The sequence below is a fragment of the Miscanthus floridulus genome, chromosome 19 (genome assembly GCF_019320115.1).
Source record: "Miscanthus floridulus cultivar M001 chromosome 19, ASM1932011v1, whole genome shotgun sequence".
NCBI lineage: Eukaryota > Viridiplantae > Streptophyta > Magnoliopsida > Poales > Poaceae > Miscanthus > Miscanthus floridulus.
This window is the reverse complement of record NC_089598.1, coordinates 32,310,932-32,382,785: the sequence shown is the minus strand read 5'-3', so window position 1 is coordinate 32,382,785 and position 71,854 is coordinate 32,310,932. Positions and strand designations below refer to the sequence as shown.

The following is a 71,854-nucleotide window of genomic DNA, read 5'->3' as shown; positions in this document are numbered from 1 at the left end:
GCTGCTGTTAAGCTAAATCCTCGATCCCTCACCTTTTCTAGATGGTTAGTTGATGTGTGGAAATCACAATGGGATGAGATTATGGCTGACACAGCAAACACTTCTTTAAAATCTAATACTGATGTGGTGTCTTAGAAATTTGGTGCCAAAAGGCGTTTTATAGTTAAATCTGTGTATAATGCTCTCACAGCTAATGACAATGGTTTTTATCAAAAGAAAATTTGGAAAGGAAAGATTCGAGAAAAAATCAAAATTTTGCTTTGGATGCTGCTGAACAATGCAATCCTTACTAAGGATAATATGATCAAAAGGAAGTGGTCCGGAGACCCAGCCTGTTATTTCTGTTCCATAGATGAAACTGCTTCACATCTCTTTTTTTAGTGTAGTGTGGCGAAATCAGTTTGGGCGACTATTGCCACTTGCTTTGGTGCCAATACCATACCCCCGTCTCTGAGTCAGAGCTGGACTTGGTGTGAGAAATGGCTCCCGGGGGGAGGGGGGGATTTCACACTCTTGGCATTGCAGCCATCTGTCGGGCTATCTGGAAAACAAGGAACAAGTGCTGCTTTGAGGGCAAATTTAAAAAAAAAAAAAAAAAAAAAAAAAAAAAAAAAAAAAAAAAAAAACCAATTTCTATTGTATGCTATGCTTGTGCGCTCATTAGCTTTTGGGCAGGTCTGTACACTGTACTCAGTGGAAGACAAGGAAATGTTGCTTGCTGGTGTCAACACAATGATGAAGATCGCAAGGAAACTTCTGAACAAGAGATCGGAGCAAGGTATGGTGCAGCTACTGTAGGAAGGAAATGATGACCATCAGGAGAACTAAAGCGGCACTTGTGCGTTGATCGCTGCTATGGAGTCTGACATCTTTTGAGTTGGCTGTTCGAAGCCCTTTTGTTTTCTGGTGACTTGATACTTCTGTAATCATCTCTCTTGCTTTGCTGAGAAAACTGTAATGGTTGGTAGCCTGATCAGGTTGTTTTGGTTGACAAACGGGTAATGGTTAGTTGCTCCTAGTCGTAGTCTTTCTTTCTGTTTTCTAGCTTGCTTCTCCTGAAACGTTATCTGGATGATGTGTTTCCGTTACTTCTTTAATGGAAATAAGGGGATCTCCCTCGGTTCGAAAAAAGAATGCCTGATCCTGCCCATCGCTTGCTTCATGTGACTTGTGGCGTGCAGCCTACCTAGCTTAGGAGTTGAGGAGGCAGCCGAAAGGATCAGGCCACAAGGTCATCTCTCGCCTATGGTGTGGTGAGTGGTGACCAAGCGCTTCATATGGTCATGCACGCGCGTGCCTTACCATGGCCTCACAGCCTCCCTACATTATCCATACCTCTGATATTTATTTCCTACACCTCAATCATATGTCTAGTTCAGGCCTTCGGGGTCCTAGACTTTGGCTAGCAATTTCTTACTACTCACTGCTACAGAACAGCCAATCTCTGCCAACCCATCACTGTCGGCGTATGTTGAAACTGATAGTGATTCTAGTTTATAGCGGTTGATAATTAGGCAAAGATTGAATCACGTGGCGTGTACCTTTCGTTTGCAAGGAAAGATGGTGTTGCTGGTGATGGAGATGCAGAGGGAGATGCCGTGGTGTGAAGTCGTTGATGAGCGGTGGAGGAAGATCTCAGAGCAGCTGACGACGAATGCGTCGGAACGTAGTGCCATCTTTCTTGGATGTAAGATGACCCGTTGTGGAAGTTGGGAGCAGTCGCGCGAAGAGCGCTTCCCAAAAATCTTATTCGTCCTCTTCAGGTGTAGGATCACAAGGACGAGGGTTCGAGACACTTGCTCTCCCAAACGCTGGTGTACGCAGATGCCGAGATAGAGAGGCTACGGCGGCAGCGCAGCAGCGAGAAGAGAAAAATACTAATTGACTATACCTTAGCATTTTTTTCAAACTAGAAACTTTCAATAGTAGTTTTTTGTGTGTGTTTTTCCAAGAGGATTGGTACATATGTATTGGGAAGAGAACCTTCTATCTCTACATTAACTAGCAATATGGTACTAATTGATGTTGTACCTTCCACATCTACTCATGGGTTCAAACATAAAGCCCAATAGGTAACGCAGGAATTGGGCCTTTGAGATTTATTACAATTTCTACATATGGGCTTAGGGAAACTAGACCATGTAAATTCTAACGATAGTTAGGTCAAAACCTAATATCCGAACAATACTTGGAATCCCCATTGACCCAGCAATGAAGCCCCCCATATCTCCCCTAGGTAGAGCAATAACTAGCAGTAATATGGGGATCATTGCTGACTCAAACCATAAACCGGCAGTGACATGTCACTGTCACCGGGTTGTGGTTTGACCTGGCAGAGGCAGTACTATATCACTATCGGTTCTTGATCAACCTGGCAATGTCCTAGCTACAATATAAAATCATAGCGCTCTCCTTCTTTCTCCCTCCCATCCTAATGGACCATCAGTTGCTAAAGAATTTGTAAAGTCCAACTGTGAGTCGTCAAAGATTGTTATAGATTGTCAATCGGCAAAGATTGTTACGTTTGATGATCAGTCAGTAAAAGTGTTGTTCGTTGCTAAAGACTATTAGCGACAGTACTTACACCAACTGCATAGGTCAAGTGTTTCATATTGATAAAGACTTTTAGCGACAACACTTACACCGATTGCATAAGTCTGTCGCTATAACTTTTTAACGACTAATTATTTATCGTTATATCTGCTTTTAGCAACAGATCATCCAATGCCAATCTAGGTGTAGTGATAACTCATTCATAAGTACTTGGTCCCCTTATTTGTATTTTCTGATTCCATCCCTAACAAAGAGCATTGTTTAGTTTTCCAAAGGTCTACTCAAACAGACATAATGATCTTCTTATCCCTAAGGCTTTGAAGCAACTGCTATCCAGCAGCTAACCTTGGCCCCAAAGTATGAATCATCGCCACACTTGGGAGCAATCATAGGCCACATAAATTCTTATTTAACTCCTAGAGTAGTTCTTTTTACCAAACAGATAGAATTTCAGCAGACCCTCACGCAGAGCTTCTAAAAAGGTGCTCTCATAGGAGGTGTGCCGCGCGTGAAGCTTAAAAAACAAGTTTCTACCAGCTCCATGGACATATTTGTTCTCTCTCAACCATTTATAACAATACTGGAGAAGTTGTTCATCGGTCAGGGCCAATTTAGTATAGCTCCTTTTTCTGATTCTTGAGCTTCACCTTTTGATTCTCCGATAGAGTGATTTTGATAGGGCAGCGGGGTGGGAAGCAGGTGAGAATAAATTCTGAAGTGATTCTAGTAGCAATTGAATGGGGGCAGCAGTGGGAAAGCAGTGAGAGAAGATATTTCATATTTGTATATTCATAGACATCACTTGCTAAGTTTATCTCATCGCTTTATTCTCTTCTAGGTGATTAATGATGAATGTTGTCATGAAGGGGATGGGCTGGGATTAGCAGTTCTATCACCACATAATAATTGTAGAACCATATAGTAATAAAGATAATAGATGTGTCGGGTGTCGATATTAGGGATACCCAAAGCAAGGAGGTTAGCGCCAACGCTAACTTCCCCGGATGAAGCAAGACGTATTAAAAGGTCTCATCTGACCCCAATGCTGCAGGGGTCTCACCCAAGGCCGCGGACTCTGCCTCGTCCGACCCCTTGGGTGCGGGCTCCGTCTCGCCCGACCCCAAGGACGTGGTTTCCGCCTCACCCGACCCCTTGGGTGCGGTCTCCGTCTCACACGACCCCAAGGCCATAGGGGTCTCACCCAAGGTCATGGGCTCCATCTCGCCCGACCCCTTGGATGCGGGCTCCGCCTCGCCTAACCCCAAGGACACGCTTTCCGCCTCGCCTGACCCTTGGGTACGGGCCCCGTCTCACCCGACCCTAAGGCCACGGGCTCTGCCTCGCCTGACCCCTTAGGCGCGGGCTTCGTCTCGCCCGACCCCAAGGGTGCGGTTTCTGTCTCGTTCGACGGGGACCCATACCGTCGCCAACCACTCTAGGTCCAAGCATATGGGCCTGGGTCAAAACTCTAACACACCAGGGAAGAGACTAGCACACCTCGATGTAACTCATGGCCATGATGGGCCATACCTGAGGATTCACATCAAGAACAGCGTCGGGCATGCTAGTACTGTTCTACCTAACCCTCGTACGAACGCTGACAGATGTGTCGGTTCACCACGACGTCCATCAGGATGAAATGGAATGACATGACCTACAGATGATGCCTACGCATGGCGCCACTAACGAATAGGGCCACGATGTGGAGCCATCCATGTTGACATCTACAGGATTGATAGGACCCGGCAATCCTAGAAGCCTTCTTCTCTCTCGTTCTTCTCCTTTTCCTCCGTTGTAACCCGTGCTTTCCATTCGCCTATAAAAGGGGAAGTAGGGCACCCCATGAAGGGGGATCCATATCGGCACGAGACCAAACCATGAGATAAAAGCACAAGAGCAGCAATCGAGCTCTCCGCACCCATTCACTCCTTTCATCAGAGACTTTGGATCATTTCCCTCTCTCGCCTGTCTGTAACCCCTACTGCAAATCAAGTGCCGGTAACATGAGCAGCAGAAAACTGGACGTAGGGACGTTCCGCATGAACTAGTATAAACCCTTGTGTTCTCCGAGCACACCATCCCCATCCGAGCCAGACGCGAATTTACTCGTCGGTGGTCCGAAAACACCGACAAGATGTCACATTTTATTTCTATTAACATAAGAATCCTACATACAACTTTTCGCATATAATTTACCAGTATAGTATCACGTTTTTACATGTTTGTATGATATTTGTTTCCTCTTGCACTCATCTTTTGTGTAGGAGTTGTTGATATGTACTAGTTTGGCAGCAACTTTTTAGTGTTATGTAGTAGCATCCTAGGGTAGCATCCTAGGGTTTACATTCTTAGCAAAATAAGTTTAAAATAGTGATGGCTGGTGCGCGTCAAATCTTTAGTACACACCGTGTTCTCTTCTCACCTTCAATTTGTCAATTTCACATGTCGTCGTCCATGCTGCACGACGCGCCAATGCCTTGACATGCATGTGTAGGGGCCTGGCGGCTGGCGGGGCATGGTGGTCGCCAGTCAAGGCTGTCCCGTGCAGCACTCAGCCGGCGGGTCCAGCTGGCCGCCGATTCCATGTGCTCGTGCGCGCGTGCGTGCCTTGAGAAATTTTGACTGGCAAAGCCAGCCGCGACGTGGAGAAGGCAGATCGATGCCGCCGCGCGCTGTGCTGGCCGCGCGCGGTTTGGGCGCCGGCGGCGCCGTGGCAGCGCGGACCAGCAGCTGTTTCCACATGGGGCGCACGCATCATGCCTGCATGGCCGCCTCTCTGTTTGTTCTACATGCGGCGCGGGCCCGGGATTCTCACGTGCGATCGTGCATGCCCAGCTAGCTAGCAGCGGCCGGCTAACGGGCGACCGATGCGAGCTCCACGACCTATGTATGGCTCCGTTTGCGTGCCCTTAAACTCGACTTGATCCGTTTTTTTTCATCCGGAACCGTGTTTTTCTCTCACAAATTCCTCCGAATTCATCCAGATTTCTCCAAAATTCCTCCAAACGAACAGAGCCATGTGATATGTCAGTAGTATAACGTAGGGGAGTAAAGTATCCACGGTTATACAGTGTGGACCTGATCCTGAATGTCGCCAGATCCAACTGCCCCAGTAGTTGTATACTACATTAGTAGAGAACAGACCTTTGATCCTCGGCCAAAATGGGCTCTAGTCCCAGAATTTTTTGCGCCGGGACTAGAGGTACCTTTAGTCCCGGTTGGTGGCTTCAACCGGGACTAAAGGTCCCTGCCCAATGGCTACTGCGCCAGATAGAGGTGGCAGGGACCATTAGTCCCGGTTGGAGCCACCAACCGGGACTAAAGGTATAATTTTACTCCCGGTTGGTGGATCCAACCGGGAGTAAAGGTCTACTCCCAGGCCGTGGCTACGCCCGGGGTTGGAAAGTTACCTTTAGTTCCGGTTAGAGCCACCAACCGGGACTAAAGGTCCCTCCTTTATATATCCCGGTCGTCTCCTTCCTTCCTGAGCCCGAGCTCAGCACATTTTGAAGCTCACTGCAGTAGTGTTCTTGCTTCCTCCCTCCCTCCATTGTTCCTCCATCCATTCTTCGATTCCTCCGTCGATTTCTTTGATTTCTCCGTCGATTCTTCAGTTATAAAGGTTACCAATCTCATACTCTCATTTTTCACCATTGTCTTATCTCATTTTGTTCACTATATATATATATGGTTCTTTATTGTGGTTTTTTTTTCATTTGTAAGCAATTTGAACTCAAAATCACTTCAAGCTTGCATATTTATATGAAAGAAGGTTAAAGTAGCTAGTTGAACTTGCGGACCGTGTTTATCTCGGTGACCGTACTTTTTATTTTAACTTTTTATGAAATGAAAAACTTAGAAAATAGTTAGAAAATTATAGAAAATCCGTACTAGTTGAACTTGCGAACCATGTTTAGCTCGGCGAGCATGTTCTCTGTCGAGTGGTAATGGACATCAAGGAGGAGCTTTGATTCTACGAGGGAGAGCAACAACAGTCGTGGAAGACCGTGTTCCCTTCCTCGTAGAATCGGAGCTCTTCCTTGACCAAGTACGGTGCCGTCTGGTGGAGAAATGCTCGCCGAGATGATCACGTAAGCAAGTTCAACTAGTACGGATGGTTATTTATTCACATGTCCCGATATCGTTACAGTAGTCTGTCAATCACCGTACTTTTTATTTTAACTTTTTATGAAATGAAAAACTTAGAAAATAGTTAGAAAATCATAGAAAATCCGTACTAGTTGAACTAGCGGACCATGTTCATTTCGGCGAGCATGTTCTCTGCCGAGCGGTAACGGACGTCAAGGAGGAGCTTTGATTCTACGAGGGAGAGCGGCAACGGTCGTGGAAGACCGTGTTCCCTTCCTCATAGAATTGGAGCTCTTCTATGGCCAAGTACGGTGCCGTCCGGTGGAGAAATGCTCGCCGAGATGATCACGTAAGCAAGGTCAACTAGTACGGATGGTTATTTATTCACACGTCCCGATATCGTCGCAGTAGTATATATATATATATATATATATATATATATATATAAACGATAATCGATTGTTATGTGTGTACACTCCCATTCTTCTATTAATTTGCGGAAATATCATGTGAATTACTTACCTGCCGCAGTAAAAGACGAGAATACAATGACCATTAAAAATATCATTGTTTAGAGATATAGATAATTTTATAGTTTGTTAATTTTATTTGTTTATAAAATGAGAAATTTATAGTGTATTAAAAAATGAGTTTAGAGAGTAGATGGCAACTGCTTCCGGGTCCTCGGCCTCTCATGGGTTTCTAAAGCGACTTAGGCCGGGCCTCCCTCTCATTCCATGCGGCAAGTGTCGTGATGAGACGAAGATTGTGATGGAGTACCGAGTGAAGAAGGAGAGTCCCAACAAGGATCGTATCTTCTATAAGTGTCCGGATCGCAATGTGAGTTATTTTATCGTATTTAATGATTATGGTTAGTTTATACCTATTTTTATAATGGTTGTGATTAAAGTTCTAATTTTCTTTTTTAATTTTAGTGGGATGGCAGTGGACGATGTTTAGGCTTCTACTGGGAGGAAGAGTATGTTGAACTCGTGCAAAAATATCTTGCACAACAGGCAGATATGGCGGCTAACGAGGCAGTGATCCAGCCGAAGAAGCCCAAAGATGTTGCACAATCGGGGGATCTGTCTGTTTTAGTTGAGATTGGTCGCGAAATCCTTGTGCTCCTGAAATGTATTTTAGCTTTAGTTCTTTTAGTGGTAGTTGGGATTGTCTACATTGTAGCGATGCTTTCATAAATTTGTACCTTTTGTGGTGGCACGCATGTTGTATAAATAATTAATTATGATCTAGGTTTTAATATGATATTTATGTCATGTAATGCAGATGAGCCGGCATTGGATGTACAATGCCGATCGCCGCTCCCAAGAGTTCATTGATGGCGTGCATTCTTTGTTACGTGCGGCCGAGGCAAACAAACGTGACGGTTTTATGTGCTGCCCATGTGCCATATGTAAGAATACGGTGGAATATCCTTGCTCAAAGACTCTTCATTCACACTTATTCAAGTCGGGTTTCATGTCAAACTATATTTGTTGGACGAAGCACGGAGAAACTGGTGTTGTAATGGAAGAAGGTGAAGAAGAACAATGGGACGATAATGATATTATTCCTGATGGTGCGTGCTTCAATGATACTACAATGGGAGAAGCTGAAGAAGAGGTAGCCGCAGAAGATAATCCGGCTGATGATCTTTGTCAGGTCATTCGTGACGCACAAAGGGAATGTGAAAGTGAAAAGGAGAAGATCAAGTTCGAGCGGATGCTAGAAGATCACAAGAAATTGTTGTACCCAACTTGTGATGCAGGGTAGAAAAAGTTGGGAACCACACTAGAATTGTTGTAATAGAAGGCAAAGAATGGTGTATCTGACAAGGGATTTGGAGAGTTACTAAAAATTCAAAAGAAGATGCTTTCGAAGGACAATGAATTGCCCGCCACTACCTACGAAGCAAAACAAGTTATCTGTCTTATGGGGCTAGAAATCGAGAAGATACATGCATGTCCTAATGACTACATCCTATACCGTGGCAAAGAGTACGAGAAATTGGATGCATGCCTGGTATGCCATGCATCATGGTATAAGATCAGGCGAGATGACCCTGGTGATGCTGAGGGCGAACGTCCGTGGAAGAAAATCCCTGCCAAGGTTATGTGGTATGCTCCTATAATACCACGCTTGAAACGTCTGTTCAGAAACAAAGAACATGCAAAATTGTTGCGATGGCACAAAGAAGACCATAAGGTAGACAATATGTTGAGACACCCTGCTGATGGGTTCCAGTGGAGAGCAATCGACAGAGAATTCCCGGAGTTTGCAAATGACGCAAGAAACTTAAGGTTTGCTTTAAGTACAGATGGTATCAATCCTTTTGGAGAGCAGAACAGTAGTCATAGCACTTGGCCTGTTACTCTAAGTATCTACAACATTCCTCCTTGGTTATGCATGAAGCAGAAGTTCATTATGATGCCTGTGCTCATCCAAGGCCCGAAGCAACCTGGCAATGACATCGATGTGTACCTAAGACCACTTATTGACGAACTTCTCATTTTGTGGAATAAAAAAGGTGTACATGTGTGGGATGAGTACAAACAGGAACACTTTAATCTGCGAGCATTGTTGTTCATAACAATCAATGATTGGCCTGCTCTAAGTAATCTTTCAGGACAGTCAAACAAGGGATATAATGCATGCACACACCACTTCGGTGATATTAGAGGTGTATTCTTGAAAAAATGTCGAAAGGTCGTGTACCTTGGTCATCGTCGATTTCTTCCTGCAAATCACCCCGTAAGAAAGAAAGGCAAGCATTTTAAAGGAAAGGCGGACCACCTAACCAAGCCTCACAACCAAACCGGTGAGGATGTACTCGATATGGTCAATGATGTGAAAGTCATCTTTGGAAAAGGACATGGCAGCCAACCTGTTCCGAACGACGCTAATGGTCATGCACCCATGTGGAAGAAGAAGTCCATATTTTGGGACCTACCCTATTGGCAAGTCCTAGAGGTCCGTAGCTCGATCGACGTGATGCACTTGACAAAGAATCTTTGTGTGAACCTGCTAGGCTTCATGGGTGTGTATAGAAAGCCTAAGGACACATTTGAAGCACGATAGGACCTGCGTTGTTTGAGAGAAAGAGACAACCTGCATCCAGAGAAGACAGATGATGGACGCCATTACTTACATCCTGCCAGCTACACTCTAAGCAAAGAGGAGAAGGAAATCATGTTTGAATGCTTAAACAACATCAAGGTACCATCTGGATTCTCCTCAAATATAAAGGGTATTATAAATATGCCAGAGAAGAAATTCTGTAACTTAAAGTCCCATGACTGTCACGTTCTCATGACGTAATTACTTCTAGTTGCATTAAGAGGAATTCTACCTCTAAATGTATGTCTAGCCACCGTGAAGCTATGTGCATTCCTTAATGCAATTTCTCGGAAGGCAATTGATCCAACTGATCTAGCTAAACTACAGAATGATGTGGTTCAATGTCTCGTCAGCTTTGAGTTGGTGTTCCCTCCTTCCTTCTTTGATATCATGACACACCTCCTAGTTCACCTAGTCAAGGAGATTTTCATTCTTGGTCCTGTGTTCCTACACAACATGTTCCCCTTAGAGAGATTCATGGGAGTCCTAAAGAAATATGTTCATAACCATGCTCGCCTAGAAGGAAGCATCGCCAAGGGCTATGGAACAGAAGAGGTCATTGAGTTCTGTGTTGACTTTATTCCTGACCTTGACTCGATTGGTATTCCTGAATTGAGACATGAGGGGAGACTAAGCGGAAAGGGGACACTAGGGAGGAAAACATATATTGGTACGGATGATGATTATTTCAATAAAGCGCACTACACAGTTCTACAGAACTCCTCTTTGGTAGATCCGTATATTGAGACACACAAGGATCTCTTATGACCTGAGTTTCCAGGGAAGATTGAAGCTTGGATTACGCGTAAGCACATGGAAACTTTTGGCGGTTGGTTGCGAAAAAAATGTCAAGGTGATGAGAGCATCCATGAGCAACTGTATTTATTGGCTATGCAACCATCATGGCATATCGTCACATACAAAGGGTACGAGATAAATGGGAACATATTCTATACAGTAGCCCAAGATAAAAGGAGTACCAACCAAAATAGTGGTGTCCGCATAGATGCCACAGACCCGAATGGGAATAAGCAGACATATTATGGACGCATAGATGAAATATGGGAACTAGAATATGCACCTACTTTGAAGATCCCATTGTTCAAGTGCCAATGGGTCAAGGTGACCAGAGGTGGGGTAACAGTAGATAACGAGTATGGAATGACAATAGTAGACCTTAGTAATATTGGGTACAAAGACGAACCATTCGTCTTTGCCAAGGATGTGAATCAGGTGTTCTATGTCAATGATATGTCTACCAAACCAAGAAGAGGGAAAAACGATAATGACTCAACCAAAGAGCCAAAGCGCCACATAGTTCTTTCAGGGAAAAGAGTCATCATGGGAATTGAGGACAAGTCGGACATGTCAGAAGATTATGAAAAGGATGACCGAATTCTGCCATTCAAAGTGAATAAAGACCCTAGCATCTTGGTAAATGATGAGGACACTCCATGGTTACGACGCGATCATAACCAAGGGACATACGTAAAGAAGAAGTTCACTGATGTGCCCACTTGATAATATAGTGATTTAATGTAGTGTGTGTTTGAGATATTATGTAATAATTGTGAATTCAGATGTTTATTATGTCATGTTTCAAATTAAATCAATGTTTGATTTGGTGGGATTTCTCTCTCAAAAAGGTAAATTAGGATATTGAGTGATGAAAAATTAAAATATTAACGTTAAAATGATGTGAAAACAACTTTTCTGTCCAAAACCAATAGTTTTAATAATTTTAATTAAACACTACATTTTTGCATTAACAAAATAATAAATATTAGTTACATTATGTTTTATAATTGTAACAAAAAAATAAAAAAAGTTAGGTTATAGATTTTTCCTATGTGCAATAAAGAAAAAGAAAATCCATATTTTTAACAAAATAATTTTATGCCTTTTATTTAATTTACTATGTATTTAACAAAAACTATTGCATTTCTATTGTATTTAACAAGACTATTGCTTAAAACACGCGGGAAACAAAACTGCAGCCCACCTTTACTCCTGGGTTGGAAGCCCACCCGAGAGTAAAGGTGGCCTGTAGTTTCGTGGCCCGCCAAAAAAACCTTTACTCCCGGTGCTTGTTACCAACCGGGAGTAAACCTTTACTCCCGGTGCGTGTTACCAACCAGGAGTAAAGGTATACCTTACCTTTACTCCCGGTTGGTAACACGCACCGGGAGTAAAGGACCTTTACTCCCGGTGGGGGGATGGCACCGGGAGTAAAGGGATATCGCATATATATACTAGTGCCATCTTCTTCCTTGCGTTCTTCATCGATTCCTCTCCCCCTGCGCCCACGCCACTCGGCCCGCCACACCAAGGATGTCGCGCCGCCACCCCACCCAATGTCGGTCGTCGCCACCGCCTCACGCACGTCTGTGGTCCCCACGCCACCCCACGCGCTGACGACCTTGTGGCGCCAGCTACTGCCCGGCCGCCCCGGCCAGACGCAAGGCGCGCGCCACACCGCCGGTACTCTCGGCTAGACGCGCGTGCGCGGCCACACTGCGCTGGTACCCTCGCCTCGGCCAGACGCGCTGCCACACCGCTGGCCGGTACCCTCGCCCCGGCCAGACGCGCGGCCACACTGCTGGCTGCCCGAGGTACGCTAGCTGTGCTTGCTCTGATCCTACCATCGATCTCCATGCATGAAACACTACGTACATATGTTTTAGGCAACGATCATGGTAACCGTACGTACATGTTGTTCACATTTTCTTTTATTCCTACGTGCATGCTTTGATACAGTAGCGAAACATTGTTGGTTGTCACTTGCATACGTACGTACGTCAACAAATGTGTGTATCGATCACAAACCCAAATGTATACTTAGCTAATTTTCATGGCACGTCGCACACGGCGTTCAGACGGGCATTATTCTCTGTCGCGCTAACTATTATAAGAAAGAAAGCGCCAAAGGAACATATCGAAAAAAATTCCAGTGTATACGCGCCATCTATAAGCGCCATGTGTTTCTATGTATAAGCGCCATACGTTTCTATGTATACGGCGGAGTGTCGCCGCCCTCATTCGCCCTAGGGTTTATACGGCGGAGCACCGCTGCCCTCGTTCGCCCTAGGGTTTATACGGCAGAGCACCGCCGCCCTCATTCGCCCTAGGGTTTAGGGTTTATACGGTGGAGCACCGCCGCCCTCGTTCGCCCTAGGGTTTAGGGTTACGCTGCCCTCGTTCGATCATTTTTGGTGGGTGAAGGTTGGTTTGCAGGTGGTTGTGGATGATATAGCTGAGTCTATGAAGGATATAGCTTAGTCTATGAAAAGTGTGCTTGAAGTGGTTTTGTTGTAAATTTGGCGTGTTGTTGTGAACCTCTTCGAGGGTTCCAATCATTGTAAACATTATTTGGAGCTGTTTACTCGACGAGTCAGGATGCACTGCGATTTTGTTGTCACTTTGGTTTGCAGCAACGCCCCCCTTTTCTTTTAGGCGATGCTCATCGTTTATTGTTCTCAGAAACTTGACGCACAACGATGCCCCCTTTCTTTCAGGCAAGGCTCGCTATTTTCCGTTTAATAAAACCTAATGTGTAGCGACGCCCCCCTTTTGTTTCAGGCGGGATCACCGCCAAAACCTACTCGCTTCCTGATTCTTCTTATCATACAAACCAACCTTCACCCGTCCAAACCTACTCGTTTAGGGTTTAGGGTTTATACGGCGGAAGATTTTATGCATGTAAGCAAAGATTTGACGTACTATATATTGGTTTTGTTTTTTGAAGCTAGATGGCCGACCCGAGAGACATGGATGAGGAGGAGTTGATGATGAATTTGATCAACACTAGCACTCAAGTTGCCGGCGATGATGGTGCTAAAAATAACGTGCAAGAGGATGCAGATGACGGGAGTCAGTACTTAGCTCTTGAACAAAATGAGCAACAACATATTGGCCAAGTATATATTTTTTATTATTAGCCATATATATTATCATATGTCTTATGTGTGCTCAAGACATTAAAAATAATGTTTATGTTTTGTAGCCCTCTAGATCGACATCAACAACTACAACGAAGAGTAAAAATGTTCGAGGTCCCAAAAAGCCATTGGAGGGCCGCTTCATCATCTCAGAATTCAATGTGGATACAGGAGAACCGAGGGGGCGAATAAAATGAAATTCGTGCACCACTGTGGTTACCTTGTATGGGACCAGCTCTCGATCAGTACCTGCAAATGGAAGAAGAAGACCAATGCTCCTCATATCAGTTTTGTCTCCGATCGTGACAAGACGTTAATTTGGAAAGATGTCTTGGTACATTTCACGCTCCAAACAGATGGTTATGATGATATAATAGATGGTGATGAATTGAAGGAGCGAGTTAGAGATTGGGCAATGAAGAAGATGGCCACCCAGTTTTAGACTTGGAAGAAACACCTATACACGACGTATGTCAAGAAGAACATAGCACCAGATTTTACTGTCCCAGGCCTGATCTCAAAGTAGAGGCCCTATTGGGATGAGTTTGTATAGTACAAGACTTCGGAAGAGGGTGTGAGTCAGGTGATAAAGAACCAACGTAATGCCCAACAGAAGACATACCACCATAACTTAGGATTAGGTGGCTACCCGACTGCCATTAAGAAGTGGAACAAAATGGAAGCAGACCTTCATTCCAAGGGTATCACACCAGAATCACTCGAGTGGGGAGAACATGCAAAGAATTGGTTTTTTGCTCATGGGAGAACACTGGACCAGGAGACAGGGAAGTGCGATTATGGCGCAAGACTGCAAGAAGCAGCAGAAAGATTGTTTTATGCTCAGAGAGCTACTGCTAGTGGTGCGTTCAGGCCCAATAGAGAGAAGGATGAGCTGACATATGCCATTGGGACTATTGAACATGGTGGCCAAACTAGAGGCAAAGGAAGTGTCTCGTGGGAGCATGGATTCCCTCAGGACAGACCTTCCTACAGAAGCCGCCAGAGAAAGAAGGAAGAAGAGGCACAGTGGCTCCAGATGTTGGAGGAAGCGGTGCGTGAAGCATAGGAGCGGGAAAAAAACCTTGAAGCGAGAATATAGGAGGAAATCAGAAGGCAAGTGCAAATAGCAGTGAGTGCAAGCAAGCAGGCATCAGAGCGAGGAATCAACATTAGCCAATCTATTTAGTTGAAAAGCAGTTGCGCTTCCATGGAGATACCAAATCAAGTGGACACAGGACTGCGCTTCCCTGTGGATGACGTCACTGAACCTTGTACAGCGTGTGAGCTACACATTCCGAAGGGGAATTCCACAATCAAGGTGGCTATCGGTCTTGTTAATCCTATCGACTGAACCAAGACACCAAGGATTCATGGGAATATAATCCAAGAAGGATATGCTACCATCTTGGTACATAAAGCTGAAAAAGGTTTTAGTGATTTGCCACTTGACATTCCTAGAGGTGATGGCGAGGAGACTCTAGGAGAAGCAGAGAAGACATTCATTCTATGGCGCAAGCGCTACATCATCATTCCCAGGATGTTGGCTCCACCTCCTCCTGAACTACCTCACCATAGGTACGTGCGGATGAAAACACTACATCATTAATTTGTATTGGCTTAAATAATTAACAATCTGCTCATAATAATATGTCATTCCTTTTTTTTGTAGCAGATCCTCCCCCAACCTAAATCCAATTGTTCAATCACCAGATCATCATAGTGCTCTGTACGATGACATTGTGTTGGAAGGCGAGGCTGCATCCACACCATCTCCAAGGAGGTCTCCAACGCCACAGCCGCCACCTCCAAGGAGGTCTCCAACGCCGCTGCCAACACCTCCAAGGAGGTCTCCAACACCTCCCCCACCCCCGCCTACCAAGAAGCCTAGCAAGAGGCCAGCCCCGCAAACGAAGAACCAGTCCCCACCGGCAAAGAAAGTCATCGTGAAACCAAGGGCTATTCCCAAAATAATATCTAAAGAGAAGGAAGAAGGAACTGATGCATATAAAAAAGATATGTCTAGATTCTATGACAAACTTAAAAAGAATCAAGAAGCAAGGAGAAACCCGGAGAAACCGTACTTCTTCGTAGCTCCAGATATTCTAAGAAAAAGGGTGGCTTCTTACCAGCAACAACAGCGGGAATCTCGTAAGCCGTCCAAATCAACGTTATCAGACTATGACCGCACTCTCACCAAGTCAATTGAGGCGGCACAGAAAAAGAAGCGGGCAGGGAAAGGAGTTGCCCAACTCGGACAACAAGCGCACCAATCAGTCCCCCCACTAGTTGTTGGTAATGAATATGGTTCGAATTTAGGATTAATGCATCAGGCAAACATACCTCCGGATATCGATTTGGGTCACCTTGGTGAATTTATTGATGAGACTGGTCTCGGCCTTTACCAGATGTTTGGTGATGGAAACATTGAGAGTGCAGCGGAGGTTGATATTTGGAAGAAAAAATTTGTACTAGGCTAGAGTCTATACAACCCTCAAGCCTTATCTGATCTGGGGGACGCAAATGTACCTGCTAAATAAGTGGTACATGCAGGCGTCTACCGGTGGAGACTTCTGCGTTGGTGTCAGAATTAGAGATGAACATTGGTTCCGTGGCGATGATGTTATGTATGTTGACTTTGCAGAATTTCATCAACTATGCCACCTGACCTCTCTGGACAAAGTTATCATTAGCTGCTATTGCCTATAAGTAATAATTCTTTCGATCTATTATTAAACTCATCATATATGTGTATATGCATATAAATTATCCTAACAAGTACTATATATGCAGATTTACAATGACAGAGTTCAGAAAGGAAGGCTGCAATGAAATTGGTTTTGTTGATCTCCATATAGTATTCAAAGACCCAGTTACTCCAAAGACTAATTGGAAGTCTGAGTCAGAGAGTAACCTCATGAACTTCTTAGTGAACCAACACCACAAGAAGGATATACTCTTTCCCTACAACTTCAAGTGAGTGTTAATAATGTCGATCATCCTTAATGGCTTATATGTTGATTCTAGTTAATTAATGAGTGTTATGCGTTATATCCTATAAACACATGCAACAATTACTGTATATTGATGGACATCGATCTGGTGAAAAGTCACTTGATAATCTATGACTCGATGAGAAAACCACAACAAGACTACCAAGATATGATAGATATTATCTAAATGTAATTTCGGTATCTTTAGCAACTATATATACACACAAACATGATGATTAACTATATCTGTTGACGTGGCAAATTTTTTATTGGGCAGTGTTTAGAAAACCTTTATTGAGAAGCAACATATGGGAAAATGCAAAGCGCCACTGAATGTAATCCCTTTGAAAGTAAGTCTCCTAAATCGCATCATCTTTATTAATTAAACATATAGCTTTCACCGGATCACCAGATTGGATGATAAATCTTTTTCTCGTAAAGTGGTGTCTGAGGCAGGAACAGGGGAACAACTACTATGGTTACTATGTTTGCAAGTTTATCAAGGTGGTCTCCTAAAGAACTCCTACAGAGAGACTAAAAGTACGTTAAAAATACACTATATATTCATTTAATTATTATTATTGATTGTGTTACTATGTCTTTATTTATATATATATATATGTACATATATTAATTTATTTTCCTTTAATTCAAACCTGTAGACTCGATGGTTGGAGGAAAAGGTCATACGGCAAGACCAAATCAAAGTAATTCAAGAGTTTATAGCCGGATTTTTTAATGAGCAGGTCATCGATTCCAAGGGCGAGTTCTACTTCGACCCAACACTGCCATGGAAGCCAAGCTAGAGGATGAGAGAAAACTTGTTATATCACAACAACTGTAATGCAATCTTTTTGTAATATATGCACATGAAATAATATAATGTAAAATACACATATGCATGCATGCATGTAAATATATATATGAAGCATGCATGCATGCATATATATATATATATATATATATACATATATATATATATATACATATATATATATATATATACACATATATATATATATATACACACATATATATATATATATACATATATATATATATATATTTCTATGCTTGAATTGTGTGATTTAATACGTTCATTGTGCTTGAACCGAAACATACTATACGCGCGTATAAATGTATAATTAGCATCGTACAATACGACTTCGAAAACCTATTTTGAAAAGAAAACAAAAAAATGAAAAGAAAAGAAAAAAGAAAAAAAACCTTTAGTTCCAGTTCGTATTACCAACCGGGACTAAAGGTGCCGGCCATCGTGGCATGTCAGGAGACACCTTAAGTCCCGGTTGATGTTACCCACCGGGACTAAAGGACCCTCTTTAGTCCCGGATGTTTGCTCCCGGGTAGGGAACTAAGACTAGAGGGGGTTCCCCACCGAGAGTAAAGCTCTGTTCTCTACCAGTGCTAGGCTATAGTTTAGTCCACGTGGTTGGCTAAAAGGCAAGGTTTGTCGCATGCACAGTTCACATCTGGAATCATCAACATTACAGTTATCGAAAAAAAAAATCTAAAATTCCAGCGACTTGATTTTTGGGGTCCATGCAATATAGGGTCTAAACAATCATGTTAGTCCTGTTAGGACCTTGAACCTTATACTTCTGATGAAATACGAGAAAATATAAGGCCAACTTTTCCAAATGCACGATTCCATGTAAGGGGCCGGGCGCCGAAGTACGACTGAAGAGAAAAACCGAATCTGATTGTTCTAAAACCACTTTTCATTGAAAGCTAGTACTAGGGAATAAACCCGAATTTTTTATTATTTGGCCTTTTTTTCGAAAGTTTCTCTCAAATGGACCCCTAGCGGAAACAATTCCAGAAATGAACCCTTGGCTCGGCGCCAGAGTGACTGGCGCCGAGCTCGGCGCCACGGTCACTGGCGCCGAGATCCTAGGCACGGGAAATTGGTCTGCCAGAGGCTCGGCGCCAGAGTGACTGGCGCCGAGCTCGGCGCCAGTCACTCTGGCGCCGAGCCCCTAAATATCTACCAGCCGACCCTTCTTCTTCCCCATCTCGCCCTAGCCATCTCTGCCCGCGCCGTCGCCGCTCCACCGCCGCGCCCGCGCCCACGCCCGCGCGCGCCACGCCGCGCCGCGCGCGCCCACCCACGCCACCGCTGCTCCGCCTGCCCACGCCGCTGCTGCTCCGGTGGCCGAGCCCGCGCCGCGCCGCTGCCTCCGCTCCCTCGCCCGAGCCCGCACCGCGCCGCCGTGCCCTCGCGCTGTTGCCCGTTGGTTGGCTGCAGTGCTGAGCCGCCACGCCCTCCACCGCCGTCCTCGCCTTTGTCTCCACCGGCGGCCTCGGCCTCGCCCCGTCTTGCCCCCTCCACCGCCGGCATCGCCCCGCCTTGCCAACGTCCACCACCGCCCTCGCCTCGCCCCGCCTCCCACGCCCGTCGAGCCGGTCTCGCCGCGCGGAGCGCCGGGCACCCTACGACCGCCGCGCGCCACCTCTATCGTTGGTCGCGCCACCGCAGGCCTGGATCTTTGCCTTGACCTACGCCCATCGTCCGTCGACCCAGAAAGGTAAAAAATATGAATATACAATGTACCTATTTAGTTGGTGTTTGTTATTTACTAGTTATACTATGATGACTTAGTTAGTTGATTTAGTGAGATATATATGTAGATAGATAGAAACATAGATACATTAGTAAATAGATATAGTTAGATAGCTACTTAGATATGTAGTTATATTTGTAGTTAACTACATATGATCTTGCTATTTAGTGAGTACACTATAAATATATACGTAGTTATTATCATGATTACTTAGTTTGTAGTTAGAAAGTACTTGTTAGGTACTATCTATCGTCTAATTTGGACTAAAGGACATGTGTTTCGTTACATTTTTGAAATAGATGAACAACCTAGTGACCATATATCATGGAGGCACGGTTGAAAGCGATCGTTATGGATATGTTGAGTTTCTTGACATGTAAAGCGTGCCTGTGCTATTCAATGATAGGCCTTCATTTAGTGATATGGTTGCAAGGGCTCGGGAGGAACTGCATTGCTTTGGAGATGATGATATTGCAGTTGATGGTGTACTGCACCTAGATTGTCCTCTGAGCATCTTCAGGCGAATGATCTCAATTGGTTGTGTGGATCAGTGGGACAACTATGTGAGATCGGCTATGAAGAGCTAGCTGCAATGTTTGGACGTGGTTGTTCGTCGGGTGTTAGTTGATCCAATCCCTCATGGGTTTACCCCAGCAATGGATCATCCGGCACACATCGACCCTCCCATTCCGGAACCTTACCTACATGTGCAGATTGCGCCTACAGTTCCTGATGCTCAATCTGCCCCCAATGCGTTATTTGGAGATGGTTGTCATACTCATGTTTTCGTGGCAGATCCTCCTTATGAGATCCCTTTAACACAGAATCATCCGAGTAAGTGTCTTAACCGTATGGTTTTTGGGAGCTTATCCCGTTCCTTACATCTATTTGTTTCATTCTTTCCTCATTTCTGTAATGACGTTGCAGGAGAAATTCCTGACAATATGGATGTGCCCCATGTTGCTGCGCAAGTGCACTTTTCAGATGGATTTTGTGGCTCCAATAATGTTAAATTATGAATGATTCGGAGCCATATGAGATGGCTAGGGCTCTTAATTCTGATGATGATCGTCCTGTTGGAGAGCTGACGGAGAGTGATATTGAGATGATGAGGCGTATCTTTCCCGACCGCCGTGATCCTAGAGTTCATGAGTTTAGTGATCTTGCTCATTCTGATCTGGCGTTTGCAGAAGGATGTGATGATGAGCTCCTAGAAGCTCCTGAGGCCGGTCCTAACATGGTAATTAAGGAGGGGAGGGTGTTCAGTGACCTCCCTGCTTTGAAGAGGTGGTTGCAGGCTTTTGCAGTGATACGAAAGAGACCTTATAAGGTATTGCATTCATATGTGGAGCACCGTTACACAGTTGTGTGTGACAAGGAACGCTGCCCATGGAGGGTTTGTGCAAGGAAGCAACAGGTGACCGGAAAATGGAAGATCACAAAAGTTGTTGGGCCACACAATTGTGTTGACCATGAGTTGACACTGAGGCATCGGCAGTTGACATCTACCCTCATTGCCAAGTGGTTGATGGGAATTTTATAGGGAGAACCCAACATGAAGGTGAGAACAATTATCAGGACCGTTGAGGCGTTGTATGGAGGATATGTGATAACTTATGGTAAAGCATGGAAGGCTAAGCAGCGAGCGTGGAAGATGATATATGGGGACTGGGAGGATGGGTATGAGCAGCTGCCAGTTCTTTTCAATGCAATCAAAGCGGTGAATCCAGGCATACATTATGAGTACATCCCAAAACCTAATGCATGGAAGGATGGGAGGCAGATATTTTTCCATGCCTTCTGGTGCTTTCCTCAGTGTGTCGAGGCCTTTAGGCACTGTCATCCCATCTTCTACATTGATGGTACGTTCTTGATTGGCAAATACCAGGGCACACTTCTTATAGCCATATCCTATGACGCGAACAACAAGTTGGTTCCTTTGGCATTTGCTTTGGTTGAGAAGGAGAACAATGATAGTTGGGGATGGTTCTTGAGGCTAGTCCAGATACACGTGGTTGGCCCTGGTAGGGAGGTTGGCGTCATATCTGATAGGCATCAGGGCATACTTAATGCCGTGCGAGAGTAGTTAGAGGGGTATGCACCTTTGCACCATCGTTGGTGTACTCAACACCTTGCCGAGAATCTACTACGGAAGGACGGTGTCAAGAAAAACTTTGATCTGTTCTAGGAGGCTGCTCGATAGCTTGAGGACAAGTACTTTAGGGAAAAGTTGGAGCAGGTTAGAACCACATCAAATGCAGAAGGTAGACAATGGCTCACAAGTTTGATGAGGGATTTGGAGAAATGGACAAGAGCTCATGACGACGGTGGCTAGAGGTACGAGTTTCAGTGCAGCAACATGGCAGAGTCATTCAATAAGTTGCTATTGGGGATACGTGGTATGCCCATGAATGCAATTGTTCAATTCACCTTCTATAAGCTTGTTGCCTGGTTCAACGATAGACACGCCCATATATTGCAGTTGAGGAGTGATGGAGAGATATGGGCTCCAAAACCAAAGGCACACCTAGAGAAGGCAAGAGAAAGGGCTGGCACACATAAGGTTGCATGCTTTGACCATGCCACAGGGACTTATCAGGTCAAGCATAGGGGCGGTACAACATCCGACGGCGAGGTCCGAGAGTCAAGGATACATGTGGTTGTCCTCCAAGATTTCAAGTGCACTTGTGGTAAACCAAGGCAATACCACTTTGTATGTTCGCATTTGGTGGCAGTAGCTAGGCATCACAACTATAATATCGAGAGGAGGATACCTCATGAATTCAGTGTCAACATGCTTGTGAACACATGGAGCCCTCGCTTCATGCCTTTCCGGGACCCTAGAGAGTGGCCTCCATATGATGGGCCGAAGTACATTGCGGATCCAGCTTACCGTTAGAACAAGCATGGATCAAGGCAGAGGACGAGACATAGGATGGTTATGGATCAGATACCTGGAAGAACTAGGCATGGGAGAGGAACTCCATTTGTTATTGATCCCAAGCAGCACGAGTGCGGCAAGTGCGGTAGACTTGGCCACAACTCACGAAGTTGCCATTAGCAGATTAGTGAGGTAGGACTATTGGTTTATAGCATTATTTTATATTTGTCGTATCATATATTTAATTATGCATGTCTCAATTTATGCTTGTATTTGTGTCAATTACCTATACATTTATAAGTTCATGTTTCATTGTACATTGCAATTCTAATTCATTCACTTTTTTTGTAGGATGGAGCAATTCCACCTGCTCGACCCGACGTACGAGGAGACCCACCGAGGACGTCTCGTTGCGCTGGGGCAGGTAATAATCTATAAGTTTTATTCGTACATGTGTTCGTGAAGTAACATGTGACTATGTTATATTTGATGCAGGACCTTCTGCACCTTTGTTCTAGGACCCACGGTGGGTTCTTGGACATTTGGTACGACGATAGGTACACTTCTTTCCTGCAAAGAGCTGGCCTAGATGTCATCTCCTTTTAGGTTCATCGTGGGTTGCCCAAGTTCAACTCAGCGGCGATAACTGCGTTGGTAGACATGTATTAAAGTGAATCATTGCCTACATTCATTGCCATTTGTTCATGCGATTGACTTTTTGACAAGTAATCTTGCTTGGTCTTAAATATAGGTGGCGGCCAGAGACTCACAGCTCCCACCTACCTTTTGGGGAGATGACAGTCTCACTTCAAGACTATTAGAAGATGCTAGGCCTAAGGATTCATGGGAACCCAGTCACCGGGCAGTGCAGGTCAGAAGGATGGAGAGCATGAGTGGAGGCCTTCCTTGGGCGTGAGCTTGGCGAGCAAGGGGCTCGCACTTCTGGAGTTCCCATCTCATGGCTACGTACAGAGTTCGCATAGTGCCCCCGAGGAGGCAGATGAGGAGACGGTTGGGTACTACTACCGGGCGTGGATCCTACACCTTTTTGCTTGCGTTCTCTTTCCCGACGTGACGGGTGACAATGCATCCTGGATGTGGATCCACTGCCTCAGTAACTAGGACCAGGCGGGTCAGTACAGCTGAGGCTCTGCAGTCTTGTGTTTTCTATACCGGCAGCTGTGCGAGGGGTGTCGTCGGTCTATGGCGAACCCGTCACTTGGTGGATGCGTGTACCTGTTACAACTGTGGATGTGGGCTCATTTTCCAGTTGGTCGTCCAGAGGTACTGGCTCATCGTGAGTGGTTCCAAGGTCAGCCTCTAAGTCACCAGCCGACGTGGGCGTACCTTTGGGACCAGGCCAGGGTTTCGCACATGAGGATAGACCGGGCGTACATTGAGTACACGAATGAGCTAGATTCGCTGATGGCGTCTAGTGTAAGTAAATTTTATTTTCCATGCTGCTTTTAAAAGGATTAGTATACCATCTAACATCTTATTTGGACATGATGCAGGTGGAGTGGGAGCCGTATGGTGGAGAGGATGCACTTCCTTTTTAGCTGAGCAACGTATGTGGGGCCGACGACTACTTCTATAGGATGAGGTGCCCTCTAATCTGCTTCTATGCTGTCGAGTACCACCTGCCAGATAGGGTTGCACGCCAATTTGGAGTGAGACAGCTTTGGCCTATGCCTCTATTCTCGACTGGCGTTGACTTACACAAGTAAGTGTTTTGATATTTCAAATGTCTCATGATGATGGTCCATTTCTTATAATATGGTGCCACGTACGTGGATTAATGTAACGATGACATACATGCAGGTTGGATCGTTAGAGGAACAAGAAGATTTTTGACTGGGAGAGGCACCACCAGTCCTACATTGAGGAATGGGAGAATATGCATGACAACCTGGATGACAACAACGAGCCACACATGAACCGTGAGTTCAGGCGGTACCAAGCTTGGTACCAGCGTTCGACAAGGTGCAGGCTCAGGCTACAGTGGACCAAAACTGACTACGCCGACATCGAGTCCACCGACGATGAGGACACGACATACGATCAGTCCACTCATGCAGGAAGGCAGGTGGAGGTAGGACCGATCTTGGACAGAGTGGTAAGCCAATCGACTTATTATGTTACGTTTAGTTACATAAGAAAACAAAACTAAATGATATCTGTTCAGAAGTCTTATTATTGAAAACTTTGTTGCAGGGCAATACACTGAGAAGCTCAGTTGAAGAGATCAAGCACGTTCGGCCTAGAGTCAATGATGACTACATACTTGGCTTCCTAGATGTAAGATTAAAAATATTCTTTCAAACAAATCATTAATATGTTATATTCTTTCAGTTAACATAGTTTTGTACAACAGAGGTTGTCACGTCATCTACGCCGTGCGGCTGGTTGTTGTGGTTGCAGGACAAACACGACGCATGACATGTACGATCCTTCCGCAGGAAGAGGAGCCTTGGGTTCCTCTAGTCAAGCAGCTACAGGGGACGAGGAGGCCGACGACGATGACATGGACAAGAGGCACGATGAGCTTAGGCCATCTCAGCTCCATGACGCTCCATCGACTCATCCTACACCGCCTCTAGGCACTAGGCGACGCCATCTGTGTGACCCTTACACTCTAGGCACCAGCGCTCTGGGTCACAAGGGTAGGGGCAAGAGTAGGAGACAATGAGGGGCGTGGTAGGTGTTACTATGAACTATTGTGAATTTTGTATTTACTTTTCTTTAACTATTCGGGACTGTATGGACATTGTGGACTATTTGGACTTTGCATGACATATTATGTTGGTTGTATTATGCTATCATTGTGGTTGCATTATGCTTGTTGGACAATTAAATGTTTAGAATATATATTGATGTCTCTGTTTGTAACTGTGGATGCTTCTAATACAAGACCGTATCTTGCGAATTTTTTGTGTGAACCTTTAATCATACTATACTTGTACAAAGGCACAAATGTAGTACACAGATTAACTATAAATTTATTATGTTTATAATCTAGGAATATTTGTACATATGCTGTGTACAAGAATCTAGGATTACCAAGCAACAGTGAACGAATCTATGCTTTTCAGACAATAAACATAGACTTTTCAGATACACGGACAGCATTGAATTATCACATCACTAATATAGACCTTTCAGATGCAAGGACAACATGCAAGGAAGCACAACTAAACTCTATCTCCACCATCCATCTTATGACTGTTTGATCCAAGGGCTGAGGTGAAGAGGCACACGGATCGCTGACATGGCATATTGATAGGCCTCCATTCCTCCTCTCAACCTATAAATAACCACTCACTCTCTCTCATTCACACAAACAATAAGGAAGAAGAACACTCCTCAGCATTTGCTTTTGTTGTAGTACCAATGTCTAGAGGGTCGTCCAAAGGGAGAGGAAAGGGGAAGAAAACTACCTAGGGGTGGGAGGGTCCTCTTGGTCCCGATTTCTTTGAGGAAGCTCTTTATGAGAGGTTCCCAGTTGAGAGCAAAAGTGATTTCACCAAAGAGGCACCACTGACAGGATACGATGAAAGGAAAGAAGAGTGGCCAAAATGCATGCATGGTGAGGACTGCCTAGTGCAGATGTTCACCGAGGGAATAGATGGAGGTCGTCGTTTCTTCAAATGCCCGTGAGCATGGGTAATTGCTATTACTATTTGTTTCTTTAATATGTTTGTCTTGTATATCACTTACACGACATACTTTTTGTAGTCTTTCTTGGCCAAAGAAAACTATGGGTTTAGTAGGTGGGTCGATCCTCGACCTATTTATCTGCATGCGGAGTACATCTACTACCTACAAGACCGTATCTTCGATCTAGAAAGGGAAGTTAGCAGCGGTTACAAGGACGACAAATAGGACGACAACAACAATGGTGCCGATTCACAGGAGACACTCTACAATGATCCATATTGCACCTGCCCTAACCACAAGAAAAAGGGGTCTCCCCCATCACCCCCGCCACCACCACCATCAACAACAGGAGGCTACTATGGAGAAGGTGCAACACAATTTGCTATGTGGCCACACTACTAGGATGACTTTATCTTTTTCTTGTGGAGAACCCCAGGTTGAATTACCTAAGGCATGTTAGGTTTAATTACCGAAGGCATGGTTTAATTACCTAAGGCATGTTAGGTTTAGTCAAAGAAAGCTATGTACCCAGGCTCGGTACATGTAGTCACATGCCATTTAATGTGTTTCGTGTGTTGATTTCTATAATATCGTATGTCGTTAACTATTTTTTGCAGCACGTGTTCAAATGGAAATAAGTCCGTATCATTAAGCGGAATATTATGACCATTGATAATGAAAACAACCACATAATGAAAAGTTCGATACTATGTCACATTACAAAACATATTAATAGTACAACTAAGTGCCGACAGTAGACAAAGGGGCAAATGCACTTCCAAATCCTCAATCTGAAATGTACTGAGTAAGCAACTCATCATCCGAGTACCAGTCCTCTACTACAACCCTGTTGCTGTGGCTAGGCTCAACTGCGTTACTCTGACCTGCCTATCGCTTGTAGTAAGCGGCCTCCGCTTCATCTGCGGCCGCTGCGGCCTGAGTGAAGAACGTGTCGTCATCCTCCTCTGCCTGTAAGCCCACCTCTACTAGAGCAATGAGCTCGCTCAGCCTACCAGTGTCGTCGTCAGCCTCCTACGCCTGAATGCCCGCCTCTGCTAGAGAGATGAGCTCGCTCAGTCTGCCAGTGTCGTCCTCAGCCTCCTGCGCCTATATGCCCACCTCTGCTAGAGCAATGAGCTCACTCAGTCTGCCAGTGTCATCCTCATCCTCGTCTCCATCATCACACAGCACAATCGGTGATTGAACGGTGCGACCAGCTTATGATCTATGGCCATCTAACTTCTTCTCCTCATACCTTGCACGAGCCACCTCTACAGCATGGTCCCCGCTACAACCAATCCCTTGATGTATAAAATGCAATCAGTTAGCAACTCGATAATATTACATTTAAAATCAGGCATCGAAAAAAAGGTTTTCAAGCACTCACTAGCACATAATGTAGCAACATGCTCGTTCAAGACCTACATATGTACTCTTGTCTCCTCCCTTGCCTCATTCCTTGCCCTCTCCTCCTCTAACATCGTCCGCCTCTCCAATCCCCATTTGTTAAGCCCAACATCGATCGGGTTACAAATACCGCGCTGTCTAGCAAACTCACGTATCTTTTCTTTGTGATGTTTAACGAATAGGTTGACGTAGTCAGGTCCATATCCCTTCTTCCATGCAATTACTTGCCTCTTCTTCAGTTCATCCAAGAACTTAGCTTGACCATCATAACATTCCCAACTGCATTTCCTAGTGCTCTGTTCAAAACAAATATTATATCATATATGTATTAGGAAAACAAACAAAATACGATTTCATGTTTACCAGAAAAATAATGAACCTCATCATACTCAATCATATGGCCGCAATAATGACCTATTCCAAGCTCCGAAGGGACTAGGCCATAGTTGGATTTTACACCACATTCGCACATGATAGGAGGTGCTTTGTAGATTACCCATTCTTTCTTCTTTTCCTTAACCCTCCGCGGTTCTTCCGGCCATTGGTTCTTAGGACCATACAACCACTCCTTTAAACGACACTTCACCATTGAATACACCTAAATAATGAGACATTAGTACATAAACACATATAGCTCAAGATTTTAACACATACACTTTGCACTTACCTCATGCTTGTTTGGACACACAAACTCCAATGTATTCTCAGGGTTTATCATAGCTCAATCTCCGCAATCGCACAGAGGAGGTTCCTCGAGTCGTCTAACTACGGCTAGGTGCTTCTCCTTAGCCGTCATTGCCGGAGGGTTAGGGGGGGTGGAACCCACCGCTTGAAGTGCTCACGTGGATGTCTTTCTCTAAACCAATCATCGAAAAAGAGGTACCTAGGATCAAACTTGTCTGTACCATCGATCCACTGAAAGAAAAAGCACCTCTCATGGTCCTACACAACGAGATTCCAATAAAATATTAGTACCATACTTAAACAAATAAAGAAAAAGCATAGTACAAACAATTTCTCACATTAAACCGACTACATGTGTAGAAGCAACGCGCGGCTGTGTCCAGATGTTTCGATTGAAAAACATGGGCCGGGAAACCACAGTCACAGTTAGGGACAGGAAGGTCAGGAGGAATGGGGGCATCTTTGCTAGACGCGTCGGGGTATAATTCTCGAGGACGACCCCGTTTTCGCCAAAACTCCTCCCGAAACATTTCTTGCATCTAACAAATAGGATGTAATTTAACAAACATAAATAAAAACATCACAACAAAATATCAATGAGAACCATAACTACAATACAATCAATTTCGTTCTAAGAACCAAAAGCTTTTAAAATTATACCCTAAACCTAGGGTTTCTCATTTCATCCACAACAATAAACCCATAACATAACTACATGCGGCTTGGTTTGCTAGCTTTTTCCACGCCTTGAAATGAACCTACGGTTGTATAATACATATATTGAGGAATACAATGAAACCCTAAGTGATGACGATTCTTAGGTTCAAAAATCCGACTAATATGTACCGAATCGATGCGAGAAAAACAAGGAGGTGAACGAGTATACCTTGCTCTTGAAGATCTACGGATCAAATCAAGGTTTTCAAGGTCCAATATGTCGATTCGTGAGGTAGGGTGAAGTGGCGAGAAAAAAACCCGATGAGAAATAAGAGGAAGAACGCTCAGGGAAGAAGTGCAGAATGGGTTAAATGCAGGTGGCTCGGCGCCATTCAGACTGGCGCCGAGCCCCTGGCAGGCCAATTTCCCGTGCCCAGGACCTCGGCGCCAGTGACCGTGGCGCCGAGCTCGGCGCCAGTCACTTTGGCGCTGAGCCAAGGGTCTATTTCTGGAATTGTTTCCGCCAGGGGTCTATTTGAGAGAAACTTTCGAAAAAATGGTCAAATAGTAAAAAATTCGGAGAATAAACTTGATAGAACATTGTTTGTTTTTTATTCGGTTTTTTTTCATATGTAATTTGGAGATGTCATGTGTACTGCACCAAGTTTTAATATAATCCATGTTTTATCCCAAGAAACAGCTCTAGTTATTGACACGGTGCCCATCAAAGCTTTTTATAAATTTCTCATGTGGGCTGGCTTTATTCAAGCAGGAGAGTTATGCTAAGGCGCGAAGCCAACGTGCATGCATAGCTCACAGAACTGAGCTATTCTTATACTATTATTAGTTTGTGGCCGGATTTCCCTCTGACTCTAACGTAATCTCACTCGTGTTTTTTCTTCTGAGTGTATATCGTCTTAATGGAACTTGGAAGTACTTTTCCGTTTAAAAAAATAGTATATGTTTTAACTAGGAATATCCTAGTAAAACTAAACCTTTTATTTTTTTTCAAAAACAAAAACACAGTACAGATGCTCACACGCGCATGCATACCCACCAGACTTTATGAATGCATGCACCTTGCCCATTTGAACTAATTGCTTTGTTATCTGAATGTGACAAGAAAAAGTAGAAGCGGGAGAAATGAAACAAGATTGGGCCTAGTTGGGTGAGGCCAGCCCATGCCGTGAAAAGAGCACACGTAGCAGACGACAGGCCCAAAACGCTGAGACCCGAGCCAAACGGACAGCGAGCGTGAGCTGGCAGCTGCGAAAACTCCAGCAAGCAACACTGCCGCAGGCCGAAGGCCGCAGCTGCCCTCTGTCACTGTTTCGCTTACGAGCGATCCAGCAAGGCAGGAAAAGACATCTTTACCTCCTGGATTTTATTTTATTTTTCGAATTACCTCCAGAATTTTTTAAACTATTTAAGTTACCTCTATATCCTAGTTTGAGCTTGTTTTGATGACTATTTTTCTCATTTTCAATTAAAAAAATAATAAATACTCCATCCGCTCCATTTTATTTGGCACGAGTTTGAATGACATGGTCTCCTCGATTACACTTTGACCATTCATTTTGTCGGTGTTTTGGGTCCGACGGATTCTCAACTGACTAGTAAAAGTATACTGCGTGCCCCTAATCCCGGATGGTGATGCAAAGAGACATAAGGTTTATACTGGTTCAGGCAATAGGTGCCCTACGTCCAGTCTGAGAGAGCGATCTTGTATTCCTTGCACCAAGGTGCTTGTAGTAGGGGCTTACAAGCTGAGCGAGAGAGGGAGCTAGTCCCAGGTCTCTGCGTAGAGTGGAGTGGATTGCTTGAGATGTTGATCTCTTGCAGTGAGGGAGCGTGTGTGTTACAAAGCGTTGTGCGTTGCTTGCACGTGTGTCTCTCCCCTTAGAAGTGGCCTCGGTCACTCCCTTTTATAGTCGAATGGAGGCATAGGGGCGGTACATGTATTTGCTACATGGCGTTTTGTGAGCAGAGGCGGTATGTCTGAGCCCTACAGCTCGTCACTGTGGCGGCATGGTCGGTGGAGCGGTCTTGTCCTCGGTTCACTGGAGCAACGCGCCGGTCACGCCTGATCCTGTGCGACGTGGGAGCTCCTGTGGTGGCATGTGCGCCTTCTTCTGTTGCATGCGTGCTGGTCACTGTATGTTTGACCGACGCAGAGAGCCGAGGCTGGGTAGATGCGACGGCGCGGGTGCGCTGATTCCGAGGCTATAGGAGCTTGGCCCTGTGCACGATGTGGGAGCTCCTGCAGCCTGACGCAGGGCATGGCGCGTACTGCGGACGACGTGCCGGTCCCAGAGTACTGACAACGTAGAGAGCCGAGGCCCAGTCAGTGCAGAGGTTGAACCATTGTGGGGGGCTCGACGGGCGCGAGTCCCGAGGCTACAGGAGCCCAGAAGCAGATACCCGAGGCTCGGAGGGTGCAGTTGGTCTTGTACGTCGATTCCGAGGCTACAGGGACCCGGACTTGACTTTCCACACCACGCTGTCCTTGGAGCAGGGGTTAGGCAGCACAGTGCAGCACGAGTATCAGCCGTGGGCACAGTACCGAGCACAGCGGCTGGTAACCCTTGCCCCGTCCTGTCCCGGACGGCATGGTGTCGATGTGACTCCCGTCTCGTCGGCCACTCCGCTATATCATGCCGTCGTTCGGCTGACGTCGCGGGAGTGGTTGGATGCATTAGTTGGATGTGACGTCCCGTCAGAGAAGTCGCTCAAGGCGGCGGTGACGGGGTTGATGCCAAGCCGGCCTCGAGCGAGTCGGTAACTGGGTGCTCATCCGAGGCCTCGTGGCGCGGGGCCTTGGGCGAGTCGGAGAATCGGTACCTCGTCCGAGGCCTTGCGGTTTCGTTCTAGGCTGAGCCCGCTTCGGGTGAGCCTGGATATTGTTCGAGGTGGGCCGGGTGGTCCAACCGGGCCTCGGATAAGGTGGGGATTTGCCGGTGGTTGTCTCTTGGCTTCGATATTTACAAGGTCTAAGCGATTTTTTCTGTTCTTGCTTAGGGGACCCCTTTTTATGGTACCTGACAGTAGCCCCCGAGCCTCGAGGAGAGTGCGAGCGCTCTCCCTGAGGTTTTGATGAGACTTGGCTCGCGGCAGCTCCTAGCGGGATGGTGTTTTGTACTTGAGGCTTTGGCGGGTGCGCGCGAGCGCACCCGCCGGGTGTAGCCCCTGAGGCCCTGGAGGAGTGGATTTATTCCTCCAGGGGCTTTTTTCATGTTGAGTGAGGGGTTTTATCGCGTTTGCCGAGCCCCCGAGTGCGAGTTCAGGTCGCTGGGCCTCGGCTTGGTTGCAGGAAGAGCCCCCGAGCCTCTGCTCGGAGCACGAGGGCGATTAGGAGTTTCCCTGTCTTTTTTGTGCGGCCCTCGCGCATCCTTTTCGTTTGGAAGGAGGGGTGGAGTATGCTAGGCTACCCTCGGTAGGCGAGCAGTGACACCTCCGGTGAGCTGTTACCGGGTAAGTCCGAGTGGAGGCCCGTGCCCCATTCGATAGGGGTCAGCTAGCGGTCCAGAGACGCACTCCAAAAGTACCAGAGGGCTTCTCTAGTGGGTCCTAGGGCCATTCGATTGGCCCTGGGGGCTCGATGTCTCCCTGCGGTGGGATTCCATTCAGAGACCTCCCTGCCGGTCTCGGACACAACTTAGGGCATCCCAAGCAATTGCTTGCTTGCGCCTTGGCCATGTACGAGCTCGCCCATAGTCATCCCTAACTCTGTTTGTCCTGGGGTGGCTGTCGAGACCCTCGGAGGCCCAGCCTTCAAACCCTTGGATCGTAACAGGCTCGGTGCCCAGTTCCTTACTCTGAAAGGAATCGGGTGGGGGATATTCCCTTCCCATCGGCTGATGACGACGGGTGCGCCTTTTGAGGCAGTTCCTTGGGGAGACGCAATGGTGCCTGCCATCGCTGCGGTCGAATGCGACGCGACGTATGTGGATGGGACGTTACTGTGTGCGCGTGGTTAATAAGGAAAAGGTGGACGCGTGGGCAGTTTGGTCGGATCCGGATTAACTACACTAGATCTGAGGGAAACTTTCCCGGTTTTGTCGCCTACCCATTTTGCCCTCTTTCCTCCCTCATAAATACGTGATGAGCCATGCCCTGCCCCTCCTTACCTTTTCTGCCTGCGTTCGCCCTTTCTGCCCTCGAGCGGTTGCTAAGAATAGAGGAAGAGAGCGTCGAGGAGAAGAAGGGAGAAGGGGGAGGAAAGGAGAGAGAGAGAGAGATAGCGAGAGCACGCCTTACCACCGTAGCCACATTCTCCATCGCACCCATGGCCGGTGGCGCTGTTGTCCTCCAGGCGGATCCTTGGGGTCCGTCTGATGTTTCCACGGCGACGCTGCAGTCGCTCGTTGATGACGGTCTCCTTCGCCTGGTCACCGACCCCAATAGACCAGAGTGGATTACTCTGGGGGGTGAGCCGAAGCCGAGGCCACGCGATGGCTACATCGTGAGCTTCGTGGCCTTCCACGAGCACGGCCTCGGCTTGCTGGTGGACCAGTTCATGCGGGCGCTCCCGCATTACTATGGCGTGGAGCTCCACAACTTCAACCCCAACTCCATCGTGCAGGCGGCCATCTTCATCACCGTCTGTGAGGGGTACCTGGGCATTGCCCCCCACTAGGAGCTATGGCTCCACTTCTTTTAGGCAGGGCTCACCACCAAGTCGGCGGGCACAACAGGCATGTGGAAGGCGTTGAGGGCCGGCGGCTGCACTCTCCAAGTGCGCCAAGACCGATAGCCCTTCTACATCCTAGCCCAGCTTGCGTCGTCCAACCACCGCTGGTACAACAACTGGTTCTACCTCCGCAATGATGACGGCGGGCTTCCCCCCTATACCGGGCGAGTTGTGGAGAGCCAGCCAGAGAGGTGGAGGTACAGCGTTCCGTTGGCTGATCAGTCCAAGCTGTAGCCACTCCTGAGGGCGCTGGAGAGGCTACGTAGTCATGGCCTTACGGTGGTCATGGTCGTGGCGGCCTTCCACCACCGGAGGGTGCTGCCGCTGATGGCTCGGTGGCAACGCCTATTTGAGATGACACCGAGTGAGCCGATCGATGGCATTCGGTTGTCCGCTGTCGCCCTTTCTGACGAGGAGCTTCTGTGTCGAGTGAGAGAGATGATGGAGGAGCGGCAGAGGAGCAGTGATCTGACCCCGTTCCTGATGTGCCCATTGCAGGGGTACATCTCTCTAGTGAGTCACGCGTCGCTGCAGCCCCAAGCCCTCCTTGCTCCTTACATTTTCAATCTGTTCCCTTATTTGTGTTTACCGTTCCTGTAGGGGATGAGGGATGTGCGAGCCTCCCCGCTGCCCGTTCCCGAGGACGCAGAGCGGCGGGCAGAGAATAGGGCGCACGCCGAGGCGTACAAGGAGCGGAAGGACGCCGAGGAGGCAAGGTGCAAGAGGAAGAGCCTCGAGCGCGATGAGCTAGAGAAACGTCGCTGGCAATAGGGGCGCGACGGTCTCCCAGAGGAGCCGTCTCCATCATCGTCGTCGATGGATTTTTCGAGCGATGACAACGAGAGCGAGGTGGGGCGGGGTCCCCTGGACCACCTCCCTAACATCAGGGAGACGATGTCTGGGGCGTCAGCGAGCAGCTTGGCGTCTCCAAGAGGAGGAGCAGAGGGCGCCTTGGGGCTAGCGATCGCCCGCCCCGGGGCCAAGGCCGACACACCTGAGACACGGGCGTCGGGGAAGCATGTCGTTAGCCCGATGGGCTCGACGGCGGAGGTGGAGCGGGCGACGGTGGGGGTGACCCAACCGCCTCCGTAGAGGGCCGAGGGGGCGTTGGAGGCCGGCGAGGGCCGGCCGGTATCGGTGGACACGGGGGCCGTGCCACTGCCGCCGCCACCGCCATTGCCGAGGACGAGGGATGTGGTGCGGAAGCTATTGCTTCCCTATTCGAGGTAAGTGTTTTGTCAGTGGAGTTTGTAGCATCTCCCACTCGTTCTTTAGTCGTATGCTGACCTCGTGAGTGTTTTGTCTTCAGCTGGAAGTGTCAGGTGGAAGCACCTACCCTGGCGCCACTTAAGGCGCTCAAGGTGAGCACCAGTCCACCGCCCGATGGGTGGTGGATGCGCAGGCCGCCATGCAGCGTGGCGCGGCGTCGGCCAGGGCCAACCGGAAGGAGCAGGTCACCCAGGGAGAGGCTACTGAGGCGGCCACGAAGCAGGCGGGGGAGGAGGCGCCTACGCCCCGTGAGGCTAGGGCCCTCAAGTTAGGTGAAGCTGAGGCACCATCAATCACTGAGGCCACCGAGGGCGAGGCCGAGGCCCCTAGGACCTCCGAGGTCGAGGTGGTGGAGGTCAAGGCTTCTAGGGCTTCCGAAGCCGAGGTGGCGGATGCCGAGGCTCCTAGGACTACCGAGGCCGAGGTGGTGGAGGCTGGAGCTCCTGGGACCACCGAGGCCGAGGTGGCGAAGGCTGGCTTGGGCGCGGCGAAGCCGGCGGCCTAGGATGCGGAGACGGAGGAGGGGCAAGCTTCGGTACCACCCCCGATCCAAGACCCGCCGCCGTCGCAGGAGAGCGCTCGGGAGGTGGAGGTTCATTCAATTTCCTCTGACGATACTTCCCGGGGGAAGGAGGTGGCGGATGCCGAGGCGGCCAACACCGCTGAGCGGCCTTTTCCTCGGTTCACTAAAGCGACGCGCCGGTCACGCCTGATCCTGTGCGACGTGGGAGCTCCTGTGGTGGCACGCGCACCTTCTTCTTTTGTAGGCGTGCTGGTCACTGTATGTTTGACCAGCGCGGAGAGCCGAGGCTAGGTAGATGCGACGGCGCGGGTGCGCTGATTCCGAGGCTACAGGAGCTTGGCCCTATGCATGACGTGGGAGCTCCTACAGCCTGACGTAGGGCATGGCGCATACTGTGGACGACGTGCCGGTCCTAGAGTGCTGACAACATAGAGAGCCGAGGCCCAGTCGGTGCAGAGGCTGAACCATTGTGGGGGGCTCGACGAGCACGAGTCCTGAGGCTACAGGAGCTCAGAAGCTGATAGCCGAGGCTCGGAGGGTGCAGTTGGTCTTGTACGTTGATTCCGAAGCTATAGGGACCTGGACTTGACTTTCCACACCGCGCTGTCCTTGGAGCAGGGGTTAGGCAGCACAGTGCAGCACGGGTGTCAGCCGTGGGCACAGTGCCGAGCACAGCGGCCGATAACCCCTGCCCCGTCCTGTCCCGGACGGCATGGTGTTGATGTGACTCCCGTCTCGTCGACCACTCCGTTGTATCGTGCCGTCGTTCGGCTAACGTCGCGGGAGTGGTTGGACGCATTAGTTGGATGTGACGTCCCGTCAGAGAAGTCGGTCAAGGCGGCGGTGACAGGGTTGATGCCGAGCCGGCCTCGAGCGAGTCGGTAACTAGGTGCTCGTCCGAGGCCTCGTGGCGCGGGGCCTCGGGCAAGTCGGAGAACCGATACCTCGTCCAAGGCCTTGTGGCGTGGGGCCTCGGGCGAGTCGGAGAATCGGTACCTCGTCCCAGGCCTTGTGGCGTAGGGCCTCGGGCAAGTCAGAGAATCGGTACCTCGTCCGAAGCCTTGCGGTTTCGTTCTAGGCCGAGCCCGCTTTGGGTGAGCCCGGATATTGTTCGAGGTGGGTTGGGTGGTCCAGCCGGGCCTCGGATAAGGTGGGGGTTTGTCGGTGGTTATCTCTTGGCTTCGATATTTAAAAGGTCTAAGCGATTTTTTCGGTTCTTGCTTAGGGGGCCTCTTTTTATGGTACCCGACACATTTGCTTTACAAATTATATTATTTATGATTATAAACTTATAATCATTGGATAGTATAATTCCTTACAAATCTAATCGTATAAAGTTTGTACTATGATAGTTAAAAATTATTAGCCTAATTATTGGTCAAAGTTTTCAAAGTTTGAATCTTGATATGCGTGTGCGCCTAGCAATTCATATTTTATTTGGATTTATATATCTCAATTTATGACTAAATTTTATTAAAACTTTTATAATCTTAGAGATATTTTATGTAGTTTAAGAACTTATCAAATATTTAGCACATTTTTTTACTAAAAAGATGACAAAAGCACCTTCAAAACCAGAGTAGGGATGTAAATTTGAACAGTTTTGAAAGTTCAAGGAGTAAGATATCTGGTTTAGACATTTGATGAAGAAAATTACAGTGTGACTATAGTTTAGAGAGAAAAAATATTTTTCCTGCTAAACCTCTTAGAGCATCTCAAGAGTCTCTTAAACTCACTCTCAAAAGCACTATTTTGAGAGCCATTTGAGTAAAAATCATTTTTTATATTCTTTCACCCTTAACCATTATTATTCTAAACAATCGTTTAGCCCATTTTCACACTGTTTAATGCTACATGAAGGTGCATCGTGTCCATTTAAACAACTGTTTATCCGTTTAAACGACCGTCTTGCCGGTTTAAGTGACCATTTTTGTTGAATAATGGCTAAGCGACAAGTGACCAACTGTTTAGCGTTTACGATAACACTGCATCAAACAATTTTCTCTATATCTTGTGCATACTCTAGAGAGCTAGCCTCACTCTTCATCTTTGGCTAGCAGGAAATATGGAATAGAGAAAGGCTATATTTGGAGACCTAATTAAAGAACATGTTGAAGCGTATTTTTTTCATCAAAATTTCTATTCCTACCAATTAGGAAGGATATAAAAACGATCTTGCAGTTGCTCTTACTCCCTTCATTTATAAGAACATTTGTATCTTTGACCATCGATTTCAAAAATTCTGTATAGGCTCATGACATAAGTTTCAAGATTTACTATGAGAAATATTTTTGTATTATATAATTTATATGTTGTAAAATTGTATTTTTTTTAAATGGATAGTTAAAGATAGCAATATTTGATTTAGGACCATTAATATATACTCCCTATATTCCAAATTATAAGTTATTCCAACTTTCTCAGAAGGTCAAAGCATTTCAAGTTTGACAAAAATTATAGAATTACAAAGATTTATGACATCAAATAAGTATAGTATAAAAATATAATTAATGGAGAATCTAATAATATTTAGTTGATATCATAAATGTTATTATTTTATTATATAAATTTGGTCAAACTTAACATGCTTTGACTCTTAAAAAAATTGTAACTTACGATTTGGGATGGAGGGAGTAATTTATATGTTGTAAAACTATAAGGTTTTTTTGAAATAGATAACTAAAAATAGTAATGTTTGATCTCGGAAAAAATCAGTGTGACATGTTAAGAAAACCGGAGTACTAGCTTGTTGCTTCCTCGCTGGCGCCGAATAAGAAAAAATCAAGATGGCCTTGCTTGTTGCTTCCTCGCTGGCGCGAGCGCGGGCGCGACAGTTTAGCTCGAAGCTATTGCCCCTTCATTTCCCAAATCCTTATTCGGTGCGTGTGCGCCCGCAAGGTTAACGACGCACGCGGCGCCTGGAGAAGAAAGGGGCGGGGGCGGGGGCAGCAGTGGCGGTGGATGAGGCGGCGGCGACGGAGGTGGTGCTTAGGGTTAGGGTTCGCGGCGGGATGCTTCAAGAATGTCTCTGGCCATAGATTTTGGCTAGCTGGTGCCGGCGGCCGTGACACGGCGGTGGTGGCGGGTTGACCGACGGTGAGCGAGGCGGAAGCGGCGCTGTCGAGCCACGCAGGGTAGGATAACCGGATGGGCGGGCAGGGGTGAGCGCCGGTGAAGTTAGGGGAGGACGGGTTCGTCCAGCAGGGGTGGTTGGTGGGCAGAAGGTCACTGGCAAGGTCGCTGGTGGCCTGGGCGGTGGTCGAGGTGGGCAGGGGAGGGGACGCCCGGAGAAGAAGATGAACAGTAGAAACACGGGGGAGAAGAGAAATAGTGCACGGCGGCACGCACGCGTTGGGGAATAGGGTCGTTGATTTCCCCAGGTGGCTCGGCTACGGAACAAGTCACGTCGCAACACTACGGCAATGTCAGCGAACGAGACGAGTTGCAGTATATGCACGCCAGCTGCGGACAATGAAAGCAGCAGATAACAAAGCAAAGCTATACCCCCATAGTCGCCGACACTGTCATGGCCACATGGCTGGAGACCCGAAGGGCTCTTGTCCGCTCCCGAGCTGTTTCTCACTTGATGTTTTAACGTCTCTGCCAACATATGCAGAGGTTCCACGACAAGGTGCACACGAAATAGCTAAAAAATTGAGTTCATTCGTCAAAAACACAGTAAGGGCAGTCCCAATAATGCATTGATGATGGTTTCTATCCTCATTAAATGACTTACCACGTAGACAAAATGCTGACATGGCAACGTAATTAATAAAGAAAGAGAGCAAAAATCATAGACCTGGTTTCTTCATGAAGAAACCAGGTCTCCTCTTGACCCAATGCACCAAGAAACCACGAAATCGCCATTGAGGAGAAACTACCAGTTTCTAGGGAGCTCGTGTCGCACTCCTATTGGAGGAAAAGATAGAGTTGGGAGAGAGAAAAAGAAAATAGTTATTACTCATAGAAACCATGGGTTGGAAAGCAGTACTTTTTTGGTACGATATCCTATGTTATAGAAACTACTAGTTTCTTTCATTGGGACTGCCGTAACTTATTTATCACCACTGCTATGCAAGCTGTAGCGACAGTACCAGGACCGAAGTCCGAAGAAACAACCTCACGTACAGCTAGGCATACCAGGTTTATTATGATCATGAACGACACCACGGCGCCGGTCAGAGAGGCACCAGTGCACCACGGCTCATCACTCCTGTCCCAGGAGCGCGAGGAGCATGCTCTCGTAGTCGCCGGAGGTGTCCCCCGCGACAGCGCGCTCCAGGGGCACGCTGTTCCTCTTCTGATACGCCTCCTTAATCAGCTTCAGGTCCACCTCAGCGCGGGTTGTGATGACCCTGGTCAGGGCGTTCTCGTCGGTGCCTAGGCCCGCTATGGCCTGCCTGGCGACCTTCTCAAAGTACCTGTCGGGGCAACTGAAGCACCGGATGATTGCCCGCAGCGTTTTGAGGTACTCATCCTTGGGGTCAGCCTTCAGATCCTGTGAATCACGGAGGTTATTAGAAAGCGTCTTATCATGGAATTACTAGAAAAGAGGTGGTGCATCATGCAATTTTTTTGGTTGATAATACTAGGGAGACATGTGAAATTGGACATTGGTAGGTCAAGCAAATGATGAGTACTATTGTGCAGAAATGGAACTCTGACAACAGCAAAACATCAAAGTGAACTGTAACAAAGCACTTTTACAACATCCCCCAATGTTCTAAATGACATTTGAGAGCTGAGTAAACTTTCGATCTACAATCATTAAATCTGATTGATAAGAGTAATACTTCCTTCTAACATCTAAGTAGCAAGGTAATTCCACAGTGGTAGATAGTAATGATATTATCTGTAAGAAAAATGCCATTTTCACAGACATAAATTCCAGCACCAGATTTTGTGAACTATGCAAAAGACCTGAGTGATCATGCTAACAATTATTTTAGCAGAAATTAGGAAGGAGTCCTGCCACTCAATATAGACTCGAAATGATCATGCATATATCTACAGATGAATATGAAACTCATTCTCTTAAAAAGACTGAGGAAACATGAACACATTAAATGATCTAGAAAAGAAATTTTGACTGCAGATGTATATAGTTCTGAACATGGATAGCTTTGCTAGAGCGTCATGAAATTTCTGTACCAAAGACCAAACAGAACAAGCTGCGGATGAAAATAGACCAACAAAATGTATCGATCTTAATGGACAAAGCAACATAATGCAACTAATCCAGCCATAAGGAACATGGATTGTCAAAAGTGGATCTGAACACTAACTATTGGAAGAGGTTGATCTTGATGGGAACAAAAACTAAAATGAGTGAACAACTTACCCAATGTTACACATGCTCCTTACTAGTTGGACGGTTGAATTCATAAGTGTATTATAAGATAGTGTAAGAACAGATAGTATATTAGTAAGAGCATGCAGCTTATTATTTTCCTTCAGAATATGAATGGCCGATTTATATTGATGTGGATCATCATACATGTAAATGAGGGACAGCATGCAATGGCAGTATGCACCTTACTCATTTGATAAATGAATAATCTGGTTCAACTGTAATGCAATGCAGAAGCACGTATAAGCAGAACAAATGTGGCATAATAAGGTCACATCCTGTACGATTTTATAAAGCAAACAACAAGATAAGTTTATGACATGATATGCACCTTGTTGATTCGGTGGCCAAATGCATCATTGTAATGATTGAATGTAGCAAGCAGCTGAGGTTTGCTCCTAGTGGTGAGGATTCTGATGATCTCATCATCACTGTAAACCTTGTGATGGATCTTCTCATGAAGTAGTTTGGCTTCTGAGTGTGCCAACCTTGTGTTGACCTCTGGTCCATCATAGCGATATGTACTTACAAGTGGCACCAGAAGCTGAAACGAAGAACAAAACAAAGGTTAGGTTAAGTCACAGAATTTGGCAAGTTTCCCTCTCGCAATCTTTTTCCTTTTGTTGAAAGCTCAGGGAGCTTGCAAAAACTAGAATAAGGTTCCCGAATATTGATATGAAAATGAGTGTGCCGTCTTCTAAAGTAGTAGACCCTAGCAATACAAATCTTGCATACATCCACACCTAACCATATTTTACCATTGACACAAACAAAATCAAGAAAAGACAATGGTGGGTTTGGGGGCATCAGATTTTGGAAAGAAGACTGAATTTTCATTTGAGCTTTGCCTTGAGGATAAAAAAACTGCAACTTGGAGTGTTAAATTGTACAGATCACCAGCATGCAACAAAGGCAAAAGACATATATACAATGTATTTTTCATAAAGAACAATCTATATGACTGTGAGTGCAGATACCAGATAGACAGCTGAATCCGACAATTAACAATCTCATAACGAATATATTTTAGATCCACCAACTTAGTTAACATTTCATTACACGGTGGGCCAAAATTCAACAACATAAGCATTGCATTTAATGATTCTGAACTCATCTCTCAACTTCGTAAGCTCAAATCACAAATTCACTTCTCGATATCTTACATTAGATCAACATCAAGAAACGAAAATGAACAGATAAAGGTTCGATCCACATTCAGTTACCCTTGGCCAAGGTAACCAGGTAGCAATTCCAAATTTCCAACCGACCGCACACGGACATATCAGATCGAGATATCGAGACTGATTCTACAGGCAAGGAAAACAGGCGAGAGCGAGAACGCATCACCTTGCGGAAGTCCCCAGTGACGTGCGCAGCGATGTCCTCCTCAAGCGAGCGCTTGAACCGCTCGTGATACGCCTGCCTGGCCGCGAAGATCTGCGCGGAGGTGCGCGTGCAGGCGATCTCGACGAGCACGCGGTTCCCGGGCTGCCACTTCCGCGCCGCCTCGTTGGCCAGCACCGCGTCCCGCTCCGCTGGGTCCAGCGTCCACAGGATCACGGCCCTCTGGTCCCATCACAGCCCGGTCAGACACACAAACACACACACACAGAGAGAGAGAGAGAGAGAGATCTGGATGGAGACGGTTGGTCGCGCGGAGGGAGATGCCCGCGCATGTGGCAATGATCAGTGGCGGATCTCTCGCTTTACCTCGAAGTCGCCGGAGATCTCGTCCGTGATGGAGCGGAGGAGCTCCTCGCCGTGGGCCTCGGCGTAGGCGCGGCGGATAGCGCGGCGCTGCGCGGCGTCGCGGTGGCCGAGGATGGAGATGATGAGCGCCTCGTTCGTGCCCCACCCTGCAAGCCCGCGGGAAGACAAACGCACCGTCAGATCGCACGATCGCGCGTCACGCCGCGACCGTACGTCGCGGCCTCGCAGGGATCGCGCGGACAAGAGAAATAGAGAATGCAAGCATCACGCCGAGACAAGGTTTGAAGAGCGGAGGCACTGACCTTGGAATGCCTTGCGGAGCTGCTCGCAGTCATCGGCGACGGGAGGGACAGTGGCTGGGACCTTGAGCGTCGCCATTCCCGGTGACTGTGATGCGGGATCGAGGGGACAGCCGAAACAGGGGGAGCAGGGGCACGCAGCAGGCCTGCGCGGAAATGCAGGGGGAGAGAAGGCGACAGGTAACCTGGGGGAGTGCCTCTAGCGTGTGCACCATTCGGCCGGCCGAATTTTAGCTCAACCTAAACGGAAAAACTATGTTTTAACTGAATTATTGTGAGAAAAAAATATTATTTCGACTAAGAAAATAAGTTGAATAAGTCGGATATGGGATAAGCCCAATAAAACCTAATCTGGATCATACTATATAATATAAATTAATATATATTCCTCTGTAATGGAAGCTAATAGAAATTTGGAGTAGAACTTGACTCCAAATTTCTTTGTCCATAATACGCAGGGCGCGTTTAGTTCAGCAAATTTTGCATAGTGTACAATTCTCCACTGTAGCATTTCATTTGTTTTTGTGAATTATTGTCTAAACATTGACTAATTAGGCTCAAAAGATTTGTCTCGCAAAGTTAAAGCAAACTATGCAATTAGTTTTTTATTTCATCTACATTTAGCACTCCATGCATGTACCGCAAGTTTGATGTGACGGGAAATCTTCTTTTTGCATAGTGCACTTTTGGAGAACTAAACAAGGGCACACTGGGGTATGTTATGTGTGGAAAACTGGGAGGATCAGTCAAGGCTGTAAAGATTTTTCAGAATGGAAATGTGGAATTACTGGCCTTAGTGGTTAACAGTCAGGCAGCGAGCGTGCTGTATTCATGCCTCGTATACAGCTCATTCTGATCGATATCAGAGTAGGTTGCTTTATGTGGTGTTATTAGTTTCTGTTTTGGCCAGTCATTTTTTTTTTGAGGGATTTTTTGCCAGTCATCTGATTTGTTGACGACATTGGGGGGACACAGCATTATTTTTTTTTGGCAATACATGCATTATATACGAGAAAATAAAATTTTCATTACTGAGCTCATGCTGGCTCGATAAAAACAGATCGGATACGAACAGATATCGTTGATGTCATATTTATTTTCATATTTATGTTCGGATTCGGTTTCGGACACAGATAGCTGTTGGATACATATGCGAATATGGATTGTCTCGGTAACGGATACGAATAATGAGTATCGAATATGGTATGAATCAGATTCGGTGAATGTCGGATGCAAATATCTATTCAAATATTGAGTAAAAGCAACATATCTATACCTAATAATAAAGAGACAAATTTTTCGCCGTACTTTCTTTTCTACCTCTTCCTTCCGTATATTCATTTTACGGTCTATGTTCAATCCATATTCCAGTCCACGTTCAATCCGTATTCCAGTCCGCCACATTCAATCTGTATTTCAGTCCGCTTCCCAATTTCTGCCGTACTCTTTTTTTTTTTTGCCTGTTCTGTTTTCCTTTCCCAGTCTACGTTCAACCGACGTTTCAGTTTGCATCGCGTCCCTATTTCGTTTGTGTTTTTTCCCGGCACATCAAGTCCGAACGACAAAAATACCTACAACTGTAAAATAAATGCGCCAAAAATATAAGCCACATGAGGTTTAAGTCTCCAACAAATGATTGCATACCGCGCCACATGCTTTATATGATGGGGCTCTTGCGTTTGTACCCTTGTTTTGTATTGAAATTGTGATTTTGCCCCTATTTTTTTGACTTTGTGAATTTACCCCTACTGTGCCATTCACGAAGCACCAGTTTGCCCCTGCTCCGTCATCCACCCCTAACGGTGTTAAACTTTGTACAAAAGACATGAATGCCCATGCGATTTTGCCCCTTGTTTTTATGCCTAATTGTGATTTTGCCCCTGTTTAGCCGAAAGGATTTGGTGCCTCTTCCTTCATGTCAAATGGACAGTAGAGCAGCTCAAGGTGCACCTGTTTTAATCATGTATGCCACGAGGAAAATATTATGTACCTCTATGACAGCACCCCCGATGGATGATAACAAGGCATGGTAAAGCTTGTTCCTCAAAAAGAAAAAGAAATAAGACTATTTTCTAGGGTCAGGGAAAGGAAAAGTGAGCAGTGCTGCTTTCATGAAAATCAGGCTCACCTGACCCCGATCTTTCCTGTCCCTTTGAATCTCTAGATCTTTTACAAGTTTTAGCTAGACATCCTTCAATTTGCCTGGTTGTAGATCCTTCAGCCTGACTTGAGCACAGCCAATCAATTCAGATTCTTGAATGCCATCATCATAAATCTTCACGGTTACACTCTGAGTATCAGCATCTTCAACAGTAAACTCAAAGTGTTCATTCCAGATAGAGTTCAGATCATTGTTCTGTAAAGTAGTTGAATAAAGCGATTAGAAATAACCCCAAAAGACAGAGCTCACAAACAAGCAACTAAACTTACAATTGTTTTACTTCTCTTCATTTTGTCTGGTAATAGGCGTACATATACAATGGCAAAAGGATCCGATTTTCCTATCAGATCTTTGTTTGTCAAATCTCTTGCCTGCACAAGCTTGACTTCCAAGGTACCAACAGGCTTCAGTTCCAGATCACTGTATATATAATCAGTTATGAATTATGATCTTTCCTATGTGATTTAACAATACAGGCTAGAATGACATTAGGATCCACGAATCAAATTACCTGTAATCCCCAGGTATAATAGGAATGACTTTCCTTACTGGCCATGTAATCGAATCTCTAGAAAGAAACAACATCCCATATATGTCTCATCTCCTTTCACGATTCTCCACGATGATGCCAGTTTCTAGTTCTTGCTATGGCTAGCTACCTACACAATGTTCAGGAATATCATCATGCCAACAGACTCCAAACCCTACAGAAATTGCAATCCTCACCATTTGGCGGTTTGAGAATTGAGATGAATGGGTGAATTTCTATCTCATTGTACTTTTACATTGAAACCTCTAGGTCACATGATAGGAATATTTGAATACATCTATCTACATATATTTATACTTTTTGACAACAATTGATTGACGTCCATTTGACACCTGAGATCATTTCAACTTCAACACAACCGGACACAGGCCATATTTTAACCATACTGCGATTTTGATCTGCTAAAGTGCTAGATGCCGCTTACATTACTACAAGCATCTGGCTATCTGCTATAGGTTGAATGCCAGATTTTGCTGCAGACAATGCAGCTTTCATACTCCCTACTTCCAACTCACCTCGGATACCAGTATGGCAAAAGTTGCAAAACCACATTAGTCCTAATCAAGTCTGAGCTCTAGATATCAAAATCAAACATAACCCAAGGTGGAGTCAATTTGCTGGTTCCTCAGAAAACAAGAACCAATTGAATTGTTTGTTCTGTATGCATCCTGAAGCATCATTTTCGAACACACAGATACGGATATGGACTTACATTAAGTTCTTACGGTCTTGTCGGCCGGATTTGGACGCCACCGCGCTCTGCGAACCCACGCTCCCCTGCACACGAAAAATACAGTTCAGTACACCTGTCATATACACCAAGTTAGAATTGAAAGATGAGGAATGAGGAACGCATCGCACCGGACCTGGTCGCCCCGCCGCAGCAGCGAGTAAGCCCCCTAGCGCTGAGGAAACGGGAAACCACCCCCAATGTCAGCAAAGCCTCAAGCGCACCAGCCGTGCATCAGGCAGATCTGAGGCCGGAGGATCCCACCCGCACTGTGGGGCAATTGGCGGCTAAAGCCGCGGCACGCAACGACGAGAGCGAGGGCCGAGACCCGAGAGGGGTCGGAGGAGGAGTCGGAGGAGGAAGCAGCGCCGGGAGGAACGCGCGGAAGGAGCTCCTGCCGCTGAGGCACAGCGCGTCCACCAGCGCGGAGGGGTCCATGTTCGCGCACGCCGCGGCGACGGCTCGTGTCAGAGCCGACGTCTCTCCGCCGCTTGCGTCGTGCGGATGCTGCAGCCACTCCCCTTCCTCGGCCTCGTCCTCGCGGCGTTCTCTGTCTGCACCGGATCCGCGCCGGGAGGGGCTCGCCTGCCTGCGTCGGGAGGGGCTTCGCCAGATCCACGCCGGGGAGGGGCTTCGCCAGATAACGCGCTGGGGAGGCCTCACCTGTCTGCGTCGGGGAAGAGAAGCCAGGGACGCCGCCGTTGCCACCCGGACTCGCTGTCGCGAGCAGATAGCAGCGAAGAGAACGAGCAGATAAGAACGAAGAGGAAGGGCATTTAAGTCATTTCGCATTTGATTTTATGTGTTTTATTTTTTTTAAATCGTTTAATCAGCCCCCTAATTAACGGACATCCAAATCAGGGGCAAACGGCTCCTTCGTTTCAAAATAACAGGGGTAAAATCACAAAGTTGAAAAAATAAGGGTAAAATCACAATTGAGCTTCCGGACAGGGGCAAAAACACCGTTTTCCCTTATATGATATACAACAAACCGCCTCTTTTTTGGTATGATCTGGCCTATTTATTAGCTGAACTGTTACCGCGTTCACTTGGGAATCCATAGCCCTGTTTGTTTGGCCGGTTCGTATCGTTGCTGGTTCGTTTATGTGAGAGAGAAGTACTGCTGGCTGGTTCTAATAAACAGTGTTTTTGTGAGGAGGCTGGCCAGCCCAGTCCAGCGATCACGCTGCATATGCCCCATGCCCGCTGAGAAACAACAGCAAGATTTTTCTCGCGCGTGCAAGTATGCAATTTTGGATGTGCCTACTTATAAATCGTAGCAGTTTAACATCGGACCACCGTAACGTGCAAAGAAAAATAGCGGAAAATAAGAAGAGATTCTTGATTCCTAGCCCTAACCGACGAAATTGGCGCTACTTGGCTCGTCGATCTCAGAGTTGGCGCTGCCTGCCTTGACGACTTGGCGGAGGCTCCCACCGGCGTCGCACCTGTGGATCCCGCGGCGGGCTTAACTACACCCCGCCACGGGGCTCTATTACCGCGCCCTCGGCACTGCGCATAAAGATGGCAACGGGGAATTTCCCGTCGGGGGTTAGCACCCTATCCCCGTCCCCGCGGGGACAGACTTTCCCCATCCCCGTCCCCGTCAACACTCGCGGGGGAAACTTTCTTTCCATCCCCGTCCCCGCGCGGAGATTTAATCCCCGTGGTGTACTCTGCTAGAGCAGAAAGGGCAAAATCAAACCAGTTTCTAATCTCATAGAATGCAAAGAAAGAATGATACGCTAGTTCTATTTTTTCAAATCCAAAGAAAATACATGCCGAAGAGAAAGAAGACTAAAAAAAGACTAGTTCTCTCATCTCAGATCCAAAGAAAATACATGCCAGAAAAAAGTATACTACTACGAGGCTATCCACTCCCTACAGTTCTCAGTAGTCAGCATCTTGATTCTTGAGTCTTGACCACTGACCACGTCCATCTTGCGCCCACTCCTTGTGGATTTGGTTGGGGACCATGACAGAGATTTAGGATGTGAGCGGACTGCAGGCAGGACCATTGAAGGGTTGAGATGGCGACTAGAGGGAGGTGAATAGTCCTTTTTAAACCTTAATCACGTTGGCTAACCGATACAAATGCGGAATTAAAAATATCGGTCTAGCCAAGACTATACCCCTCTATCTATGTTCACTAGCACCTTGCAAAGATACTAATCAAGCAACAAAGGTGTCGGGCTAGCTAGAGCTCTCCTAACCAACTCTAGAAGTAAGGTCACACAAACCTATGCCACTATTACTTTAAGCAACAAGGGAGCTCCTACACATGCTAGTAAGTAAAAGCACAAAGCCAACAAAGCTCACTAGCAATGCTCAATAACAAGGCAACCAATGCCTAATTAGAGAGCGCAAATACTTAGCTACACAAACTAAACAATGTGACTAACAAGGTTACTAAAACCAAATTAGCCACGCAAGGGAGCTACTTCTATGCTACACAAGCAAGAAGATAATTAGCAAGCTACACAAGCTATCTAATTACAAGAGCAACTACACAAACTTAATATGTATAAAAGTAATTGTAAGCTTGTGTAATGGGGATGCAAACCAACGGGAAGAACAAGGTTGACACGATGATTTTTCTCCCGAGGTTCACGTGTTTGCCAACACGCTAGTCCCCGTTGTGTCGACCGCTCACTTGGTGGTTCGGCGGCTAATTAGCATCACCCGCTAAGCCCGCACGTCGGGCGCCGCAAGAACCTACCCCTTGAGTGAGGGTAGCTCAATGACATGCTTTACTAGAGTTGCTCTTCGTGGCTCCCGCGGGGTGAGCACAATGCCCCTCACAAGCACTTCTCCGGAGCGCCGCACAAGCTTTTTGCGCGCTTCGACGGAGACCACCACCAAGCCGTCTAGGAGGTGGCAACCTCCAAGAGTAACAAGCACCACCGGCTTGCAACTCGATCACCTAGTGCCACTCGATGCAACCTCATGATACAATCGCACTAGAATCGCTTACCCACACAATCGAATGATCACTATCAAGTATATGTGTGATGGAGGGCTCCCAAGCACTCACAAGCATGGACACTAAGTCCCTTGAGGTGCTCCACACCAGCCATGACCGAAGGCCACTTTTATTTATAGCCCCAAGGGCTAAACTAGCCGTTACCCCTTCACTGGGCAACGGTCGGGCCGACCAGACGCTCTGGTCGTGTTGACCGGACGCTGGACCTCAGCGTCCGGTCGCTCGCAGACGACCACGTGTCCCGATTCCAACGGTCACTTGACCTGACCGGACGCAGCAGCTTTCAACTGACCGGACGCTGAACCCCCATCGTCCGGTCGTATCCAGTAAGGTACCGACCTCGACCGGACGCGTCCGGTCACACTTGATCGGACGTAGCCAGCGTCCGGTCACACTCCAGCTTCTGTGTCATCGTACGTCAGCCTGATCGGACGCAGCCTACCAGCGTCCGGTGCTTTCAGACCCAGCGTCTGATCAGTTGACCGACGCCAGTGTCTTCGTGACCAACTTGTTTTCACTTCTAACTTCTTCACCCTTGCTCCAATGTGCTAACCATAAGAATTTGCATCCGGCGCAATAGAAAATAGGCATTCCATTTTCCCGAAAGCGCCAAATCCCGCCGAGCTTGCGAGGCGGGAGGGAGAGAGGGACCCAAACCCATCTCAACCCTGCAAACACCACCTCCTTTGTAAATGTGCCAACACCACCAAGTGTACACCACTATGTGTATGTGTGTTAGCATTTTCACAATCATTTTCCAAAGGATGTTAGCCACTCAACTTGCCACGCCACTCGATCCTAGTGACAATGCAAAGTTAGATCACTCGAGTGGCACTAGATGACCGATATACAAACAAGTTTGCCCCTCTTGATAGTATGGCCATTTATCCTAAACCCGGTCATAAACTTCTCTACACACCTATGACCGGTGAAATAAAATACCCTAGGTTATACCTTTGCCTTGCGTATTCCATTCCATCTCCTCCAATGTTGATGCAACACATGCACCAACACGATCAACAATGATATGATCCACTTCATATCATCACATGATCATATTGGTTCATCGATCTTGACTTTATTTGCTCTTCACCGTTGCCATCGTCCATCGGCGCCAAGTCTTGCTCAAGCTTCACCGCCACGCGGTCCATCACTCCAAAGCCTTTGACTTGCCCTTCACGTTTGCAACCGGTCCATCAAGCCAAGTCTTGTCTTGATCTTCTCCACCTTGATCACATGACTCAATGTCATGTCTCATGTGCATTTAAGCTCCTTCATCATCACATATGTGAGCTTTGCAACATCTCTAAGCTATTTTCACCTCCATGGCATATGTTGCTCACACACATGTACCTATGGACTAATCACCTATGTATCTCACATAAATACAATTAGTCCACCTAAGTTGTCACTCAATTACCAAAACCAAACAAGGACCTTTCAACCGCCGAGCGCGGCAGCTCACTCGTACCTATGGTGGCATGTCCGCGTGGGTATGCGGACAGGGAGCAAAGCCTGGTGGAGACGTGGAGTTCACCGGCGGCTGGTGTGCGCTGTGCTTGTGCGGGAGCCGGCTGGTGGAGAAAGCAAAGTTGCGGTTGGGGAGAAGAAATGAGGAGCGGTAGAGTTAGGGTTACACAGCTCACATTATATATTCTTGGCTGGCTATTGGGCCTTTAGACGGGCCTTTTACTTCTTCAGTACCAATGGGCCTTAGATAGTGGATCGGGTTTGTGGGGATCGGGGACGGGGGGACTGATCCCATCCCCGTACCCGCCAGACCCGGCGGGGACTGATTTCCTACCATTTAAATCCTCATGGGGGGTCAATTGATCCCATCACCGTCCCCTAATAGGGGAATTCCCCGCGGGGAATCAGGGATCGGGGCCCCGTTGCCATCTTTAACTGCGCATATTGCCACTATCACAACCAGCGGGCGAACGAGGACACGCAGGCACGGCAACAAGGTGGAGCATGGGTGTAGGCCACGACGGCGAGGCATCGTCGAAGCGCGGTCGCCCACGACAACGAAGTGTTGTCGGAGCGCAGCTCGCCGCGGTTGGAGAGCAATCACGTGACGAGATGGTGAGGTACCACTGTAGTACGGACGTGGGCCGCACCGGCGAGGTAGAGTGCGGACGCGGGCGCGGCTGTCGTGCAGACTTCCACTGTGGCTCCTCGGTGCGAGCATGGGCACACCGGAGCGAGTTGGAGGCGAGACGAGAGAGGCGATGGGAAGACTTCCGCAAATCAACTAATAGGAATGATGGAGGATGGAGGATGGAGGATGGAGGCGTGTGTCCGTGTGGTACAGGAGAAGTTAACGTGGAGAGAGAAGGAGGAGGAAAAATATGAAAAAAGAAGAAAAAATAGAAGGGTATTAAAAAAGAGTTAAATGTACGGTAGGTTCATTAACTTTTGGTCGTGTGTCATCTCGGTTCATCAACTTTTAAACTGTATTTTTGGGTCCATTAACTTTTGGTGGTGTGTCATCTAGGTCCATCAACTTTTAAATTGTATTTTTAAGTCCCTAAACTTTTTAACTGGTTCACAGTAGGTCCATACGACTTTGTTTAGCGAATAGATCTGACATGGCACGCTAAAAAACAGCCACCGTGGAGTACAAGACGAGATCACCATCCGAAGATAATCTTCAATACGAAGAACTTGATGGGATCACCATCTAGAGTTTCTCGAGCGGCGGCTCGACGGGGAATAAACTCCATAATAAAATCCAGTCTAATCTACCCGGTACAAGGCCGAAGACCACAGGTAAGACACGCAGGCCACCTGACCCAAACAAAACTTGAACTCCATCAGGCCAACTAGGACCGATTTATCATGAGTCCTTGATTCGGCTAACATGCACGGCACGTCCAAACACAGCCACCAATTTGACTCACGTAGGCACTAAAAGCTAGATGCTAGATAAAATATTGTGTGTCACAACTAGATAGAAAACTAATGCATGGAAATAATAAAAATGCTACAGCAAGGATGCTAATCATGTTGGAAAAATTTCATTAATGATCTTCACCTCTTTAGAATTAGCAGTGATATATTTTGTTGGCTTCATTTTCTCTTCCTTTTCACGCAATAATAAGGCACCTCTATAAAATATCTTAAATGACAGTTCAACAGTTGTAAATTTCTCCATGTCCATAATATATTTATCCTTAAAAATAATAGTCCTAAATTTAAGATCAGAGGATATTCACGAATTACCAGCCGCTACATCTCAATTATTGCTAGACAAGTCTCTATGAACATCTTGAGGAGCTATGGACTCATCACCTACTCCACGGTGGCTCCTTATTTGGTGTGTCATGTCCGATCTATTCGCTAAACGAATGGGCATGGACCTATGGTGAACCAGTTAAAAAGTTTAGAGACCCAAAAATGCAATTTGAAAGTTAATGGACCTGGATGATACACCCCCAAAAGTTAATGGACCAAAAAATATAGTTTGAAAGTTGATAGACCTGGATGACACACCATCAAAAGTTAATGATCTAAAAATACAGTTTGATGTATTTTGAAAGTTGATGGACCTAGATGACACACCACCAAAATTTAATAGATCTATGGTGCATTTAACTTAAAAAATTTAGTAGAAGACTCTATTTTGCCAAACGTACATTGCACTGAACAAAATTGATGGCATGGTTTCCTAACTTAATTTTTCAGCTTTCCGTGCTTGTTCGTTTCCAGATGTCCGCATGTCCGATTCTATTTTTATAATCCCGGCTTTTCTCCGAATCCTTTTTAGCCAAAATAAGTTATAAAAACGGAAACAAGAGGGGTTTTCTCATCCGTTTCTATCCGCTTTTTGTCCCGTCAGCTATTATAAAAGATGCAGCTTTCTTATTAGCCACCGAAAAAGTTTAAATTCCCTCTTGACCATCCCTTTAATTTTTTCGACCTCTATATGCCACTGCCGTTAACTTTTCCGGTAACAGGAGCTTCAAAGGACCCTTTTACCCCTCTTATAGGTGGACCCCACGCGTCAGCCTTTCATCTTCATCCTATCTCCTTCGAGTAGGCGGAGGAGGCCACGAACGAGTGCGGTTGTGTGTCTGGAGCCGTTCCGTGCGTCGGAAGGTGCGCTCGCTGTCCCCATTCCGCACGCACTAGCGGTCCACGTCCCACGCGCCTGCAGCACCACCAGTGCTGAAAGCCAGAGTACACCGACGACCCATGCCAGAGCATGAAATTTTTGCACTTTGGTCCCTTTTGAAAACATTTTTTACAAAAAAGACCTATGTCAAAACGTTTGCTGAAAATAGACCATTTTTAGGCGTCTTAGAACATGACGCCAAGGTATGAGGGTCGGCGTCGACTGACACGACGCCGAGGTCTTGCCACGTCACGGACGACCCCGGTCGACGGCGACATGGTGGCGCATGGGGTCCGACACGTCGGCGTTGTGTCAGCCAACGCCACAGGCCCAACCTCAGCGCGGTGGGACTACACGCCGAGCTATTGGCACCATCCGGCGCGCGGCCCAGGCGGCCCAACAACGCTTCGTGGCCCAATAGCTCGGCGCGGGGTCACTTAACGCCGAGCCACCAGACTCGGCGCGGCCCGACTCAACGCCGAGGTCTGGACTCTTGAAGCCACGCTGCGACCCCCTTCTTCTTCCTCTCTCCATTCTGAAAGCGCCGGCTCTGCTCTCTGTTCGTCTCCTCCACGGCCCCCACGAAACCCTAACCCACAAATGCGACCCTAGGTGCCCGAATCTCATCTCCCGAAGCTTCCTCGAGGTAATGGTCCCTCCCCTCCTCCAATCTATTCGCGTAGATGTGCTTGCATTGTCTCTAATCATGTGGAATCATGAGTGTATGGTGTTTTGGTATATGTGTATTTGCATTTGCAAAATATATGGCTTAGGTTGATTGAGTGCATTGTTGTTTAAATGTTTTATGTGCTGAACATGTTAGGTTAGTTTGGTTTCTAGTTATTTTGGTCATTAGGGTTCTTTGTTTATTGTAGGTGTCATTAGGGTTAGTTATTTGTTGGTCATTAGGGTTAGTATGTATTTTAGTTATTTATTGGTCATTAGATTTTAATTTTTATGACTAGAAATGATTATGTTGTTGGGGTTGAAAAAGATGAAATGATATATTTTAGTTTCTACTTATTGGATTGAAACTCGCATGATATATTGATATGTGACACTACTTGTTGTGTGATGGCTGTAGATGGATAAATTAGTGAGGTTGCATCATGGAGGCCATATTGTTAGGACAAGAGATGATAGTTTGGAATTTCTAGACATGTGTGAGGAGTTGTTGATTTTTTCTAAAACACCATCTTTGACCTAGTTAGTGGAGCGAGTGAAGGTTAAGTTAGGTTGGAATGAAGGAGATGTGCATGTTTAGTTTGAAGGTGTCATAGATGTTAGGGTCGTCGAAGGGTCCTCGGATCAAGCGGTTGCTCAAAATTACAAGCGAGTCTGAATGGAATGATTACAAGGCAGTTGTATTGGCCTCAGAAGTGCGATCTTTGGATTTAATAGTAAGTAAGGAGTCCGGCTTAGGAAATGATAACTTCGAAGCATGCCCATCTTCCCCCGCTCACATAGGTTATGGTCCTTTGTCTGAAGAAGAAATACTTGTCACACAACTAGGCTACGGTGATGGTGAAGTGTTTGGATCGCTCGAGCGTGATGGAGGTTGGTTTGAGGGCGATCGAGATGAGGAGGAGAATGCGGTTGCCGATGGTGAGGGCAATCATGATAGTGATGAAGAGGATGATGATTATGTAATTGGTGATGCAGAAGAAGGTTTGGACGACGCTAGTGGAGACTTTTCTATTGAGGATGAGCTTAGCGACGAAGATGATCTTAGTGGTGAAGAAGACTTTGATGATGCTAGAGCTACGAACCGTTTTGACATAGAGATAGCTGGAGATGATGAATCCTTCGTAGAGGAGATAGCCGAAGACTCTGATGACGATCGCCCTGTTGGTCGTCTCAATTTTAGGGAAATAGAGTTATTGTCTAGGGTCTTGCCTTGGAGAGATCCACTAGTTGGTGATTTTGAGGACCTTAGCCATGGTCACAGGGCAGTAGCTGATGGTGGGCCAAGTGATACAATAGTGCCTAATGTTAGTGGTTGCCTCATCATACGGAAGGGCATATTGTTTGCTACCATGGATGAGTTGAAAACATGGTTGTAAGAGTACTCCATTGTACACAACCGACCTTTTAGGGTCATCAATTCATTCAAAGAGAAGAGGTACACTGTTGCTTGTGAAGAACAACAGTGTGGTTAGAGAGTATGTGCTAGAAAGACGAAGGCAGGCAAATGGAAGATTACCTCAATGAAGCAACCACATGTTTGTGCCACTGTCGTTGTACATCTGCACAACGCAATCCAAACCGTGGTGGCATTTTGGCCAATCTTCAATGCGCTTGTCGTATGATCTAAGAGGTCTCTCACGGGTGAAGTCACTCTTCCTCTCCAAAGGAAATTCCTCTATTGGTTCTTCAAAAGAATCAGGACCCAGAGAACCCTCCCACACAATCAGGAGGTCCCTTCCTCATCCCCTTTCCTCTCCCTCCGCCGAAACCCTTTCCACTCGAGGAACCTCCGCTCGATATTTGCTAAAACTAAACCAGAAAATAAGTTGTGTGAATGTGGAGCAAGACATGGAGCACTATATATAGAGATGAAGGTAGGTTCACCATGAATGCTACTTGACAAAAAACTTGTGTGCGTACTCATTTATTGAATCTGCAAAGGCTAGATGCTTCATCTGAAAAGCCTACAACAATGACTGGTCATTTCATCTGAAAAGGCTACACCTGTGTTTTGTCACTTCATCTAAATGCAGTACATCACTCTGATATTAATTCATTGCGTATACGGATACAACAGTAAACGAATCTAGGCTTTTCAGTGAGTTTTCAAATAGACTTTTCATTGACTGCAACAGTACTTGTAGCCCTTTCAGTGTCTGCAACAGCATAAGTAGCCTTTTCAGTGATACAAATAGTAGCACTACAGTCCTAGGATAGTTAACGAAGTACAGGGCATAAGACCATCTGAAATAAAAGCATAGTGCATTACAACATAATAAAAAAAGTCCAGGGAATAAGTTCATCTGAAATAAAAGCAGAGTGCATTACAACATAGTAAAAAAAGTCTAGGGCTACACGACATCACTAATGAAAAAACCAAATACCTACTGAGTGCAATGAGGCCACTTTCCCTTCCTCTGGGCATCGGGATTCTCCTCCATCGCTGCCTTCGCTCCGCGCACATGCTCAAGCTTCTTCTCCCTCTCCGCCCTGTACGCAGCAACACGCCTCCTTTTCTCCTCTTCCTTATGCTCCTTTTCTATAGCCTCCTGTCTGCGTCTCTGCTCAAACCTCTCCTTAACATCCGCATCCCACTCCTTCAGGCCTTCTAGATGTTGCTTGTTCGACTCCTTGATCTCAGTGTCAATCCACTGCTCAAAGTCACACAGTGGTGGAACGGTCTGCAAGAAAAACAATTGTTATAAAACAAATAAATAAGCAATACTTAATATCACAAGAAAATTAATTAACACACAATAAAAATTCCTCACAATCGATGCACGGCGCTGTTGCTTTGTAGGTTCCCATGCATAATTGGGACACATTCAGTACCTCTGTCTATATGTTTCCTCATCTTCAGAGATGTCTACCTTGCAAGGATCACCACAAAAGCACATGGGTCGAGGAACACCTTCAGGGAGAGGCTTTAGGTCGTAGGGATTTGCCCTCTGGCGACCATAGCTACAATTGAAAGAATTTAGTTATATTAACGGAGAACCAAACCTAAACCTAGGGTTTTCTATTTGTTGCACAAATAATGAATAAACATTAGGATTACCTTGGAATACGAGCTTTACCACGCCTTGGCATCCTAACATTACGTAGAAAAAAATCAATCCAAAGTACCTTGCAACGAATGTAAAGCTACTAACACTAAATCACCATACCTTCCAAATAAGCTTTCATTACAAACCCTAAGCAAATTTGAATCCCAACAAACACAAAATTTAACTCAATGATTATAAACCAGAACATATACAATAACAACAACAACAACCATACATTTGGGTCATTCAATCATTTGAACCACCATACATTGCACGAATGACATGAACATGAACCAAACCTATAATGCCAAGTTAAAAAAAACACAAACAACCGAATCTAAATGGATGAAATGAAAGAGGGGAAAGAGGAGTACCTTGGCAAAACGTCAAAACCCTCGATCTGGCCTCCCAAGAGCTGGATTTAGGATTTAGGGTTCGTGGGAAGAGAGAGGGAGTGGGAAATGGCCACCTGTTGGTTCTGAATGGAGGGAGGAGGAAGAAGGGGGGCGCGGCGCGGCCTCAACTGACCGAACCTCGGCGTTGAGTCAGGCCGCGACCGAGGTTAGCGTCTCGGCGTCAGCTGATCGCACGCCGACCTCTTGGCCCACGAAACGTTGTTGGGCCGCCTGGGCCGCGCGCTGGATGGTGCCAAGAGCTCGGCGTGACTCCCCGCCGCGCCGAAGTTAGGCCTGTGGCGTTGGCTGACACGACGCCGACGTACTGGGCCCCATGTGCCAGCCCCGGAGTCGTCGGTGACGTGGCAAGGACTCGGCAGTCGTGTCAGTCGACGCCGACCTTCATACCTCGGCGTGATTTCCTAAGACGCTTAAAAATGGTCTATTTGTAGCAAAAGTTTTGGCAGGGGTCTTTTTATAAAAAATATTTTAAAAAGGCACCAAAATGCAAAAGTTTCACTGCCAGAGCCGGAGGCCGCCGACGAGGCGCCGAAGCCGAGCGCATCGTCACCTTCTCCGCGCTCGCTGAAGGGGAGGGCCGGCGCGGCGGGCCACCGTGGCAGGAGGAGGTTAGCAGCTCAGCTGCACGAGCGTCGTGAACGGCCTGCTCCTCTTCGGCTGCATCGAGCTCGGCAATCCGCAGCTACGGTGCCGTGCACGGCCTCGCCAGAGGACTCAACGTCGCCGCCATGTGCCGCTGCCAGCCGGCCGACAGGCCTGGCCGAGCTCCCTTTCCCTCCGTGCATGAGCAACAGTGAGCTCCTCTATGGCTTTCATGGCGGCGGCGTGAGGAAGGAGAAGGCAGGATGAAGAAGAAAGGCTGACGCATGGGGTCCACCTGTAAGAGGGGCAAAAGGGACATTTTAGGCTCCTATTAGCTGCCGTTATGAGACGAGTTGACGGCAGTGGTGTATAAGGGTAAAAAAAAAAATCAAAACGACGGTCTAAAGGAAAGATAAACTTTTTCAATAGCCGATAAAAAAGTTACATCTTTTATAATGTCTTAATTGCCTCCTGTCCGAGCCCGACGGCCCAACCCCCATCGCAGGCACTACTCTGTCCCTTTCGGACTTCCCTTCCAAGTGCACGGTTCCAACCCCAACCCCAACCCCAACCCCAACCCCATCACAGATTCACAGGCACAGCGAACTCTGCGCTTCCACTTCTCTCTCCGCCGCTCTCTTACCCAACCACCCCCCGCACTGGAACGTTCTCGATTCTCGACTCCGGCAGCAGCAGGAGGTGGAGCACGGGAAGGAATGGTGATCGGACTCCCCTTGCCTGCCTCCTGATCTCAACCTCTTTCTACCAGCGCGGGCTCAAGCCGGGATGCGGTATCTACCGGCGCTGGGCGGGAAGGCGGCGCACCTGGTGTCCGACCTCGCCACCGTCATCCTCAACCCCGTCTCCGAGCGCGAGCGCCAGCGACACCACCCCTCCCACCTCCCGGTGAGTTCCTCTCTCCTGCACCACCTCCTTTCTATGATCCTATCCCCGCTTCGCCCGACAGGATTATTGATTTGCTCCGGAAATCCCGTTCCATTTCCGTGCTGCTGTCTCGATTCGATTTATTGCTGATTAGGGTGCTGCCACTGGAAATTGGAGTGTAGCGTTGGCGTGTATATTCTGTCGATCGGTTTTATGTTTTTTGTTTGGTTTTGGGTGGTTTAGTTTCTCTTCGCTCTGGTGCTTGCTAAATGCGAGCCTAGAGGTGCGATGTGGATGCTAATTCATCGGGATCTGGTCCTCGTGGATGACCTATGGAGTGTCTGAGTGTGATAATATCACTTTGCCTGTAGAAGTGTAGAGCAAAACCTTGGACCAAATTGCACAAGGGTAGCAACAAACCGGGAGGATCGTACACACTTAGCCAACACTAATATTTCAATCAGGCTCTGATTCTCTTCTTATATGTGTAGTATAGAAGATACTTATTCCTCCAAATGTTCCCACCAAATTAAGCTTTTGGTTTAATATGTTATCAGTTTAGGCTTCTTTGTTTTCAATTTCTTTCTGGGGAAATATTTGGTTCTGTCAGGGCCAGTGCCAGGGAAGTGTCTAGGGTCCGAGGGAGTAGACGAGTAGTGATGTGATGGAAATGGATGCAGAACTTAACACTTGAACTTCGGTGGCGCCGTGATGACTTTGCACCGAAAGAGAAGGCAATATTTGGGCTATAACTTCTTGATTGGTTTCTTGGTTGATGATGAGTACAACTATGTATAGTCCTCTCTCCAACAGAGTAATTCCAACCCTAAACATAATCCTAACAGTCTCCTTTCAAATTCAACTAGAACTCTATCTCCAATTCAAGAACTCTAGTGTAGCTTGACGCTGAATTAGAATAATCAGCAGCCTGAACTCCTGCACAAAGCCGATGCCGCCTGTGGTACTGCAATCCCCAAATTACAGTTCCATAGAAGTTTATTTTGCACAGCTTTCTTTGGCGTAAACAGATTTGTTGTTGTTGTAAGCTGCTTTTACTGATGAGCTGCATCATGCAATTTGGATTATAACTAACATCACCATGGTAATGATAAACTGAGAAGCGAGAAATCCAAATATTTCTTGGGACAATATTACTACTGTATTCGTAGAGCAAAAGTTTGAATGGTACCTCCATCTCCATGAAAAGAAATGGACCCGGACCTGGAAATAATGATGGTTTGTGTAGTCTCTGAATAATTGGCTAATAAAATGGCACTTACTGTCAACCATTTCATTGACGAATCCATTCATTTACAAACTTGATGTTTCTTGCTCTTTTACAGGAGGCCACTGAAGGAAAAGACACACTATTCGGTGATGATGATTCTGACCAAAATTCTGAGACTCCTGATGGTCCTGACACATCTTCTTTCAGAGCATTTCTGATGTCCTTTGTGCCTTCCTCAACTGCCAGCAAGGATTCAATGGAGACCACAACTGAACATAATCGAGATGTGGAATACCCAACTTTAACACCTGTTGGGAAGGCATGCAGTGAGAGGAAAAGGCCTGCTTAGTAGAGGGAAGCATTCCATTGGTAGGATTATTAGCAAAGCAGGACTTGGTAATTTGAGACAGAAACAGACCCACAGCATTGATGGTGAAATCATAGGTCAAACAGAATCAGTTGCACCCAGATTTGAAATGAAGGGATCAAAAGAATCAACTTTGCATGGTAAATTGCCAGCTATGTCTGAACCATCTGTTCTTCTGACAGAAATGATGCGAGCTGTTCTTTATACATCTCTTCCTGTTCTTGTTCAAGGAAGGAACTGGATGCTGGTATACAGGTAGGAGGCATCTCTGGAACATAAATCATTACCATCTTTGCAATATAGTTAGTTTTCTGATATCTGTGTTCACACCTTTTCCAGCACCTGGAGGCATGGAATATCTTTGTCTACTTTGTATCGAAGAAGCAGGCTTTGTGCTGGCTACTCACTTCTGGTATTTTACGTAGTAGCATTTTTATGTACTGTTCATATTTTAGACATGATATACTCTATTTTCTTTTCCTTTTACCCTTGCATGAAATATGATTACACCACTCTAGTTATGCTTTTTTTGTATAATATCAAATAATACAGATTATGTACAAGTATCACTAGCAGTTTTAGTGTAATACTAGCATGCAATGCCATGTCAATAGAGTAAAAAAAGGGCAGACCCAGTGCCGGAGGCTCCCACATGAGTGGGGTTTGGGGAAGGGAAATCCCGAGGCAAGCCTTCCCCCCCGTAAAATCTGCGGAGAGACTGCTTCGAACCCACGACCTGGTGACTCAGTGAGACAGCTCTCACCACTGCACCTAGGCCTGCCCTTTGCCATGTCAATAGAGTATCCTCCAAAAACCAGAACACTGTCACTCTGATCATACACGCCCAAACCTTACGAATTATGATATCCATTCACACACCAGGAATTTTCCATATTTTCATGCAATTTTTTATGTAGTGCACATATACTAGTTTAATTAAAGACCTTAATATGGCGATATTTCTTAGTCTAACATTCCATCTGCCAAGAGATGGTTCACATTTCATACTGCTATGTCCAGAAAGCTGTTAAATATTGAACCCCTCTGACAGCACCAAAAAAATTCCTGCTCTGGAATTATGCTTGTATACAATTACAAATGCACCCATATAAAACAAGTTCTACTCATGGGATAATTTCCTTTCCTTCAATTGCTGTGCTGACTGGGTTTTGCTGCCTTGGAAAGCTTGCCAAAGAAACAAATATCCCTGCAGCAGCACATCGGATTTCCATAATTGTGTTATCCAGCCATTTAATCTATTGATGACTGTGCCACTGGATTCGATCATACATTGTGGGGGACCATTGAGGAATGATGCTTTAGTTTATTGTACAATTTAGTTACTGCTATCCACATGATAATTTGTTGTTTGCTATTGCAGATAGTTGGGGATCGAAGAGGAGCAGTTTTTGGTGGTTTAGTCGAGGCCCCACTGCAGCCTATCATAAAAAGGAAGTATCAGGTTCGAATACACATGCTGCTGCCGATTTCCGGATGCCTATTTTACACCAGCGCTGATTGTACTTACATCTAATGTTTCAGGGAACTAATGACTGCTTTGTGTTCACCAACGTAGATGGTCATCCTGTTATATGCCATCCAACAGGTAATTTATGTTTGCTAAGTTTACATTATTTTTTTTACAACAACCTCAAAAACAGGTCGTGCACATTTTTATGGTCCATTGATTTCCTACACTTCTGAGTTCTGGACTACTAGCTGTCTAGCTCTGCTATCAGCCATTTAGGTTACCCGCTGAGTCCCTGTTATTATCCTTGTCTAGATGCTTATCCTAAATGCCTAGATCTGGAATGCTTACATCTTTAACCAGTAGTGTTCATGTAGCCGTAGTTAATATCGCTTTTAAGACAGTTGGGTATTCTTATGGCTTTGTTGTTAGGATGCATCCTATTTACAAAACCGTATATCAAGAATTCTACATTTTGAATTGCAGGTGCTAATAACTATTTTACATTTTGCTCTACGGACTATTTGGCAATGGGAGGTGGTGGTCACTTCGCACTCTATCTCGATGGAGACCTGTAATCTCTGTTCTTCCTTTCCATCGTGACACAAAATTCCTAGTTCCTAGGTTTTGTTAGCATATTGATGGAAAATTCCTAGAAAGGTTTATATGCCAGCACGTCATTTTGTCTTTTGTCGTCTTTTATTATCTTATGTATCTCACATATTTTTCCTGGCTGCTCTGTTGATCTTTGCAGTGTGACTGGTTCTAGCTCCACTTCCGAGACTTTTAACAACCCATGCTTATCCCATACCCAGGAATTCAAAATCAAAGATGTCGAGGTACACAATCTGTACTCTGTAGCTGAAGGTTCTGCATGTGCTTCAGTTTGCAACATTTGTCACGATGAAACCTGATTGCAATAACCTATCTGACGCAGCTTTGGGGTTTCGTCAACGCTTCCAAGTATGAAGAGATGCTCACGATCTGCCGCACCGAAAAGCAAGGAATTTGGAATCTGTGACCGTTTTGGAGTTATACTAAGCTGTTGATTGTTGGTGTCAACCGATCCTGGTGTGGCTTGTACAGTTTTGTAGTAAACGTTTGTATAACATGTAGAGGAGAGTTTCCATATGGAATGAGAAGTTGAAACATGAAGAGTTTTGCTTTATAAATACTAAATGCCATTTATAGAAAATACTGTGTAGTACTAGTACACTAATAGTTAACTGTATATATTTCCTGAAACTAAGAATAAGAATGTCCTGCCTATATTGCAGATGTGCTTTCAAAACTGGAAATTGCTACTCCCTCTATTCCAAAGACGTTTTGGTTTTTCTAGATATATAATTTTTATTATGCACTTAAACATATACCTTGTCTGTACATAACAAAATCAATATATCTAGAAAAGTCAAAACATCGTATAATTTGAAATGAAGGGAGTATTTGTCGGATGTCTGTATTTTTTTTTTTTTTTTTTTTTTTGGTGATAGATCTTCCTCCGCAGCCATCCTCGTTTGCCCCCACCTCCCTCCTTCCCTTCACAGCCTCAGGCTGCGTTTTGGACTGCCCTGACACCGTCTCCGCTCAACTGGTCTGTTTCGAGAGTAAAGGGTAGCCATTCATTCCATTAAGCGCAGTTGAGGTGGTAGCTCAACTGGCCTGTTAACGAGTTAGGTTGAAATGGAATGTATTTTGGATGGTTGGAAGACTCAAGGAAATATTTTTGGTGCCACAAATAAATTCTGAAAAACAAAAGAACGAAAGAAAAGAAGGAAATGAATATGATGAATTTTAATACGAAGCTTTTAAAAATTATTTTTGAACATGGTTTTGCAGGAAAAAAGCAAGCACATTTTAATTTATCATAGAATTTTAAAGAATTCTAAATATTAGTGAATTTTAGTATAAGAAAAAATACATGGTGTTACACCCTTCCCATCCAAGTATTAGTCTCTAGAGCCGACTCTCTAAAGATGGACCTTGAGGGTCCCATGATCCAACAAAGGCAATTGACCTGTGGGGCTATGCCAATCATCCCAAGCCCATTTAGGTATTTTTAGGCTTCATCTGTCACGTGTGTACATCCTTATATCCAGCACATTGTATCAATTCTGTCCACTTTCGACCAAAGTCCTATGAATATTCAATGTAGATCAAAAGACAAAATGAAGTGAAAAATGCAAGATTATCAAGCTTAACAAGTGTAAGCGATATGAAATGTTGCAATTATTGAGTGAAATAGGAGCATAAACGTGTGCACAAGCAGAGCCAATGGTAGTGTTTGTGTTTTGCTCGTTCCAAATTACATCATCTTCCATTCGCTTTGATGCTCACTGTCCCATTTGTTCCCTCGCCTCTTGCCTATTCCTTCCCAAGCGACATCATCCCTACCACCAAGTCTGCCCGCTCCATGCTAAGGTGGCCACATAGCCACCACCCTATTCCTTTTTTCATTAGTACTCTCGTCATTGTTTCCCTGGCATGTTTTTTTTAATAATGGAATACAAGTATCCTATCCTCCACATCAGTGTGATGCTTAGCTGTTCCAAATTACAATAGTTGTCCTCGCAGCAAAGGAAGCTCATTGTTCAACGAACAAAAGAGCAAAATGAGACCCAACACCTTTTAATATAACCAATGTGGAAACCTCCACTCTTCTCTAGCAAATATCTCCACTGTGGTGATCTCCAAAGTGCGGCAAGCATTTCGCACAATTTTGTTTTATTCTTCTTGGCATGTTGTTGAGCCAGCACCACCTTTAGAGTCTTTTTTGATCCTTACAACTAATAGTTAGCTGCTAAAAATTATGCAGGCACCCAATAATGACTATGACTAATTTTCAACATATTCGTACTCTCACAATAAAAATCTACGCACCCAAAAGGCAAACGCACCCCCTCAAATTAGAAATATCTCTGCCCATGCTAACCAAGGATGCTAACACATCAATTCTCATCATCAACATATAAAAAATGCATGCCTCATATATTTACTCAACCATACATCATGAATTTGAACAAATTGAATGAATAGTAAGCACGATAGTTAGAAACCAACACTTGTGGCATGGGAAATACCGAATCAAGTGGTGACACGAAGATTTACGTGGAAAACGATTGCAGATAAAAACCACGAGTGGTGTTGAGCAAGCAATCCACTATGAAGATGAAGGTTATAAGATAGCCAATAAGATTTGGGAGGCTCCAAATCTCCGCAATTTCACTCGTATATTGGCGGATTTGGCAGATCAAAACATCATCTATTTTTTCTCAAACCCTATCTCTCTTCCAACTTCAAGAACAAGAACAAGCCATACCAGAGAAGAGAACAGGAGTTTGGGCTCCTTTAAGTTGCCACCTTCATATTAGCCTCAAGCTGTAGAACATTGCAAATAACTTCCATTTCAGCCTGTACATGTATAAGCACTATTGTTTTGCACTACGTATTAGCCACAATGGCACACAAATGATTAAATTTGGTGCTGCTACATCACAATCTAATTGCAGTATAGGCGTATAGCCAAGCATCATACGTGGTTTTTTAGCATGTTTTTAGGACAGGGAGTCACTACGGGAGACACGCTCTTTGTCGAGTGCTCAGCGCTTTGCCGAGTGTTGAAACACGGGCACTCGGCAAAGAGGCAGTTTACCGAGTGCCGCACTCGGCAAAGCCGGCCCTCGGCAAAGGCCGTCTTTGCCGAGTGTCAAACACTCGGCAAAGAGGGACACTCGGCAAACGTCCTATTTGCCGAGTGTCTGACACTCGGCAAAGAATAACCCTCGGCAAAATATCTCAGCCGACGTCGGTGGCCCCTCTGTCATCCTTTGCCGAGTGCTGGCCGTTAGCACTCGGCAAACGTGTTGTCTTTGTCGAGTGCTGCAAGTCTGGCACTCGGCAAAGAGGTTCCTTTGCCGAGTGCCAATTCCAACACTCGGTAAAGTATTTTTATTTTTTTTTCAAAATTTTTCTGTGGCATTTATACAGTACCTTGAAGCACATGTTCCAATTTGGAACTTTTTTATGACTTTTTGGTATATTTTTTTAATTTTTTATGTTTACTTGAATTTTTCTCGAAAAAGTAAATTTGAATTGTAGGTGCATGAAATATTAGAATTTAGCGATTCAAAAAATGGTATTCATGTTTTTGAGTGTATTTTGAGGCCGTGTGCAGGGACATTCGTGAAATTTCGAACATCTGTTTCACGAAACATGACCACCAACTTGTTAAAAAAGTGTTTTTTAATTATATAAAATACAAATGAAGTCCGAAAATCACGAAACTTGTCGAGGTGTCGTGTCATCGCATGTAGAGGCTGTGGTAAAAAATTTAGAAGTTTCCGAGCAAGTTGTGACGTACAATGCCAAAAACCCAGACATCTCCACATGTGATCACGACGTACGATGCCTAAAACCTAGACATGTCCACATGCGATCACATGTGATCACATGTGGAGATGTCTGGGTTTTAGACATCGTACGTCACAACTTGCTCGGAAACTTCTAAATTTTTTACCACAGCCTCTACATGCGATGACACGACACCCCGACAAGTTTCGTGATTTTCGGACTTTGTTTGCATTTTATATAATTAAAAAACACTTTTTCAACAAGTTGGTGGTCATGTTTCGTGAAACAGATGTTTGAAATTTTACGAATATCCCTGCACACGGCCTCAAAATACACTCAAAAATATGAATACCATTTTTTGAATCGCTAAATTCTAATATTTCATGCACCTGCAGTTCAAATTTACTTTTTCGAGAAAAATTCAAGTAAACAAAAAAAATTAAAAAAATATACCAAAAAGTCATAGAAAAGTTCCAAATTAGAACATGTGCTTCAATGTACTGTATAAATGCCACAGAAAAAATTAAAAACAAAAATAAAAAAAATAAAAATACTTTGCCGAGTGTCGGAATTGGCACTCGGCAAAAGAACCTCTTTGCCGAGTGCCAGGCTTGCAGCACTCGGCAAAGACTATTCAATATATTTTTTTATTTTTTTTGATTAAAAGAACCCTGAATTTCTTTGCCGAGTGCCCGCATCTCGGCACTCGGCAAAGAGCCGCCCCACTTAACCCTAGCGGGCCGGCCGGCCCGCTCCCACTCTCTCTCTCCCTCTCACTGCCGCGCGCGCCCGGCCCCGCTCCGCCGCCGGACATGGCCCCGCCCCGACCCCGACCCAGCGCCGCTCCGTCGCCGCAGCCGGCCCCGCCCCGACCCCGCTCCGCCACCGGTGGTGCCCTGCCTGGCTGCCCCCGCCCCTGACCCACCGGAGTGGAGGAGAGGAGGAGCAGGGGAGTAGAGGAGAGAAGGGAGGTGGAGGAGAGGAGAAGGGAGAAGGAGGAAGGAGAAGGGAGGAGGAGGAGCCTCGGCCGTCGGCCACGCCCCTCGTCGTTCGTCCCCGTCGTCGTCCCCGCCCCTCGCTGGAGACGAAGGTGACCCCGGCACCGCGTCGCCCGACTCCACCGCCACCCAAGGTATAAAGCCCCCCCCGGTTGTCAGCCTTCGTGCCTTGTATGTCATTGACGGCCTTCATGCCGTATGTGGATGTGTGGGCCTTCGTGCCGTACGTGGATGTATGGGCCTTCGTGCCGTATATATGCTGTCGACCATCGTGCTGGCTTTTTTCTTGTAGGTTTTGGAAACCTCCCCATATAGGGGAGGTTTTGCTGAAATTTTTAACTTATAGTATTACAATTCTTCTTTTGCAGAGCAGGACCCGTCGGAGGGGACCCGGAGTACGTAGGCGACCCCGATCGTCTTCGTCGATGCTACGGTCCTGCCTGCACAGCGTCGCCTCGCCACTGCCCCGCTAGCCTGACTCCACCGCCACCCTAGGTATAAATAACCTCTCTTCCTTATCGTTGTCGTAGATCGGTGTAACCTAGTTAGGCATCTTCCGTTCGAAACAGATACGGTTGGAGGTATGCAGATCTTCGCATATCTAAGACCGTATCTGTTTTAGATTGTCCACTTTTTTGGACAGCCCACGGATGCGTAGATGGGGTAGTTTTCATGTTCTACTTCGATCCGAGACAGAGTTTCGGCACCACCTCCCTATTGTTCTCTAGATACACACTCTCCCTTCTAGGACGTGTATCGGGAGAACAATGGGGAGGTGCTACCGAAATTCTATTTTGGATCAGAGTAGAGCATGTAAACTAACCTCATCTACGCATCCGCGGGTGGGATTAGGACCTATCCTCACCCATTAGACAGTAGGCACGCCGTTCAGATGCAATTGGTGGTTATATTACTCGCTCATGTATATGCTAGAGGATGGATAACCGTGAGTGGATGTACACGGGCCGCCCAAGTCAGGCTGAAATCACCCCTGAATGGATGGACAAGACCGAGGGTTTCTTGAACCAAGCATTTGGCAAGGCAGCTAATGGAGCGAGAGACACATTCTGTCCCTGTAGCGAATGCGGAAACAGGAAAAGAAAAACAAGGAAGATCATGGGGGAACATCTTTGCAAGTATGGATTTACGCCAAACTATACCCGGTGGGTGTTCCATGGTGAAGCCCATCGTACTAGAGAGGAGGTGGTGAGACCACGCTTGGAGGCGTTTGATGCTGATGGCGGGGTAGCAGGATGGTTAGGTGACTTTCACGAAGCAACGTTCGCTGAAAGACCTACGGAGGAGGAGGAGGAGAAGGAGGATGAGGAGGAGGAGCCAGAGCCAACCTGGAAAGGCGTTCTACCAAATGTTGTCTTCGGCACAGAAGCTCCTACATGAGAAGGCAACGGTTTGTCAACTGGATGCCATTGGACGCCTAATGGGGTTGAAGTCCCAGTACAACATGAGTCGAGCCTGCTTCGATGGTATGTTGGCAGTTATTGGTGGGCTGCTTCCGGAGGGTCATATTCTGCCGAGCAGCTTCTACGAGTCACAGAGACTCCTTCGTGCACTTAAGATGCCGTATGAGCAGATACATTGTTGTCCGAAGGGGTGCTGTCCTATTTAGGAAAGATCACAAGGATGCAAAGTACTGTCCAAAGTGTAAATCCTCTAGGTATGTGGAGGTAGACAAAGGTGATGGCCAGAAGGAGCAGCTTGAGATCCCCATGAAAGTCCTACGGCACCTTCCGATCATACCGAGGCTCCAACGGCTATTCATGACCGAGGAGTCCACGAAACAGATGACATGGCACAAGAATGGCATTCGATACAATCCTGACAAGATGGTACATCCAGCTGATGGTGAAGCATGGAAAAACTTTAATCGCAAGCATCGTGACAAAGATCTTGAGGCCCGTAATGTACGTGTTGCGCTGGCAACGGATGGGTTCAATCCTTATGGAATGATGTCGGCCCCATACACTTGTTGGCCCGTGTTCGCTATCCCCCTCAATCTCCCCCCCGGGGTCCTCCTTCAACGGCAAAACATATTCTTGACGTTGATAATTCCTGGACACCCGGGAAACAAAATGGGTGTGTACATGGAGCCTGTTTATGATGAATTGATCAGTGCTTGGAATGAAGGGGTATGGACTTACGACCGAGCTACAAAGAAAAACTTCAAAATGTATGTTTGGTACCAGTACTCCATGCATGACTTCCTGGCATATGGGATATTCAGCGCCTGGTGTGTCCACAGGAAGTTCCCATGCCCGGTATGCAAGACAACTCTAGAGTTCATTTGGTTGAAGAAGGGTGGCAAGTTTTCGTCGTTCGACAAGCATCGACAGTTCCTCCCTCTTAACCATGCATTCAGACAAGACACCAAGAACTTCACGAAAGGTGTCAAGGTGACCGACCCTGAACCTCAGAAGATGACTGGTGCCCAGGTTCATGCTCAGATAGATGCTCTCGTGGTCAATCCATAGAAAGATAGTCGAAAGAAAGATAATCCAAAGAAAGATTGCTTTGTGGGATATGGTGTCGAACATATGTGGACTCATAAGTCGGGCTTGGAGAGGCTTCCCTATTTTGATGACCTTCTCCTTCCACATAATATAGATGTAATGCACACTGAGAAGAATGTCGCCGAAGCACTTTGGGCAACACTCATGGACATTCCTGACAAGACAAAGGACAACCCTAAGGCCAGAGTGGACCTGGCAACGCTATGCGATAGACCAAAGCTAGAGATGCTGCCTCCAAGAGACTGGCAAGCCATGGAAAAGGCCTAAGGCCGATTACGTCTTAGAAAAGAAGCACAGGACGGAAGTGATACAATGGATGCAGACGTTAAAGTTCCCAGATGGGTATGCAGCGAATCTGAGGAGGGGAGCGAACCTAGAGACTGGCCGAGTCTTAGGGATGAAGAGTCATGACTACCACATATGGATTGAGCGGCTTCTTCCGTCGATGGTTCGAGGCTACATCCCTGAGAATGTCTGGAAGGTGCTGGTAGAGTTGAGCTTTTTCTTCCGCCAGCTTTGTGCCAAGGAGGTATCTATGAAAGTGGTTGAGGAGTTGGAAAAAGCGGCACCTCTGTTGCTCTGTAAGTTGGAGAAGATCTTTCCACCTGGCTTTTTTCTTGTCGATGCAGCATTTGATTTTGCACCTCCCGTCCGAGGCATGAATGGGGGGCCCATGCAGAACCGTTGGTGCTATCCAATCGAGAGATGTCTAAAGACTATTCGTAAGAAATGTGGAAACAAAGGCAGGATTGAGGCTTCCATTACTGAGGCATTCATTCATGAGGAGGTGTCAAACTTCACAACAACATACTATAATGAGAACCTTCCTAGCGTGCATAATCCACCCGCTCGGTACAACGAGGACGAAAATGAATCGACCCTTAGCCTTTTCAAAGGGCCACGTGGGAGAGCAAGTGGAGCGACCACAAAGACCTTGAGCTATGAAGAGTGGCGCAAGATCATGCTCTACGTGTTGACCAACCTTGACGAAGTGGAAACTGTATCTGGGGTAAGTTCTCAATGAACTTGTTACATACTCCGTAACTTTTGTACATCCAACAACATTGTTCCTTGTCGGTGCAGAGAATTTTTTGATGAATCCTGGCATCATTCAAGGCCACCTTCTGACCATGAACGAGAGACCCTTCTTCAACATGGTTCGCCTGATTTCATTACATGGTTCCAAAAAAAGGTACCAGCCAACTTAGCTCTTACTAAGTTTGACGTTCCAAGTTGCCTGATTTCATTTCTCTCCTGCTTGAACTTGCAGTGCCAAAGGGATGTGTCTATAAGTGCTGAATTATGACAGGTGGCCAATGGCTTTGACTATAAGGTCTTGTCATTTAACGCTTATGACGTGAATGGATATCGCTTCCACACAACAAGGTACGAGCAGAGTCGTCCCAATCCAAGGACCACGAATACCGGAGTATTTACGCCGGGCACTGATCAGGAGGAGTATTATGGGACAGTTGAAGAAATATACGAGCTCGACTACCGTGGTTCCAAAGCACTTAATCCTGTCATATTCAAATGCCAGTGGTTTGATCCTGCAGTATCGAGAAAGTCCCATCAACTTGGGATAGTCGAAACTCGACAGGATTTCTTCTATCCAGGAGAAGATGTCTATATTGTGGCTCAACAAGCCACACAAGTTTATTATTGTCCATATGCTTGCAAAACCGACCCACGTCTTCAGGGTTGGTATATTGTGCACAAGGTATCACCACATGGTAGATTACCTCGCCCAAACCCTGATGATTACAACTTGAACCCAAACACGCATGACGGAGAGTTCTATCAACAAGAAGAGGGGCTACCAGGGATGCTTGAGATAGACTTAACCGGAGAGATCGAAATGGAAGCAGACGAGGAATGGGTTGTTGACGAGGACGCTGCAAATGAGGTGCATGATCCGAAGGACTTGGAAATGCTTGACGGACTACGACTAGGCAATGACAACGATGAGGATGAGGCTGTTGAGGATTTGGACAATCTTGATAGTGATGACTGATACCTATCGTCCAGATAATCCCAATCATGAAGAATATTAGAAATACATGTAATACTATGTTATTTTGTAATTACATTTTCTTTATTTTGCATCTCTTACTAAGTACGTCTCGTTTATCTATACTTACTGGTTTACTCTTTTTAATTGCAGGTGATGGGGCCCACTAGGAGGAGCTGCCCCTCGGTTTACGCCAACCGGAGGGACATGGCGGCGGCTGAGGAGGCGAGGCATCAGAGAGGCCGAGGAGGCCGAGAGGCAGGCCCAGGCAGGAGCCGTTGACTGACCACGGGCATAGCTCCTCACGCGACCCTGCTGCACGACGACGACCTTCAGCACACTGGTGGACG

General features: G+C 46.2%; 4 protein-coding genes, 1 long non-coding RNA gene and 1 pseudogene across 6 annotated transcripts; 2 read left to right on the top strand and 4 right to left on the bottom strand.

Moving 5' to 3' along the window:
• Positions 1-18,692: 18,692 nt before the first annotated feature.
• Positions 18,693-19,046, bottom strand: LOC136525842 (uncharacterized). Its single transcript, XM_066518693.1, has one exon. The coding sequence runs from the start codon at positions 19,044-19,046 to the stop codon at positions 18,693-18,695; it is 354 nt and encodes a 117-aa protein (XP_066374790.1).
• A 15,607-nt stretch (positions 19,047-34,653) lies between these two features.
• LOC136525841 (uncharacterized) lies at positions 34,654-35,019 on the top strand. Its single transcript, XM_066518692.1, has one exon. It carries the CDS (start codon positions 34,654-34,656, stop codon positions 35,017-35,019), a length of 366 nt encoding a protein of 121 aa, XP_066374789.1.
• A 3,954-nt stretch (positions 35,020-38,973) lies between these two features.
• LOC136527962 (annexin Gh1-like) lies at positions 38,974-42,601 on the bottom strand. The gene is made up of 5 exons (XM_066520833.1): positions 42,400-42,601; positions 42,098-42,243; positions 41,735-41,953; positions 40,719-40,931; positions 38,974-39,535 (listed from the first exon to the last, which is right to left on the bottom strand). The coding sequence occupies exons 1-5, from the start codon at positions 42,473-42,475 to the stop codon at positions 39,245-39,247; spliced, it is 945 nt and encodes a 314-aa protein (XP_066376930.1). The 5' UTR covers positions 42,476-42,601; the 3' UTR covers positions 38,974-39,244.
• Positions 42,602-44,073: 1,472 nt separating this feature from the next.
• On the bottom strand, positions 44,074-46,169 carry LOC136529629 (synaptotagmin-5-like; annotated as a pseudogene).
• A 9,999-nt stretch (positions 46,170-56,168) lies between these two features.
• Positions 56,169-58,213, bottom strand: LOC136527978 (uncharacterized). Of its 2 annotated transcripts, XR_010776956.1 has the most exons (4): positions 57,046-58,213; positions 56,683-56,715; positions 56,396-56,585; positions 56,169-56,305 (listed from the first exon to the last, which is right to left on the bottom strand). It is a non-coding gene; the product is annotated as an uncharacterized lncRNA (long non-coding RNA). The 2 variants fall into 2 exon arrangements; XR_010776955.1 differs by lacking the exon at positions 57,046-58,213 and having other exon boundaries at positions 56,683-56,807.
• Positions 58,214-58,252: 39 nt separating this feature from the next.
• LOC136527976 (oxidation resistance protein 1-like) lies at positions 58,253-62,812 on the top strand. The gene is given in 9 exon segments (XM_066520847.1): positions 58,253-58,575; positions 59,898-60,116; positions 60,118-60,404; positions 60,489-60,561; positions 61,531-61,611; positions 61,692-61,755; positions 62,104-62,191; positions 62,372-62,456; positions 62,555-62,812. Coding segments are annotated over 9 exon segments (1,101 nt in total). The 5' UTR covers positions 58,253-58,455; the 3' UTR covers positions 62,639-62,812.
• Positions 62,813-71,854: the final 9,042 nt, after the last annotated feature.

Coding starts and splice junctions, on each gene's coding strand:
- LOC136525842 (XM_066518693.1), bottom strand. CDS start 19,046: ATGCCGGCGGTGGAGGGGGCAAGACGGGGCGAGGCCGAGGCCGCCGGT.
- LOC136525841 (XM_066518692.1), top strand. CDS start 34,654: ATGCAGCGTGGCGCGGCGTCGGCCAGGGCCAACCGGAAGGAGCAGGTC.
- LOC136527962 (XM_066520833.1), bottom strand. CDS start 42,475: ATGGCGACGCTCAAGGTCCCAGCCACTGTCCCTCCCGTCGCCGATGAC. Junction 42,244..42,399: donor GCTCCGCAAGGCATTCCAAG/GTCAGTGCCTCC, acceptor GCGGGCTTGCAG/GGTGGGGCACGAACGAGGCG. Junction 40,932..41,734: donor TCACTGGGGACTTCCGCAAG/GTGATGCGTTCT, acceptor TCTTCGTTTCAG/CTTCTGGTGCCACTTGTAAG.